This window comes from Notolepis coatsorum (assembly GCF_963971535.1).
Source record: "Notolepis coatsorum genome assembly, contig: SUPER_7_unloc_3, whole genome shotgun sequence".
Lineage (NCBI taxonomy): Eukaryota > Metazoa > Chordata > Actinopteri > Aulopiformes > Paralepididae > Notolepis > Notolepis coatsorum.
Genome location: NW_028174878.1, coordinates 613,334 through 685,422, shown reverse-complemented (window position 1 = coordinate 685,422; position 72,089 = coordinate 613,334). Strand labels below are relative to the sequence as shown.

At 44.3% G+C, this 72,089-nt stretch overlaps 1 protein-coding gene across 1 annotated transcript; it reads left to right on the top strand.

Moving 5' to 3' along the window:
* Positions 1 to 27,998: 27,998 nt before the first annotated feature.
* LOC311232743 (B-cadherin-like) lies at positions 27,999 to 61,328 on the top strand (the record flags this gene model as incomplete). The annotated part of the gene is made up of 13 exons (XM_084338323.1): positions 27,999 to 28,049; positions 32,275 to 32,430; positions 32,890 to 33,031; positions 36,025 to 36,197; positions 36,916 to 37,044; positions 39,933 to 40,121; positions 43,300 to 43,544; positions 43,998 to 44,140; positions 44,841 to 45,065; positions 46,009 to 46,202; positions 47,413 to 47,496; positions 59,744 to 59,964; positions 61,298 to 61,328. 13 exons carry the CDS (start codon positions 27,999 to 28,001, stop codon positions 61,326 to 61,328), a joined length of 1,983 nt encoding a protein of 660 aa, XP_084194449.1.
* Positions 61,329 to 72,089: the final 10,761 nt, after the last annotated feature.

Here is a 72,089-nt window from a genome sequence, read left to right as displayed (position 1 = left end):
CAGTCTATATGCGTAACGGTAAACAATTTTCTTTTTCTTTTTTTCCTTTTTTTTCAAAAAGGGCACTTTTTTGATGAGGCTCAAAAAGGCAGGTGCTCAAGCACACTTGGCCTCTATGTGTGCACGTGCCTGATCAGTGTAGTCTATCATCAGCTGCTCTGGGATCAGTGTAGTCTATCATCAGCTGCTCTGGGATCAGTGTAGTCTATCATCAGCTGCTCTGGGATCAGTGTAGTCTATCATCAGCTGCTCTGGGATCAGTGTAGTCTATCATCAGCTGCTCTGGGATCAGTGTAGCCTATCATCAGCTGCTCTGGGATCAGTGTAGCCTATCATCAGCTGCTCTGGGATCAGTGTAGTCTATCATCAGCTGCTCTGTGATCAGTGTAGTCTATCATCATAGCACGTTTTATTAACCCTTTCACCGTCAGTAGTGTGATAGTAAAGGGTTAACCTTCTGTAGTGTGGCAGTGAAAGGGTTAACCTGCTGTCGTGTGGCAGTGAAAGGTTTAACCTTCTGTGTATTGTGGCAGTGAAAGGGTTAACCGTTTGGTAGTGCTGCAGTGAAAGGGTTAACCTGCTGTTGTGTGTCAGTGAAAGGGTTAACCTGCTGTTGTGTGGCAGTGAAAGGGTTAACCTGGTGTGTATTGTCGCAGTGAAAGGGTTTACCTGCTGTGTATTGTCGCAGTGAAAGGGTTAACCTGCTGTGTATTGTCACAGTGAAAGGGTTAACCTGCTGTGTATTGTCGCAGTGAAAAAGGTCAAGAGTTTTATTGTTTGATATTTTTTTCTTTTATATTCTTTTCACCTTTATATTATATTATATATATATATTATATATTTATATTCACCCGTTGTATTTGTTTATCTTTATATTCACCCGTTGTATTTGTTTATCTTTATATTCACCCGTTGTATTTGTTTATCTTGACACAATATTGAAAATGAGGGCAAACCTCGATTCGTTTTTTTGTGTTGAAAATAAAGGTTTGGTTTCACTGCCACTGTGCACGTGTAATGTGTAGGTGACAAATACACTTTGATTTGAATTTGAACAAAATTATATATATTTTTTGCCTTTATCAATTTTTTTAAAGCAGTGTTGATGTTTTTCTCACTGGTTGACAAATTAATAGAGAGTCAACACAGACCTTTAAATGAACACTAAATTAGCAATATCAACCTGGCGTTCACCTTACAGTTAATTTAGTAACAGTCAAAGTGGATATTTAAACATGACATCATGCTCTGCACCGTCTTCAATCATCGAGTCCCAAATCATTCCTATTATCTGTTACAACCTGTTTATATCTCCTCACTGTTAGATTGGAATATTGGAACCTATTCAACTCGATCGAATGACTGGATGGTTCTTAGGGTTCCTCAGATTTGTTCTGAGCTAGGGAAGTCAGCCTTTTCCTTTGATGCCTCTAACTCATGGAATGTCCTTCAACTCACGCTAAAATTTTAAATGTGAATGTTTAAATGTATGATTTCAGACCATTGTGTGACTACCTGTAACTGTTCTAGTTGATATTTTAAAATGATTTTTAAAAGTTTTTAATTTGTTTTACTCTGGTGTTTAAATGTCTGTGAATATTGTTTTTATTATGTACTGTACAATCGTCGTTTCTGTAAATGAGGGAAACCTCAGATGCTTACGATTTTAAATAAAGGTTGAAATGAAAAATAAATGAAATCTCTGGAAATTAGGATTTTAATATTTCATAGTGCCATTGATCATCCAAAAATACACCTGATGGGTGGGTGGAAGGCCTTCTGGACAGACTCCATTCATATGGCCTTAGTGTAGAGTTTGTAGAATATCCCACCCTCTCAGTTTTCAGAAACACCGCCTCAAGTCAAATCCATAGGAACAAGATTTAGATTCTCCCCTCGACTCTATTGCAGAATTTAAGACCTTGTTCAATAATCATTGCCGATCAAGTTGTACAAGTTTTAATTCCAGCAGTTATAATAATAATAACTTTATTTGTATAACACCTTTCATACAGGGGATTGCAGTTTAAAGTGCTTTACATCAGTAAGAAATAAGACATAAAATCTGTGTAAAACAAGCAGCAAGAGCAAAGCATAAAGTGGGATAAAATAATGCAGATATATTAATCAAATCATATCAGAACCTCGCGTTCCAATAGGCATCTTGAATTTCTGTAATCTGTTACAAAACATGATAAAGGTTATATGGCCTCGCGTCTCGCTCTTCGCCATACCGAGATATATCTTTATCTCCAGTACCTACTGTACTTCATTAACAAAAACAATGCACCCATGCACTTGACCAGGCCCCACTAGGTGACCAGGTCAAAATGGTTCAGTCGCAGGACAGCAGCACTGCTTTTGCGGGACAATGCGGGACACATTCTTTACATTTAAAGAAATGTATTTATTATTTAAATGCCTTTATTTCATATTCGACGCAGACGGTAGGCTATATATAGCACATTTTGTTATTAATCTTATTAAACTGTATAGATGCTTCACCAATCACCTTCTCAGCCGCTACTGTCTATGTCACCAACATCTTTATTTAATCACACTTTCATCATTAAGCAGGTAACCATCAATCTTGGTATCCAAGCTGATAAAATCACTCCATTAATAGAAAGAGCAGGAGCTAAGTCTTTTCAGCCATCTTTTCAGCCATCTTTTCCTGAGCATTATTAGCAGTGAAGTGTAGAAGAGAGGAGACGGAATGCGATGGTTGATCTTCACAATATAATAAGGTTTTTATTGTGAATAGCGGATCACTCAGTTGCTCATAGGGTGAGACCCAAAGTCTCCACAAACCCTATATAACATAAAGAAAAGGTGAGATCTATAAGATAAGCCATGCTGCACGTTATGGTAGACACTGGTCACCTCAGCCGCTGTGACTTTGTCTGTGTTGCTGTCCTGTGGCTTCGAGAAAAAGCTAGTCATGCTACTGTTAGTATTCCTTTGCTGTTAATTTTTTTTTGTGAGCCTCGCCATCACCATGCTTCTTAACGTCCCCCTCTCCTCCATGGGTGATGGTGAAGCTCCTGTGGCAGATCCTGCCTTCTACCGTATACTTCTTGTCCCAGTCTCTGTTATATGAGCAAAGTATTTTTTTTGCCTCCATTTTCTTGTTTTTCTTAGATAGCTAAACAACTTGTATCAGTAATATTGGCGGTCTTTCTTCTGACTACTCGAGTGACTGACGTCTCACACACTACAGCTGCCTCGGCCTCGGACTGTCTGACAGTGATAGGCAGCGCGACTCGCGAGACTCGAGTCGAGCTGCTCCGCTCGGCTGCGCATTGGTTTGACGTCGCCCGATTTCTTTTATTTTACATATAAGAGGGTATTGGAATGAGGCATTAAATTAACAACATTTAAAAAAATAATAATAATAATATTTGAATAATAATAATAATAAAAAAAAAAAATATATATATATATATATATATTATTATTAAAAAAAATCTTTGAATTGCGGGACATTGTTCTGTTGTAGTGGGACGCAGGACAAACGTCCCAATATCGGGACTGTCCCCACCCTAGGCCCCGCCCCAGTGTCCCCCTATAAGACACCAGACATGGTCATACTCGCCCTTCCTCTTTTTTGTTTCCATCATGGACGATGCAGTGCACTCCATGAACTAGTTGTTATGAAATGCAGAAGGAAATTGAACAATGTTGGGTTTTCGCCGGAGATTTGCCAGCCCCTGGAATCTTCTCGGCACATTCTAACAGCGCATCGGGCCTGTCCTGGGGTTTCCTCGTCTTCTGACAGCGGATCGAGGGACGTTGCGCGGCGGCTAGCTGTCGTGGCTAGGTCGCGCCCAGGTAGGGCCTGCGCCACCAGGTGTCAATGCTGGCATTTGTGATACTGCTCGTTGTCCCGTGAGACAACCGAGTTGTGTATTGGCGCAAGGGGCAGGATATCTGGGTAAACGTTGTCGTTTTCCCGGCTATCCTGGAGCGCGCGTCTAATGCTATACTACGATGCTGGGTTACTGTTCCGTTGATCCCCCAGCCGAGGGCTGTCTTTTTAAAAAGGTCTTCCCTCCTCTTAACCATTCATGCTGACGGTCAATCGGTGTCTACTGTTGGGAGTTTTGACGGGGGTTTGTTTACCTTTTCATGGGTGGATGGGCTGAGGCCTAGGGCTGGTGTGCTTTTTGTGAATCTATGAATTGTGTGCGGGACTAGTGTTTCTCTGGTCTGCATCCCCTTAACATTGTGTGTATGGGCTAGCCCATTCTGCAGTGTGTTGGTGGAGTTTTAGTTCATTTACCCCTTCATGGGTGCACACCACAGTGGAGGTTGCTGCATTCCTATTAGTGAGGCAGTGCTTCACTAGTAGTAGTTTTTGTTGCAACCACCACTGGTGCTCCGTGCTTGTGAAGCAGGTGGCATCAGTCCTTTGCCTCTGGCATGTTGGAACAGTGCCCCGCCTGGCCGACGCCATGAGGTGAGTCGGCCCGGCAGGTGGCTGGTGGGCTGTTAAGCCTATACCGCCACGGTATAGAATTAGCAGCGACTAGTAACATTGTTCGAATTGCTGTTTTTTCTGTCAAAAATGGTGTCGGGTGGCGGGGCCTTGAAGGCCAGCCAACGTCGAAACATCGCGCAAGGTTTTGACATTATTAGCTTTGACCTAGCCTTAAGCTATAACCGCAGGGAGGGCTAGGATGCTGTCAACGCTTGTTTACAGACATTTTGGTTGGATCAGTCTCCCTTTGAGGGGGTGAGAAGTTTTTTCCCTCCTCAGGGCTCCCCTCTCCGCAGAGGGACTTTGGTCTTTCCGCAGGAGCGCAGGCGGTATTTGACCTAGGCCCCACACCGCCTCACACCGCGCAGCCAGAGGTGAGAGCACGGCCTCGCCAGCGGCTGTGGCGAGGCCCTCAACCAGCGGCCATGTTTCCCCCGCCTGAGGTACCCTGGGCACAACGTCAACAGGTGACCGCAAGGCAGACAGCCTTGGCGGCCGAGGGATCGGCTACATTAGATGAGCACGCCCTAAAAAAACGTCGCCGTCTAGCTGTGTGCAGCTCGCTCTCCGGTCACTCCCCCCCCCAACACCAGCGGGATAAGGGCTCTGATTTGTTTCCTTTGGTTGCGGGTTGCGTATCTTCAATGAAGTGCAAGCGGCCCCACATTTCGCTTCTCATGGGGACAGGGGCTGACACCCATTTGATGGCTGAAACTGGGTCTGTCCGTGAGAATGTTGTGCTGTCAAGCGGCTCCCACGCCACACGTTCTGTGTCTGTGTTTGGTTGAGCCTGGTGTTACGTCTGTCAACTACAAAGGTTGTCAGCAGGGGGGCTCGAGACCTCTTGAGGCAAACAGTGCGGGTTCCCCCGACCTCGCCTTCGCCAGGCCGGGTATCACGTTAGTGCCTCCCACTCCCGGAAGACCGGCAGTGGTCTGGCAGGCGCACGTGATTTGGGTGGTAGTAATATCACTGCAGGGCTACGGTGTGTAGGAACCCACCCTATCGGGCAGTGTGGGGGCCTCACTCCTTGCATGTCCAGCTGTAGAACAATTCCTCAGCAGTCCATGCTGGAGGGGTGTTCAGTGGGGGAGCTTTTGTCACCTAGTATGATGTCAGCTTCTCCCGTATCAAACCGGCCCTTTCTGTCGGGGTCCCCCCTTGGGTGCGATTGCCTCGTGGGTAGTGTCAGGGTCTGATGTCCCGACTCCACGGAACGCTCTGCTCGCGCGGTTAGCGGGTCCAGGGTTGGCTACACACAGCGGGCGGGACAATGTTCCACAGTGGGGAGCATGCGACCAGGTTGATGGTCGTGTTCGACAGGGGCCGGCCCGTTATCGCTGTTGTGGTAGTGGCCCTGACAATTAATGGGTCACAAGATTTTTTTGTTTACTGGTTTGATGTGTAGTGGTTGCCTCCTGGGCAACCATTTTGGTGGGGGAGATGTTATGTACCATGAGCTTGATCACTCCTGTGTCACTGTGCATGCATGTGAGGGCTGCTAATGCAGGTTAAAGCCACTTCCTCAATGCACACATGCAGGCTGACTGTTGCTAGAAGAGTTTGTGGAAACAGAGTCTTTTCACGTTCCACCATTCTTTGATCGTTAGTTTGTGCTATTATTCATAGTTAGAGTATTCTTTTGGTTTAAACACAGGCATTGGTGTCTGTTTGCACTTATGTTGCGTCCCTTTGAGCCAGGGTCATAACAACCCAGGTGTAATGATAGTTTGTTATCAGCGAGCCAGGTGCAGATTCTGCCGAGTTCTGAGCTGAGGGTTTTTTCAACCTGTAACTTGTTCTTGTCAGAGACCAGCAGGGCTGAGTGATATCCGCGAACAAGAACAAGTTGCAGTCACAAGCTGATGACATGTCATTTGCGTGAATTGTCCAGGTGGGGGCAGAATGATTGTAGATTTCATCGTTAGAATGTGATTCGGGGTCAAAGGGTCAGGTCCGGATGGGTCATTCAGAAACTCAGCGGAGAGCGGCCTGCTATTGATTATGGACATAACCTCGTACAGGTACGTCCGGAGAGAGGTGCTGTCAAGCCTTTGTGAGGACTGGTCCAGTATGGTACTCAATATGCTTCTTATCGTTCTTATTTGCCTCTCCCATACACTGCCCATGTGGCTTGCCGCTGGAGGATTCATGAGAAACTCACATCCCAGAGCCTTCAGTCTTTCTTCACTCATTCCCTTCATGAGTTCTGTAAATTCTCTTCTTGCGCCAACAAAATTGGTTCCTTGATCACATCTGAGTTGGCGAACGTTTCCTCTGATCGCAATGAATGATCTGAGTGCATTGATGAATGAATCTGTAGTCATATCGTCAATCACTTCTATGTGAACGGATCTTGAGCATAGACAGGTGAGTATAAGTCCATATCTTTTTAGATCTTTTCTTCCTTCTTTTACGCAGATTGGGCCGAAGCAATCTATCCCGGTGTAGGTGAAAGGTGGAGTTGCTTCCATCCGATCTTGAGGTAGGTCGCCCATTCTCTGTTCTTCGTGGGGTCGTCTATACATTCGGCACTTGACACATCTGTAGAGGTGTGACGAGACAGCGCTGCTGCATCCCATAATCCACCATCCATTAGCTCTGAGTGCGTTTGTGGTCATTCCACGCCCTTGGTGTTGGATCTTTTCGTGGGAGTGTTTGATGAGTAGGGATGCGATGTGGCTTTTCTGTGGAAGTATCGCCGGATGTTTTATGTGTGGGTGTAGCTCCGCTTGGCCTAAACGCCCTCCCACCCTGAGGATCCCGTTGTCGTCCAGGAAGGGGCTTAGCCTGTGTAGCTTACTTCCCTTTGTCTTGACAAGTTCCTGCTTTTGCTTGAGTCCTTTTATCTCAGCCAGGAAGACCTCTTATTGAGCAAGCTTAATGATGGCAAGCTCAGCTTCTTTTCTTTCTTCGATACTTGTATTTTCGTTGGTGCGTTCTTTCAGACCTTTATGTTCTTTGGCCATTCGTTTTAACCTTGCCACTGCCTTTACAGCTCTTGTCCAGTCAGAGAACTTCTTCAGGTTGTTTGGTAAAGATCTCTCTTCTTTTGTCTCAGTGTTACACACGAAAGCCTTGCGAAGTTCCGGGTCATCTTCGTTGACCTCTCCCTTCTTGCATTCTCTGAGGAGTGGACCCTTTTTCCAAAGAAACTTTGGTCCGGTGAACCAGTTTGAGGACTTAAGTTGATCTGCAGTCAAACCTTGAGAAGCGTGATCCGCGGGGTTGTCCTCAGATGCAACATAGAACCACTGTTCAGGTTTTGTACTTAATTCTTTCGATGCGGTTGGCTACGAAGGTTTGAAATCTTCTAGCATCGTTGTTTATGTAGCCAAGAACAACTTGGGAATCCGTCCAGAAGGACTCTTGTAGATCTTGGATTTCGAGCTCATTCCGGAGCATGTCGCTGGTTCGAACAGCAACAACTGCTGCAGCGAGTTCGAGTCTTGGTATTGTTGTAACTTTCGTTGGAGTAACTCTTGCCTTTCCCATTACTAGACAGCAATGGACTTCATCAGACTCGTTGATTGTTCGAAGGTAGGAACATCCGCCGTACCCTGTGACGCTTGCATCTGCAAAGTGGTGAAGTTCGTAGCCTTTGACATCCCCGAAATCTGGAGGTACGTAGCATCTTTGTACGTGTGTCTCGGACAAGTTGGGGAGGTCTCTGAGCCATGACTCCCACTGAGGTCTTAGGGCTTCTGGTAGTTCATCGTCCCAGTCGACTTTGTCTCTGCACATCTGCTGGAGAACTTGCTTCCCGAGGAGGACGAAGGGTGCCACAAACCCCAGGGGGTCATATATGGAGGCTACGGTAGATAGCACGCCTCGTCTTGTCAGTGGATGGGGCTTTACTTGGACTCTGAACTGGAAGGTGTCGGATGTAACACACCACTCTACTCCAAGAGCTCTTTCCACATGTAGTTATCCTAAGTCCATGTCTTGTTCCTTAACTACAGCACATTCTTCTTCTGGGATGCTTGCCATGACGTGTTTGCTGTTAGAGACAAACTTGTGCAGTCTCAACCTCCCAGTGCTGCAGAGTTCTCTTGACTCTTGGACAAGTCTTATAGCCTTGTCTTCACGTTCCACGCTTGCCATCGTCCACGTAGAAATCCCTTTGGATGAAGCGTCTGGTTTCCTTGTTGAACTGGCCTTTTCCATGCGCTGCCAGATGTTTTAGGCCGAAGTTGGCCCCAAACAGGTGGACCTTCATTCTGTAGACTGATGGTGCTGTATCCATTTTGCCATTCTCCCACCATAAGAAGCGTAGATAATCTTGATCCTCTTTTCTTACTTGAAACTGGTGGAACATTTTCTCGATGTTGCACATGACTGCGACAGAGCCCTTTCGGAAGCGGCACAGGACACCAACCAGTGCATTTGTTAGGTCAGGACCAGTGAGCAGATGGTCGTTGAGGGAAGTCTCTCGGAAGCGGGCAGAACAGTCAAATACGACGCGTATTTTTCCTGGTTTCTGCGGATGATACACCCCGTGATGAGGTATGTACCAGGCCGGGCTGTTGTCTATCTCTTCCTCAGGGACTCTTTCTGCGTCACCACGGGAGATGATATTCTCCATAAAGGTACATGTAACGCGACTATTTTAATGTGACAAGTAAAAAGCCGCTGAGAGGGCTTGGGCAGGGAGATCTGACCGACACGCGAGTCCAATGAATGAGCATGAGTCCGTAGCTGCAGTGCAAGGTTTTTTATTTTCTACCTTTGGTTACATGCTCTTGCAGATGATATATTGAGTAACGTAGTGCGGTCAACAGAAATATAGGCACCCTGCCTCACCCTCTCTCTGTAACAAACAACACTGAGTCGTTCCCAGGCACAGGTGATATTAATTACCCTTCTTCCCACACCTCCAGACAGACACACCCACCACCACCATTGACAAAATGACCTACACCTCCCTGCTCCCACAGTACAGTAGTCTTTGTAATAATTTCCATCTTTGTTCAGTCTTCTTTCGAGACCTTTCAGGCGGTGAATCGCGCTGATTTTGTTGTTAGGTAACTCCGTTTTCCTTCTGTGTGATGTTTTCTTTCAGCTTTGATAAGAACTTCAGGTCATCTTGTGAGATGGGATTATCTTCTTTGAACCTTTCTGAGAAGTCGGACTCTAGGGCCTTTAGTATTTCTGTAGGGGTCACTTCTTTCACTTTGAGCCGATTTACATAGTGTACTTCTGTTTGAAGGTTGATTGAAGACTCAACATCCGGTGTCACTTGTTTTACTTCTATATGATGACTCGTTCCGATGGCATCTCCGAAATCAACACAGGGACTTCCACATGCCACGATGCTCCATCCTAGGTCTGTCCGTTGTACGTAGGGCTGGTTCGATTTGCCGGATACAACTTCCCTTGGTAGAAGCGCTTGGGAGCAGTTGTACCCGATGAGCAGGCCTACTTCGCAGTCCAACAGAGGTGCTATGTCTTTCTGAAGGTGCTCCAGGTGGGACCAGGACTTTGCTTTTTCTCTCATTGGAATGTGAGCTCTGTTGACTGGGATGAACTCTCTTGTATAGGCTGGTGGCAGGGATAACGTCTTGCCTGTATTGTAGCCACGGACTTGTAGATTACTCACTTTTAGAGAGTTTACTGTAGAGGTTGCAGTCATCGTGGTGAGTCGTAGCTTGATCTGGTCTTTGTTGGCTTTCAACGTGTCGGCAACTTCCCTTAGAATGAAGGTCGAGTCGCTCTGGGAGTCCAGCATCGTGTACACAAGGACTTCTTCTGCTGGGCAGGTTGTTGACGAGAGCCAGACTGGGATGATTGCAGAGGTGATCGCGCCAACATTACCAACGATAGCTCTGTGAGTCGTAGCCGCTGTAGTGGGTATTTCAGGAGGTGTCGATTTAGTTTCCTCTTTATCTTGGTACTCCCTTTCTCTGACGTGTGTAGGTTTCCTGTATTCCTTGGCTCTATCCGAGTGCAGTGATGTAGGGTGCCACTTGTGGCACACGTCGCATTCACTCTTTTTGCTACAATTCTTTGAGAGATGGCCAGGCTTAAGGCAACCGAAACACAGCCTGTTCTCTTTAACGAAGGAGGTTTTTTCTTGTTCTCCTTCTTTCATGAACCTTCTGCATTTGAGCAAGGTGTGTCCATCCCTCTTGCAGAAGACACATGTCATGACCGTCTTCTCGTTGGAGCTTGTAGCCAGTACCTTTGCTCCGACAGTCCTATTTCTTCTGTCCTTTGGGTGCTCTGCTTCGCCTTGTTTGATTGAATGCATGGAGGTAATTGGGTGACAGGCGATCCTTACTTCGTAATTCAGGAACGCGATGAACTGGCTGAAAGTTGGGAAATGGCCATTCCGATCTTCCATTTCAACAGACTTTCTACTCCACATGGCCATCAACCAGTCTGGAAGCTTGGAGATAATCTTCCTATTCTCATTACAGTCATTCAGGATTTCCAGGGCTTTTATGTGAATCATAGCCGCCTCACAACTGCGGAGAAAATCAACGAAACTTCTGAGCTCGAGGCTGTCTTTGTGTCCGATCTTGGGCCACTCGTTGAGCTTCTCTCTATAGGACTGTGCGATAGTGAATGGGTTTCCATATCTCTTGTTCAAAAGCTTCCACGCTGCAACATAAGCGTTCTCTGTGTCGAGTAGGAAATAGCCATTGATCGCCTTTCTTGCATCTCCATCTACATACTTGCGGAGATAGTTTCAAGTTCAAGTTTCTTTAATAGTTGTCATACAGAAGTACAGAATACTTTTATACAAAATGCTTCTTACTGTTACGCTCCAGAGACTGTGCTAGACAAGATAAGTATGAAATAACATAGTATAGCATGTAAATTAGAAGTAAAAAATGAGGTCACAGTGTTCAGTATAGACATATGTACAATGTTTGATGCAGAATAGACGTAACTGAGTTACCATATAATATACAATATACTATGCAGTGTACTAATATACAATACTATATAGTGCAAAGCAGAAATGGGATGAGGTACAATTTAGGTACAATTTACAGTAAGGTGTACGAGTTGTAGTGCAAATCCTTTATCAATAAATATAAAGTGTGTTTAGGTGATCTAAAGTGTGGAGAGTGGGTGCTGCAGTGTGTTGTTTGTTTAAAGTGAGTGTGTGCGTGTGGATGTGTGTGCTGTGTGCATTTGATGGTTGTTGTATAGTGTTTATTGTTCGTTGAGCAGCCTGATGGCCTGGGGATAGAAGCTTCTTCTGAGTCTTTCTGTGCTCGCCTTGAGACTCCGGTATCGCTTGCCTGATCGCAGCAGTTCAAAGAGGCAGTTGTTCGGGTGGCTGGAGTCCTTGATGATTCTCTTAGCCTTACCCCTGCACCGCTTGTTGTAAATGTTCTGGAGGGTGGGGAGCCCCCCTCCAGTTGTGCGTTCGGTTGAACGTGTCACTCTTTGTAGTCTGCTTCGGTCTTGTGCAGTGCTATTCCCAAACCAGGAGGTGATGTTGCCAGTCAGGATGCTCTCTATTGTACATGAGTATAAGTTCTTAAGGATCTTCTGACTGACTTGGAACTTCCTTAGGCGCTTAGGAAGTAGAGGCGTTGTCGTGCCTTCTTCACAACACTGTCAATGTGTGTGGTCCATGTCAAGTCCTCGGATATGTGGGCTCCGAGGTACTTAAAGCTGTTCACTCTCTCAACCGGTGCCCCGTCGATGCTGAGGGGGCTGTAGTCCTTGACCCCCGACCTCCTGAAGTCCACAATCATCTCCTTTGTTTTGCTGACGTTCAGGGAGAGGCTGTTCTCCTGGCACCATCCCACCAGGACCTTGACCTCTTCCAGGTAGGCCCTCTCGTCGTTTGCAGAGATCAGGCCCACCACTACTGTGTCGTCAGCAAATTTGATGATTGTGTTGTTACTCCGCTGAGCCACACAGTCGTGTGTGTACAGGGAGTAGAGGAGGGGACTCAGAACACAGCCCTGGGGGGCCCCTATGTTGAGGGTGATGGATGAGGAGGTGCAGTTGCCTGCTCTCACCACCTGGGGTCTGCCCGTCAGGAAGTCCAAGACCCACTGGCAGAGGTCATAGTTCAAGCCCAGGTCCCTGAGCTTGGCTATGAGTTTGGAGGGGACTATGGTATTGAATGCCGAGCTGTAGTCGATGAATAGCATTCTCACATAGTTCCCCTTCCTCTTGTCCAGGTGTGATGCTGCTGTGTGCAGCACATGGGCTATGGCGTCCTCCGTGGACCTGTTGGGGCGGTATGCAAATTGCAGGGGGTCCATATTATTTTTTATAATATATATATATATATATATATATATATATATATATATATATATATATATATATATATATATATTATAAAAAATTAAGTGAAGATTGGTGAAAGTTAGGGTTGCACTTCAATCCCAATAGGGACATTCATCTTGGTTTGATAATTTTTTTGTGTAAAATAAAATATAATATTTGTTTTGCTCAAGAGAACAAAATTGATTAAAATCGTAAATCAGATTTAAAAAAATAAAAATAAAAATCTGGGATTTTATTTTGAGGCCATATCGCCCAGCCCTATCAGTTACTATGAATCAGGGTTTGCCTCAAAACCTTTGGCACATGGGAGGAGGGCCAACGGCCGCAATGTATCACGAGTGGCGGGCAGTCTAAACAAATGTGCCTATTATATGTTTGTGTTATTATTCAGTTGAACGTCACAGCCAGACACGTTACAAGTGCGTTTGTACTGTACCTTGTAATAGTCAAGTTACTTTAAGAATCCCTTCTCGTGTAGTAGTAGTGTAAAGTGTGTCAAAATAGATCAAAACTAAATGTCTAATAATTATCTGGAACCCTCTGGAGGGTATAATAATGTTGTGGAGCCACATCTGTCCCACGGGGGGCCTCACTTTGGGGCCACATCTGTCCCACGGGGGGCCTCACTTTGGGGCCGTCCTGCTGTAAACCACCCAAGACCCCGTGCCGCCACTGTGGTCAGCTGCCGTGTTTTTATTAAAAGTATGCTGTTTCTGTTCGTCCCACAGACCGGAACACAAGCGTCCTTCGCTACTGCCCGTCCTCCGACACCTGGACGGTGTTCCGCTCCTGCCCGGCGCACGTCCGCAAGCAGCAGATGCTCTCGGTGGAGGACACCATCTACCTGGTGGGCGGCTACACGCACCAGCTGGAGCCGGACCGGCGGTGGCGGCTCAGCCAGACGGAGGACACGCTGACGGTGCAGTCGTACAACGTGGCCACGGGGGAGTGGCTCCGGCTGAAGGAGAACACGTCCAAGACGGGCCTGAATCTGACCTGCGCGCTGCACAACGACGGCATCTACATCATGAGCCGCGACGTCAGCCCGCCCGCCAGCCCGGCGCACCGGGTCTTCCTCAAGTACAACGTCTTCTCGGACGCCTGGGAGGCCTTCCGACGGATCCCGGCGCTGGGCCAGAACATGCTCCTCTGCTCCCTCTACCTGCCCGGCGCGCCGCTGTGACCCACCGCAGAGGGGCGGAGGACGTCGAAAAACTGATACTTACTAACGGAGAGACGGCACGGTCCGCTCGGCCGGCCTCGGCGCACACAGGTCAGCGGGTGGCCGGGTGGGCGGGGCGGGCGGTTGCCTACTGAACGAGCATTGTGCCTTGTACTGATATACGCCATATTGTTTAATTGTTTGAAACGGTCGAATTATTTATACCGCCATTACAGACGTGTTGAAATAGCAGCGAAGCCGAGAGTGACTGCGGTGCCACCCTGTGGCCACTGGCGACGTAGCATGGTAAAAACGGCATGCTCGTCAGATTATGTGGGTCGTGATACATTCCTGATATTTACCCTGCAATAGGTGGGATTCGCACAAATGTTTATTCACTACCAACCTTAAAAGCTACTGCGAATATCTCTGAAACTGAACACATGTCTATTATTATGGCCTAACGGATACAGATGAAAACATGGCTTTGGTTTTACACTGGCACTATTGAGAGATTCAAAGTTGTTGTTTTTTTCACTACGGTATAACATGTAAAAAAAAAATTAATTAGTGCACATGTAGGCACATTAGTGATTTATCAACTAAACAGACCAGTCATCGCCACCTATTATTGACTGGTCATTTAGAAACCGTTAGTCTGAAAGTCATACCTCTAATACATTAGCGCGGCAAAACACACAAGTAGTAAACTACGATGAGTTCTGGCTTTGCAGCTTGTCCCAACAGTACCGAGTGGGGCTGGGTGATAATATACATCACGATATTATCTGTTCACGTGGCCAAAACTACAAGATATATGATCAAATTGCTGTTCATCACGCTGAACCGCATGATGATGCAAGATCTCATTTTGAGAGAGATTTTAGTTAAAGGATCAATAGGCAGCTGCCGATTTTTGGCAACATTTTAGATTTCTTATTATATCTCAACAGTATTTGATAGTACTCAAGAAATAAGATGTTCGACACCGAAATAAATAAAAAAAATCTGTCGTTCCAGTAAGGGCAATGGCATCCAATCAAACCAATGACCAAGTCAAATGATTGGAACGAGCGAGCTGTCTATCAAACCCTCTAGTGTCACACGTATACAGTATACAGTTGCGTGTGTACACAAAGCACATAGCTGCTACCCAGTGGGGCGTGGCTTTGGAAGCGTTCTGATGCGTTCTGATTGGGAAGGGGAGTTGTCAAATTTGGTCTAAGGATTTGAAAATATTTCTTATATATTTCTTATAATATATGTTCTGCCCCAAATTCTGTGCAATATAATATAATAATAATAATATATCTCATCACGATATGATACGATAAACTTAATAATAATATTCATAATATTGAATTATCACCCAACTCTACAACCAAGTACCTCTGTCACAACATTAATTAAAACTATCCTGAATGTGGACGGTGAAGGCTGAAACACAAGGCAGGCAGGGTCGTCTTCTGACTCCAAAAAAAATTATAATTAAAATGTTCTATAAGAGTGAAATATCACTTCAAGAACGTATTGTTTGAACAGGTAATTATTAGACAAAGTACCATTAGATGTGAGGTGACTGAGAAGGAGCTTGGCATCGATTACACTTACAAAGTCTTATTTTTCAAGGATACACTATGCAAAGCTACAGCCCAGGTCCCTTAATGGATATGTGCCTTCAGCACCCAGAGTTTTTTATGCTTCATACACTCGACCGATTTCAATGGCCAATACAGATATGATGATTTTCTTTTGCATCTGATAAAGTACAACAGTCTAATAATAACACATGAGACACAAAACATTTCTCTTCTTTTCTTTAGTAAGTAAATGTATCGAACAAAATAAACGGATTGAAAATAGGAATCCAAAAATATATATCAAATTAGACTTTATACGAGATTAACACAAGGGGCGAGCGCTAGACCACTTTTGATAATCAGAGCGTACGCCGTTATCAGCCGATGTCTTTTATTTCCAAATGCCAGATATTGGCCGGACCGGACCGATGACTCTTATCACTAGAAAGAAGCACAAATTGCAAGACTGTGCGCGGCTGAGTGGTGCAGTGGGCAAGGCGCTCGCCACTAACGCAGGAGATGCTGGTATCGAGCCCAGCTCTCGGCGTTGCTACCGGCTGGCCGGCCGTCATACTAACACAATTGGCAGTGATAGAGGGTGGGAAAGCCGGTGGGTGGGGATTGGACGTTGTGGACAGCGACTCCTACAGGTCGGTTGGGTGACACCGGTGCGGCGGAAACAGGAAGTAGCGGGGGGCAGCGTGAGCCTCCCACGCGTTACTCCTCGCCACTGAGAGTTCGAGCTGCTGCGGTGAAAAGATGCGACAGGCTGCCTCCTCGTGTACCGGAGGGGACACGTGATGCAAGGCTTCTATCCTCACTACAGCCAACCAGTGGGAGGCATACAGTAGTCTAGCAACGTTCAAGACAGGGGAGGGAAGAATTGGAAATACGAAATTGGGATGGAAGAAAAATAGAAAATGGGGAGAAAAAGTGGATACAAAAAAAAATTGCAAGACTGTTAAATAACCAGCAACTGACAAACCGCTGTGTTTTCTTTCGTTTCTCACTGCTGAATTAGAATTTTCATTAAGGTACTCTGCAGTTCACCGTCTTCTCTGCAGTTCACTAAGGAGAACGCATGTACAGAAAATTACTTTAGGCATCTGTACGATTTTAGGCATCTGTATGATTTAAATCCTGTGAAAATATAGCACTTACAAATGCAATTCTTTGTACTGAGGAAACGTGTGCCGTTTCATGTTTTACGTTTATGTCGTCTGTCACTCGCTTGTTCTGACACATGCCATGGAAAGTTATTGAGTCGCGACAATAAAGAAAAGATTCAGGGACGTGCTGTTGCCATTCATTCTTCTAACTGGAAAAATAGATAACCGATAAGAAAATATATACATATTATAAATAGTTTGATTAGATCTCTGCTTGGAGAATGGGGTTGTGATCCTTAAAGGGGCACTTCACCAAAAAACTGCAGATTTATTTTGCACATAATCTCGCACACAAAATGTCCACAGCAGCTAAACATTGATTAAAAGAACACGCCAACATTCAGCTATCTGGCTGCATGTTAGCCTAGCTTAGCACAATGAATGGAAGCGGACATGTACGGGTAGCCTTCAGGAGAGGTGTTAGTTGGACAAATACGTAGGCTACCCGTACATGTCCGCTTCCATTCATTGTGCTAAGCTAGGCTAACATGCAGCCAGATAGCTTTCTACTGAACGCACAGAGAGGAAACAAACTGGTATCTATCTTCTTGTCTCTCTCTGGAGAAGACGGTAAGCTAATTTCCCAAAATGTTGGCATGTTCCTTCAAGTTAGATGAAGTATGCTTCGCCTACACAGTCATTTCTGTCTGCCTGTCTGCCGCTCCTTACATCCTGGTACTTGGCCTCTCTCCCTTCCTTGTAATCCCTGAGGTCCATTCTCGTGGAGTCTTCACGCAACGTGAGAGGACGAGTTGTTCACAACCCATGTCACTGTGACGTTACATCCTCCGACTATATCTGTTTCATCTCCCCGCGTGACCCGAGACACGGCTCTAGAATACGCATTGGTCCCTGTGGGTCACCGTGCTCCATTCTTTCCCCCAAAAAAGGTACGATCCTCATAGCCAAGCTCAGGGACCTGGGCTTGGGCTATGACCTCTGCCAGTGGGTCTTGGACTTCCTGACTGGCAGACCCCAGGTGGTGAGAGCAGGCAACTGCACCTCCTCATCCATCACCCTCAACATAGGGGCCCCCCAGGGCTGTGTTCTGAGTCCCCTCCTCTACTCCCTGTACACACACGACTGTGTGGCTCAGCGGAGTAGCAATACAATCGTCAAATTTGCTGACGACACAGTGGTGGTGGGCCTGATCTCTGCCAACGACGAGAGGGCCTACCTGGAAGAGGTCAAGGTCCTGGCGGGATGGTGCCAGGAAAACAGCCTCTCCCTGAACGTCAGCAAAACAAAGGAGATGATTGTGGACTTCAGGAGGTCGGGGGTCAAGGACTACAGCCCCCTCAGCATCGACGGGGCACCGGTTGAGAGAGTCAACAGCTTTAAGTACCTCGGAGCCTACATATCCGAGGACTTGACATGGACCACACACATTAACAGTGTTGTGAAGAAGGCACGACAACGCCTCTACTTCCTCAGGCGCCTAAGGAAGTTCCAAGTCAGCCAGAAGATCCTTAAGAACTTCTACTCATGTACAATAGAGAGCATCTTGACCGGCAACATCACCTCCTGGTTTGGGAATAGCACTGCACAAGACCAAAGCAGACTACAAAGAGTGACACGTTCAGCCGAACGCACAATTGGAGGGGGGCTCCCCACCCTCCAGAACATTTACTACAAGCGTTGCAAGGGCAAGGCTAAGAGAATCATTAAAGACTCCAGTCACCCGAACAACTGCCTCTTTGAACTGCTGCCGTCAGGCAAGCGATACAGGAGTCTCAAGGCGAGCACAGAAAGACTCAGAAGAAGCTTCTATCCCCAGGCCATCAGGCTGCTAAACGAACAATGAATGAACACTACACAACAACAACCACCAAACGCACATAGCACACACATCCACACGCACACACTCACTTTAAACAAACACACTGTAGCACCCACTCCACACACTTATAGCACACACCCACTTTAAACAAACACACTGTAGCACCCACTCCCCACACTTTATATTTATGGATGAAGGATTGCACTACAACTCGTACACCTTACTGTAAATTGTACCTAAAATTGTACCTCATCCCATTTCTGCTTTGCACTAGATAGTACTGTACATTAGTACACTGCATAGTATTGTGTATTGTATATTATATGGTAACTCAGAACATTGTACATATGTCTATACCGAACACTGTGACCTCATTTTCTTCTTCTAAATCCATGCTATATTATGTTATTATGTTATTTGATACTATCTTGTCTAGCACAGTCTCTGGAGCGTAACAGTAAGAAGCATTTTGTATGAAAGTATTCTGTACTTCTGTATGACAACTATTAAAGAACTTGAACTTGAGACCAACCAGTCTGAAACAGTGCTCTCCACTCCTGGGAGCTGGGAACCAGGATATAGGTGGAGAGTTGCCTCCCCCGGCCCAAGGAAGTTCATATTTTCATTTCAAAACTTTATTTCAACTCGTAAGACACTGGACGATTAATTAAAACTGTTTTCCTCATATTGAAAAAAGTTATACAAATGTCATGTAAAAGGCGAAAGTGCAGCAACTACAATTTTAATGACTTTTTTTAATACGAGGTAAACGGTTTTGATTAATCTTCCATTTGTATTTAATTGTTTTATTTATAGATGTCTTATGTTATATTATAATATATTAGATAAATATAATAATAATTAAAAAAATATTTGCATTATAAGATTTAGAGAAGATAGATAGATAGAAAGAAGGTCACCTGCCATAACAGACTGAGAAACCCATGTGTGAGTGTGCTTGAATAATTGGTTTGTTTGTGGTATTATATACAGTAGGTACCATGTCTGAAAGCAAACACGCACACACACACATTTGAATGATTTATTTATATCCACATAAATACAAGTATATCAAGGACATAAACACTAATAATGCTGATATTGAGATATTGAGAATGATCAGATATTGAGAGACGGTTACAAAAGTGCCTGATTGGCCACATTGTTGCACACAAACAGGATAATAACACTTACAGTAGCAGGTGAAAAGTAACAGACAAAAAAGCAGCGTCTCCTCCATACTGAGCAACACCTTGCTAACTGAGCAGCTACCAATAACAGCAGATACTGGACAACACACACACACACACACTCTCTCCTAAAACTCAGAGGACCTGACATGGACAACACACATAGACTCAGTCGTAAAAAAGGCGAAGCAGCGCCTCTACCACCTGAGACAGTTTAGGAAGTTCAGAGTATCTGGGAAGATACTCCAGTCCTTCTACTCCGGAGCTGTAGAGAGCATCTTGACTGGAAACATCACTGCCTGGTATGGAAACAGCACGGCACAGGACCAGAAGGCCCTACAGGCAACACTGGGTAACCATATTAGAGTATTTAAAGGGACGATTCTGTATTTTTCTTAGTTCTAAGCCTATATCCTATTAACTAAGTCCCTTCCTGAGACATTCAAACGGTTTTGACACATTAGATTAGAGCTTTCACCTCTGAGAAATGGACAAATCTGCATTTATTAGCAGTGCTAGTGTAGGGGGTAAACAAAATGTTTTAAAAAACTAAAGAAAAACCTATCCTCTCTTTCACATGATTATCAAAGAAGATCTTGTGGGATAAGTACAAGTAGCCTACAGTATATAAGTACAGTACAAGTAGCCTACAGTATATAAGTACAGTACAAGTAGCCTACAGTATATAAGTACAGTACAAGTAGCCTACAGTATATAAGTACAGTACAAGTAGCCTACAGTATATAAGTACAGTACAAGTAGCCTACAGTATAAGTACAGTATAATTAGCCTACAGTATATAAGTACAGTACAAGTAGCCTACAGTATATAAGTACAGTATAAGTAGCCTACAGTATATAAGTACAGTATAATTAGCCTACAGTATATAAGTACAGTGGAATTAGGAATTTAACTGGAAACGCAGTCTCTACTGTGGAGAAATAAATCACCAGAAGGGGGCAGTATACTCTAGTGTATTCTCTAGTATAGAGTACATTTTCCCACTTCACCTTGACAAGTGCTCCCTCCTTTAAACTGCACATTTTGAGAAGAAACAGAAATGTTTAACATGCCTCTGTCCGTCTCCGTCTATATGACAGCCTACGAGGTTCCACTTCAAAGACCCAAAACACCCATTCTTGTCAACAAGCGTTGCAGGGCCAAGGCTAAGAGAATAATCAAAGACTCTAGTCACCCAAACAACTGCCTCTTTGAACTGCTGCGGTCAGACAAGCGCTACTGGAGTCTCATGGCCGGTACAGAGAGACTCAGAAGGAGCTTCTATCCCCAGGCCATCAGGATGCTCAATGACATTAGGCTTGTTCGAGATGGATTTCGGTTCGCCTCGAAAGTAGACGAGAGTAGCCGAGTGAAGCCGGGGGAGGAGTTAAAAAGGCGGACACTTCCGATTTCACGAGAGCCTCTCGCCTAGTCTCGCAAGGCAGATACGCTTTCACATCACCACACACACATTACACACCTGTCCAGCTCATTATAATGCAAAATTAGATCAGATTCAAATGTACAGCACACCATATACTGCTATAGTGGAATATACTATTCATATACCATAATGTATACCATCTTGTTGCACGTTCCTGGCCGCACGCACACACAACACACTGCTGAATAATTCTGTTTTGCATCAATATATATATGTATACTGTGTATATTGAGGCAAAACAGAATTATATATACAGTATTGAGGCAAAACAGACGACGCATGTGTGTGTGTGTGTCTGACAGCTTGAAGTTTATCATGATGATATGATGATAACGCATAACATAATAAAGTTATCAATCAATCAAACGTCTCATAACTCCCTGGCTGTCACGTGGCTGGTGACTGACAACTTTTCTGAGCCAATAGGCGCTTTGCGCGACCGTAGCAAGTCGCTTCCCAGCCGGGAGCAGCCGGCTGAGAGGTACTGTGGCGCCTCGCTCTGAAGGCTGTGCGTGGCTCGCTCCCGCGAGAGTTCATAGTGAGGGGCTTGAGTGGGGCCACTCGCCTTCGCCATGACCAAGGCAACATGAAGCTTGTTGTCATCACTCTTCTGTAGCAGATAGCTGTAGTTGAGAGCTCGCTGTTCAGCTACTCTTCTGCTGTTCGGCATCTTGAAGACTGCGTTCCTCACTGGTAGGCCGCTGCTGTAGTGTCCCTCTGTAAGTTTCACGGACTGCGAGACCAGTTCCAGAAACTGGATGTCGTCCCTCCACTTCTCAAACCGGTCGTCTTGACACTCTGGAAAGTCGTTCTTGAACTGTTGACTCCAAAGTTCATCTAGCGTGGCCACGGATGTGCGGTTGTACGTGGCTTGTATGAGTCCACTGGTAGCTTCATGGCCATCTTCTCCTCTGAGGGGGCCATTGACGAACCAGCCCAATCGCGTTTTCACCGTGTACGGCCCTTCTTCCACGCTGGGTACCACCTGCCATCGTTCCATTGCCTTGGGTACGTCAGTCCCGATGAGAAGGCCTATCTTCGGTATTTGCACTTCACTGAGATGTGGCCACTTATCGACTTCCTCTTGCAGTGGGATGGTCTGTTTACGAGCAGGTATTGACTTCTGAGAGAAGGTGTTGGGTAGCTCTAGGAAGTTGTCACTATCCAAGCTATAGACTTCTAACCCAGACACCCTCTGGCCGCTCATGACCTGCTCGCCTCCCATGGTCCTTAGCAGGATACTTGTCTTCCTGCCGGTGACGTTAAGCGCTGCCATTAACCTCTCTGTGCAGAAAGTGACGTTGCTGCCTGGGCCGAGAAACGCGTAGGCCGCCACCATCTTGTTGCCTTTCTTGGCTTTGATGTGGACCGGAACGATAGCCTAGATGCTTTCGATGTTGCCGGCTCCAGTAGCTCTGCAGGTCCTCGTTTCTGCATTGATGCATCCACTGACCATAGAACTGGCTTCGCCCTCTTCTTCCCCGCCCCTGTGCTTGTACAGAAGCTTGGCTGTGATGGCACGCATATTTGATATGCTGTCAAGCTCCTGCATGTACTCCACGTCAGCCATAGTGTTGAGGCATCCAGTGAGATAGAGGCCAAAGGAGTGGAGCGCCTCTCCGTCATCGGACTTGATAGTAGGCCAGTTCAGTGCCCTGTCTATATACGCCATTGAGCTCTTGTATCCATTTCCAAAATGCTTTTTCCAAGAGCCTTCTTGCCTCGTGATAGCCTCGCTCTGGTTCCATGTGAAGACAACTTCTTATCAGCTCTCTTGGCTGTCCATCCGTGTACTGCTCCATGAAGTACAGCCGGTCTCTGTTACTATCTGTCTTGTCCTCCACTCCGTGTTCAAAGGCCCTGATGAATAGCCTGTACTCCATAGGGTCTCCCTTGAATATAGGAATCTGTTGAGGGGGCAGAGTAGCATGGTTTTGTTGCTTCACTAGGAAATCCACCATGGCTCGTTTGGACTCTTGTTACGGAGACTCTTGTTCTTTCGGTGTAGCACCACCAGGTACTCTGGAGCTGCTACTGTAAGCAGGTTCTCCTTTTATCGCTACGGCCTGGGGAGTAGGCGTAGCCTGCTCGTGAGCTTGTGATACGAAGGAACTCTTTTTCTCTATGTAAGAGTTCATTCCATCCCTACGGGACACTCTGGATGAGGCTCGCTGGCTCTTGTACTCTGCCAGTACTTTGCACTTAGCCTCCAAGGCAGCTAAAGCAGCCTGGACCTGCAACTCCTCTATCTCTGCTCTTAGGTTAGCCTCCTGTTCTTCCCTCTCTGCTCTTAGCTTAGCTGAGGTAGCTAAGAGCCGAGCCTCCTGTTCCTCCCTCTCTGCTCTTAGCAGAGCCTCCTGTTCCTCGAGTTGTCGTTTTTGTTTTAGAGCGTGTTCCTCGAGTTGTCATTTTTGTTTTAGAGTGGAAGCCTGGGTTAGCAACTCGGCCCTAAGTCAGCCTTCAGACGCTGGCTTGCAGATGATGTTCTGGAAATTGTAGTGGATGGTGCTCTAGACCCTTTCCCTTTTACAACGCCGGATGCATCATCACAAATGCTCTAGAATGCTTGACCATGTTTCAATGACTTTACCTAAATCCAATCAATATTAAACATTCATATAATACAATAACCTAAATATATAGCTTTGGCTCCTACATACACTTTTAAAAACATGGCTCCTGACGCACTTAATTTAGCCGACTATCCTGATGAGCCTGTCCTGCCCACTAGTGTTGTGTAAATGTAACGGAGGTACCGCAGTATATCCACAGTCACGATGGTACAAATAGTTCAGTGGCTGTGGATGGTAAGCGGTACTGCAAGTAAACTCACTCCCCAGAGGCATCCACACCCGGAAGCAAGAAGTGAATTCACCTCTTGGTATAGTGGTCTGTGATGCCACCCGTGACGCAGGAGACCGGGGTTCAACTCCCACTCAGGGCGATCCCTTAACAGGGGTCGAATCGAAAAACACAATGCAGAGTAAGATCACACCGGCTACACGTGGTGCCGCTAGACCCGGATGCCCTGGGTGGAGTGAGTTTAGGGGGGTGAGTGTAACGGAGGTACCGCAGTATATCCAGTCACGATGGTACAAGTAGTTCAGTGGCTGTGGATGGTAAGCGGTACTGCAAGTAAACTCACTCCCCAGAGGCATCCACACCCGGAAGCAAGAAGTGAATTCACCTCTTGGTATAGTGGTCTGTGATGCCGCCCGCGACGCGGGAGATCGGGGTTCAACTCCCACTCAGGGCGATCCCTTAACAGGGGTTGAATCGAAAAACACAATGCAGAGTAAGATCACACCGGCTACACGTGGTGCCGCTAGACCCGGATGCCCTGGGTGGAGTGAGTTTAGGGGGGTGAGTGTAACGGAGGTACCGCAGTATATCCAGTCACAATGGTACAAGTAGTTCAGTGGCTGTGGATGGTAAGCGGTACTGCAAGTAAACTCACTCCCCAGAGGCATCCAGACCCGGAAGCAAGAAGTGAATTCACCTCTTGGTATAGTGGTCTGTGATGCCGCCCGCGACGCGGGAGATCGGGGTTCAACTCCCACTCAGGGCGATCCCTTAACAGGGGTCGAATCGACAAACACAACGCAGTTAAGATCACACCGGCTACATAAACACCCGCACAGCGTCTTCTGTGAGAAAACCTCAGCAGTCTTGCAGACAAAGCTTAACCTGAGGCACTAGCAGAATGTAAGTATGTAAAATGACATAGGCTATGTTGTGGAGGATTACTTGGAAGTCTCTTTCTCGTTTTGAGTGGTTCTAATTCACTTCTAGGTCTGTCCTGGGAACACCTTTCACGGGAATCAGGTGAGTAGTGCGGTGGCTTAGCACCAGATTTGAGAAGGATGTGGACACGCCGGACAAAAGCACCAAATTTTCCCCACGTGTTCCTCATCATCATAGCTTTCATTTTGGGGTAGGGGCCACGTCATCATGATGGATTTCAAGATGGCCGCCATGTAAAATCAAGGTTCTGCCCATTAATAAATATCTTGGTCCATATAGCGTGCTCAATATTTGAGCGAACACAAAGGTATTGGTATCCCTGTAAACTAGAGAAGCTAAGCTTTCCATTGGTATCATTTTCATTAAGCCCAAGGGGGTTTTAATAGGCAATGATTCAAAATTATGTTAAATTTTCGCCCAGAAATAACTGCCATGCTCATCTTCCAAAAGGTCCCTTGGCTGTTCACATGAATATATCAGAGTGCACATTGGTTTTATAGGTACCCACACGCCTCTTCTTTCCAGACATACCCACTTTGTCCAACTTGCATGCAATTTGGGGCAATAATCAAGCAGGTTTGTGCATGTGGTACAAATGTGTCGAACATTCTAACAACTGCCAAAAATTTGAATGTTGGGTTAGGGTTTGTTGTTAGAATGTTGAACATACAAGATCAATTTGGGTGTCAAACTATACATTTTCTGGGTCAATAAATGTGTTAATGCTATGAAGAATGTCACCAGATGAATATTTGTACCATTCTAACAACATATTTACATCATTTTTTACTTGTTTAACAGTCAGACATGCATGAATCGAATAGACATTTTATTAGGATCACTCGTTACATGTATTATTATTATTATTATCATAACTCTTTAGCCCGTATAGGCGTATTTAACTGTTAGGAGATATTTTCGCGGGTCTTGTGCAGTGGTCTCGTGCCCGCGAAAATATCAGAATGTTTCATAAAAAGTCCCGCGGTATACTGGCCAGCTCTCAGTGCGCGTCTCGTGACAGCTGTCGTGGCTTAAGCGCAGCCAGAGGACAGCGTGATAAGGGACATGTTTAAAAAGGCAAAACATAATATAACAGGTAAGTCAAGTGTCATTACTTTAGTTATCAATGGTGGAATCTCTGGACATAAGCAATAGGGATGGGTACCGTTCACATTTGAACCGATACGGTACTGGTACCTGTGAATCTATACCGGTACCCTTTTTCGGTACTTTAGTCTCTAAAAATTGTATCTACCTACCTCAGTCGTAAAAAAAAATCCAAACTTCAAATAACTACACTTTCGACCGTTTTCGGCTTGCCATTGCCCCGACTGCTTTGTTGTTGAATCAAGTCAAATCCTAGGTAAGTGTATTGTAGAGGAGCCAAAGCTATATATTTAGGTTATTGTATTATATGAATGTTTATATGTTTATTTTTATAACCTTTACATTGAAACGGCATTAGGAATATTGATTGGATTTAGATTGAACTGTATTATTTGTCATAATAGAACCTTCTAGAAAATTCGTGATGTCACAGTATGATGTCATAGTCAAACATTCTAGAGCATTCGTGATGTCACAGTATGATGTCATAATCAAACATTCTAGAACATTTGTTTGTATTGTGATTGTATGACAAGAGGAGCAGAGAAGAAGGAGACAGGGACGATAGAAATGTGTTTTGAAGATGAGAAGAAGAGGAGTGTAAACTTTCTCAAGTGTGGGCGAAGCAAGAATTGTGGAGGGCAGTAATACGCCACGATGCGTCTACACTGCCGGAAATTCAAATAAGAAGAAGAAGAGGAAGAAGAAGAGCTCATTGTTGAACAGATAGACTAAACAACATAGATTGAAGCCTGCATCTCTCAACCAAGGTGCCTTGCTGACCGTTTCGCTGTGGAAAGAGCCGGCAAGTTGATTTACGGCTTTCAGGTGAGGAGGAATTTTCATGTGTCGAGTCGGCTGTGATTTTGGAGACTGGGAAAATACAGTTTTCTTACCTTGTAGTGACGTGAATATTTAGGAAAATAGCTTTAGGATCACTTCTGTAAAGAAAGACTTCGCTGTGGAAGAGAAATAAACCATTAGGATAGCTTTGTTTTACACCAGAGCGGCTGTGGACCTTATTTTTCTTTATCAATGAACATACTACTCACGAGTAAGCAACTTTAACCAGTGGAGTGGAACGTCGGCCCTGATACGTATATTGTGCGTGTGAACTCGACATGAAAAGAAAAAAGGTTAAAAAAAAGTGCAAACTATTTATTTTTTCTTTCTTTTACGTGAATCGATACTCGGTAGTACTGATGTGTTTCAGTAAGTACCTTTAAAAGTACCGAATTCGGTACCCATCCCTAACTGTGACATCACAAATTTTCTAGAAGGTTCTATTATGACAAATAATACAGTTCAATGACTATCTAAATCCAATCAATATTCCTAATGCCGTTTCAATGTAAGGTTATAAAAATAAACATATAAACATTCATATAATACAATAACCTAAATATATAGCTTTGGCTCCTCTACAATACACTTACCTAGGTCCTAGGATTTGACTTGATTCAACAACAAAGCAGTCGGGGCAATGGCAAGCCGAAAACGATCGAAAGTGTAGTTATTTGAAGTTTGGATTTTTTTTTTTACGACTGAGGTAGGTAGATTAAATTTTAAGGGTACCGGTATAGATTCACAGGTGCCAGTACCGTATCGGTTCAAATGTGAACGGTACCCATCCCTAGTCACAGTTCATAGTCAAACATTCTAGAGCATTCGTGATGTCACAGTATGATGTCATAATCAAACATTCTAGAACATTTGTGTATCGTCCCCTCCCTACTCTGTCAGGATCTAGGATATTTGAATACCGTTTATGTCACAAATGTATCAGTACTAAATACCTATATGATCCTATGCCATGATGTCATGTATGTTGTCTATGTCATAAATGTCTATATGAATTGAAAATGGGGGACCCTGATGGAAAAAGACAAACGTCTTTCTCAGGTCTGCATCCCCTTAACAATTGTGTGTATTGAGCCACCGTACTGTATTGTACCCATTCTGCAATCTGTTAAATAAAGTTTTCATTCATTCATTCATTCAGATCTGGAGATAAGCCCGGAGAGAGGAGCGGCAAGCGGAGCAGTCCAAACCCCGAGGTGCGGACAGAGCTGTGGACATCATGGAGGCCCGCAGGACCACGGGGCTCATCTCTCTGCTGGTCCTGCTCCAGGTAAACCTGTTTGACATCTCGCAGACCCGCATTAGCAATGCTTGTGAATTATTAGAGAAATGGGTAAAACACCAAGTTTACAAGTGTAATATCAATACAGCTAATAAATTATCCTTTGGATGAAAAAAAGTGACAGTCGGCATGTATTCATGAATCACACATAGTGTAAACCGCAATTATTTTCTTATGCCGAATATTAGGAAAAAGGCTTGGCAAATGAGAAAGATAATGATTATCTTTCAGTCTGCATAATGTGTATATTTTGTATTATGTGTATGGGGCTCCAGGGGTTGCGATGCCCGAGTCAGAATAACAGTAATATGGGCCTCTATTTATTCACCTGTTGCCTCACTAAAGATCTTCGTACCGTGGGGTTGTGTCTGTATGAGGCTGTGGGCTGAGGACAGTGGGAGCACCGGTCCGCCCACTTGTAGCCTTTTCTTTTTTAAATTTTTTTTATCTACTTTTTCTCCCAATTTTTTCTATTTTTCTCCCGTCCCCAATTTCGTATCGTCCAATTCTCCCCTCCCCTGTCTCGAACGCTGTTAGGCCATGCCTCCCACAAGCCGGCTGCAATGTGGACGAAGCCTTGCATCACGTGTCCCCTCCGGTACTCGAGGAGGCAGCCGTCGCATCTTTTTACCTGCACAGCGCGGCCTCTCAGCGGCGAGGAGTAACGCGTGGGAGGGACACGCTGCCCTCGTCGCTTCCTGATTCTACTGCGCAGGCGCACCAACCGACCTGTATGAGTCGCTGTCCACAACGTCCGATCCCCACCCACTAGCTTCCCACCCCCTAATACTGCCAATTGTATTAGTAGGAACGACCAGCCAAGCTGGTAGCAACGCAGAGAGCTGGGCTCGAACCCAGCATCTCCTGCGTTGGTGGCGAGCGCCTTGCCCACTGCGCCACCTAGCCGCCCCGACTTGTAGCTTTTTTCTAATCCCATGTGAGATGGGCCTCTTAATGCAGCACATTTATTCATGGTTACAGCCTTACTTTAGCTTTTGTTAAGTTTTCACTCATAGAACAGACCCTTTAATATTCGTGGCAAAGTAATGTAGTGAGTTCTACATATTATGATTACGACTTTTGTATCCTATAGTGTTGTTGGGCTGCTTTGGCTGAAGCAGAGCGCCTCATCAGCTATCAAGTCCCAAAAACTAAAAATGATATCCAATTACAGGTAACACATTGTCTTTACACTTATTTCATGTGTGTGTTTGAGCTTGCCTTACTTAAATGTGTTTTTCATTCAGAGCCACGCCCCTTTAACCATATTAGGGATAGCGTGCCAATAAGGAAGTCAATGGGAGGACGGGGAAATTTGCGAACTGTTAAACTATATCTTAAATTATGGCTATGGGTCTAAAACACCCCTCGCTTATCAATGACTTGCTTTCCGCGATAATCGGCCTTTACTGGAATACACAAAACACGTAATTTTTCGGCTGATTTATGAATAGTTTTCAAATAAACGCTAGATTATCGATAGTATATGTGTACTTATGCACGCTAGAGAAGCGGGCTGAAAAATCGATTATCCATGCCGTGGATGCGGCTAACGTTACGCACACACACACACACACACTGCGATGGCCGAGAAAAAAACATCTGATTAACCCAAGACTGGTAAAATAGAGTCCTTACTTCACATCAGATGTTCTGCAAAAAGATTAATACAATTCCTGATCGCCATTCCAAATATTGATCGCGTTTATTGATCCAACGTTATAGCACCAAAACACATAATCGACGCTGCTCCCAGTGGGGGGACTCAATGCAATAGTATCCAGCTGCATGCCCGAGAAGTAAAACCTGGACCGGACTTATTTTTTTGATGCACAGTCCCACCCAATGATGTGCAATACCATCCGGGAGACGATAGGTGGCGGTATTTGCCCTTTTCGAGCTCAGACCCATTCCCAATGATAACGTCAGGCTGGATGGATGAAAAATGTATGGATATTGCTAATAAAATAAATAACAATTACCACTTTGAGTGCCAGCCACGAGAAATCTCGTTAGTTCATGCCATGCGTTGAGTGCCAAGAACGAGAAATCTCGTTATTTAATCGTTAATTTTTTTTATTATCGATTTCCATTCATTTTTCATCAATCTAGCCTCACGTTACCATTGGGGATCTATCTGAGCTCGAACAGGGAAAGTACCGCCCCCTATCGTCTCTCCGGATGGTATGCACCCATTGGATTGGACTGAATGAAATGGATGGGAAAAAAAGAGTCCGGAATCCACATTTTACTTGTCAGGCATGTAACCGGAGACGATTCCATTCATTGCCGAGCCGCAGAACAGCGTGGAATATGTGTTTCCAGTACCCAGCGTTGGATCAATAAACGCGATCGATATTTGGAATGGCGATCAGGAATTGGAATAATCTTTTTGGAGAACATCTGATCTGAGGTAAGGAATCTATTTTACCAGTCTTGGGGATAATCAGAGTGTCCCATATGTGTGTATGTGTGTGTGTGTGCTGATCAGGAAATAAGATAATAGATTTTTCAGCCCGCTTCTCTAGCGTGCATAAGTACACATATACTATCGATAATCTAGTGTTTATTCGAAAACTATTCATAAATAGGCCGAAAAATGACAACGTGTTTTGTGTATTCCACTAAAGCGTGATTCCTGCAAAATCACCTTTTTTTCTGGACGTTTAAAAAAACGAGCGTTTTTCAAAATGGTATAAAATGGAAATGTACCGATTAAAAAAACAATCCGTTTTGACAATGTTGACTGCAAACAAGTCATTTATAAGCGACGGGCGTATTAGACACAGCCATAATTTAAGATATAGTTTATGCGTTCGCAAATGTGCTCGCCCTCCCATTGACTACAGCGCCGGCACTCAAGCGCTAAATCGTGCGCCCCCTGCTGGCACTCAAAGTGGTAAAACCCGAGTTTTCTCGGGTCTTGGCACTCAACGCATGGCGAGTTTACCCAAATAATCTCGTGGTTGGCACTGAATGGGTTAGAGAGCAGGACAGCACTCCCAATTTGACCTTGCATTGTCATAAGGACGTTTCAGGCAAGACACTTCTTCAGCGTGTATCTGGCAAACATTCTAATCTATAGTTTAGAATTATATTCATTGCACACACATCCACATGTACACACTCACTTTAAACATTGACATTTAACATTCACTTTAGACACTTTGAACACTTTTTAACACTACACCATGTTTTATATATGTATTACTAAAGGATTTGCTATATACACTACATCTCTACCTCATTTTTGCATTTTGGTTGCATGTTGTACTTTAGTTTGTATATTGTATATTAAAATGTACAAACTAATTTACAAAAATGTATACAACATTTTTTGTCTTTATTCTTTTTACTTGTTACTGTATGAAGCACAACTTCAGGCGCCTCATACAGAACCAAGCATTTAACTGTAATGTACCTTATATGTGACAAATAAAACAAAACTTGAAAATAGTCACAGTCGACCCCAGCCAGCCCTCCTGGTGGGATGTACTGTACCTGTCTGGATGGCTGGGGCCGCCTATAATTAACCCCACCCGTGACTATAGAATGTTCGTTAGATACACGCGGAATAAGGGCAATAAAACCTCACCTCGGAGTGTCGTCCTGATCTTGACATACACTGACCATTCAGCACCCAGTCTTTAGTAATCCAATTGTGAGTAGTTTTCTCGGGTTATATTTTTCTATTTTATTTGAAACAATGTTTTTATACAGTGTATAATATAGGAGGGCATTATGCCACATAATACCACATAATATCACCAAGATTATTGGTGGGAATGATTAATTATTATTTCAAGAAACCCTGGCAAGACTGTACAATAGACAATGTTGAATGTAAGAATCAAATTCAGTGACACAAAGTAGTATAATAATTATGCTTATGGTATGTAATTACTCAAACAGAACAGTTCCAAACTGGGCACCCATCAACTTCTAGTCCTGGAATTTCCACATGTTTTCAACGGTGGTTTGAATCGGAGGAAGAGGGCTTGGGTTCTTCCAGATATAAACCTCCCAGAAAACGACAACGGCCCGTATCCAAAAGTCATGGCGCAGGTAACTACTATTCACAATGAAATCTATGACCTTTGCAATAGTAAAACATATATTTTTGAATCAATACTTAAATTGTTTGTAGCACATGACTAAAACATTTTTTGAATAAACTTTCGGACTTTCTTGTCGTTCTTATTTTCTAATTTAGATCAGGTCAAACTTGGACAGACAGTTTGCTATCAACTACAAGATCTCTGGGCCAGGGGCTGACGAACCTCCGGAGGGCCTGTTCACCATCAACCAGGGATCTGGATGGATGTACGTGACCGAGCGACTGGACAGAGAGAAGAAGGCTGAATACAGGGTGAGTTGAGGCAAAATTCAGAGAACCGCGTAATAACAACACACAGTATAATTATTTTATATTGTTCATCCATCACCAATCCATTACTTAAAGTAATACGGCAACATTATGGGAAATGTGATTACCGTCTTTTCCAGAGTCCGACAAGAAGATGGACACCAATTTCCTGCAAGCTAGTTTACTGTAGCTTAGCACAAATGAATGGAAGCGGATACGGACCACTAACCTAGCTTAAAACTCTGGGAGAGGTGCTTTTGGCCAACAGCTGGGCTAGCTGGTCCGTATCCGCTCATTTGTGCTAATCTAGGCTAGTTTGCAGCCAGATAGCTTGCTTCCTGAACGCACACAGAGAGGAAATCTTCTTGTCTGACTCTGGAGAAGACGCTAAGCACATATCCCATAATGTTGGCGTGTTCCTTTAATGTAGCATGTTTGTTTGTGCTCTGTGGTGTTTCCTAGTTGTTGGCCCATGCCCTGGTCCAGGGAGCACAGGTTGAAGAACCCATGGATGTCATTATCAAAGTCATTGACCAGAACGACAATAGACCTGTATTCAGCCAAGACCCCTCCCACGGCAACGTCAGCGAGGGCACAGCCATCGGTGAGATCGTTATTTAACCCTTTCACTACCACACTACAAAGGGTTAACCCTTTCACTACCACACTACAGATGGTTAACCCTTTCACTACCACACTACAGATGGTTAACCCTTTCACTACCGCACTACAAAGGGTTAACCCTTTCACTACCACACTACAGATGGTTAACCCTTTCACTACCACACTACAGATGGTTAACCCTTTCACTACCGCACTACAGATGGTTAACCCTTTCACTACCACACTACAGATGTTTAACCCTTTCACTATCACACTACAGATGGTTAACCCTTTCACTACCACACTACAGCTGGTTAACCCTTTCACTACCACACTACAAAGGGTTAACCCTTTCACTACCACACTACAGAAGGTTAACCTTTCACTACCACACTACAGATGGTTAACCCTTTCACTACCACACTACAGATGGTTAACCCCTTCACTACACCACCACTATCGCACTACAAATGGAACCATTTCACTACCACACTACAAAGGGTTAACCCCTTCACTACCACACTACAGTTAGTTAACCCTTTCACTACCACACTACATATGGTTAATCCCTTCACTACCACACTACAAATGGTTAACCCTTTCACTACCACACTACCGAAGGCGGAAACCCCATGACAACATACCAGGGATGGTCCTAAACAAATTCTCAGTCCACCAATAGTTATAGGATTTGTCAACTAATTGATACATTTATTTCATCAACACATCTGTCAAATTTCTATTTCCCTGCGTCATACAGAAGGACCTGTTTAAATCTAGTGCTTACCAGAGATGTGCTTATCATTTATCAGGAAATAACTTGTTCAGCTTGAAAAGAAAAGCATAAAAATCAACTAATCGGCTAGCAACATCTTGACTGAGACCAAACCTAGCGATTACCTATGAGGGAGACAGCCTTAAGTTACACCATACATCATGTCAATATGTAATACACAACACATCCATATTACAAAAAGTGCTACAGATTTGAGACTTGAGTAACAGATGGTTATTGGATATTGTTAGATCCTGATCAAACTGGCCAGTATCACGTCTTCATCTGTTTTGGCTCTCCATCCAATTCCTCTGCGTTGTGTCATTTTAATGGTCCTGACGTCTCTCCGACACTGGCTGATAAGATCCTTATCTCCCCTGTTAGTGCAATCCATAAACCATACTAATTCTCCACCTCCGTAAGAATTCGACACTTCGACAACGTGAAATACCTTACAAGGAAAAGCGTGGTTTTATTTGATAAACAGAAACCTCAGCTCAGATGTTAACAGATTGTATTGTCCTTGAAGAGTCTATTCTAATGATCTTTCGGTGTGTTCAGATTATCGTCCTTTTGCTGTTATGTCCAATAGTGGTCAGGCCTGGTCGTTAGCCTGAACCCTCCTCGTGTTAGCCGAAGCTAATGATGATGTGGCATTCTTCCCCCCCCCCCCACCCCCCCCCCCCCCCCCCCCCTCTCTGTGATGGGAGGAGAGAGCGTCTTCTGTGTGATCTCAGTCCTACTCGCTCTTGGTCAGATTCTAGTCTGCCCTACACCCGGAAACACCGTTCGACTTATAGATCTTCGCCGTAGCAACGACGGCCCGCCTTCTGGTTGTCATGCGACGTGTTGTCATGACAACTGCGTTAATAACCTTTACACACATTTCACGTTTCATTAAGATGAACCTCTCTCCCTCCTGCTCTGGGAGACACTCGCTCTTATCTCAGATGTTCTTACAAGGAATGTCAACAAACATTCGGCTGGCTGCTAAACATTCTGCTGGCTACTGCCTCTGAAACGCTTCTTCTATCACCGTCTTCCATGCACATTTCGATCTCACCGTTTTAGCTGTGATCATCTCCCCCCAATCTATACATCACATACATTGAAAAAGCACCCCAAATCCTTCAATATGGTCCGATTTTGGATACCTAGCCTTATTACCCACTCATTGGTGATATTGCTGAATGGTAGGCTCCTCTCTCGGCACGATCCATGCTGTGATATTGTTGAATGGCACTTAACATGTTTACACATTTAAACATACTCAAAAGGTGCGCTTGCTTATTTCAGGGGTTGTACAGACTGAAGTGTGGCCCCATTACTTTATATTGGTTTTGTGGCTAACTAGCTGAAGTGTGGCCCCATTACTTTATATTGGTTTTGTGGCTAACTAGCTGAAGTGTGGCCCCATTACTTTATATTGGTTTTGTGGCTAACTAGCTGAAGTGTGGCCCCATTACTTTATATTGGTTTTGTGGCTAACTAGCTGAAGTGTGGCCCCATTACTTTATATTGGTTTTGTGGCTAACTAGTGAAGTGTGGCCCCATTACTTTATATTGGTTTTGTGGCTAACTAGCTGAAGTGTGGCCCCATTACTTTATATTGGTTTTGTGGCTAACTAGCTGAAGTGTGGCCCCATTACTTTATATTGGTTTTGTGGCTAACTAGCTGAAGTGTGGCCCCATTACTTTATATTGGTTTTGTGGCGAACCAGCCAGAGCTGCAGGTATCCAGTGTGAAGAACAGCATGGACTGTGCTGAGGAAGGACTGTGTGTGTGTGTGTGTGTGTGTGTGTGTGTGTGTGTGTGTGTGTGTGTGTGTGTGTGTGTGTGTGTGTGTGTGTGTGTGTGTGTGTGTGTGTGTGTGTGTGTGTGTGTGTGTGTGTGTGTGTGTGTGTGTGTGTGTGTGTGTGTGAAAGCACTTGAGACCTACACACGTCCTGAAAAGGCCACAAGAGACGACATAAAATGTACGTGTACATGCCATCATATGTCCTTCATTCATTGGGGGGGAACTATACATGACCCACTATCATGAGGACATAATGTGCTCCAATGATTCCTCATTAGTTCCTCCTGCTTGATCGCTATTATTGTGCCTCTTGACGTGTTTCTGATAAAAGTTTAAACTTGAGTCCTCCCAACTTGATTTCATTTCAAATATAATTTGCCAGTTCAAAATAATCTATTCCCTTTGCTTCAAACCACCCAGATCATCCCTTCATGAGGGTAACGGCTGTGGATCTAGACGACCCAGAGACGTATAACGGCATCGTTAGCTATCGGATACTGACTCAGGTGCCGGCGCTCCCCCGGCCAGCGATGTTTGATATAAACCCAGTGAGCGGAGTGATCAGTGTGGCAGCATCCGGACTGGACAGAGAGGTAAAGTAGTTCCTACAGCAATGTCCTCTTCCACGCCTCTATTGTTCACTTTGTCATCCATCCATACTAGGGGCGGGACAAAAGGTCCATACTGCCATATATCGCCGTACATCCTCCACATGTTATCGATACTTTTCTCTCTATATGTTTTTTTTTAAAGAAGATGTTTTCTTTTTCTTTTTTCTTGACAATCCCATTTTACTGCAACAAAAATGATTGGAATGAGGTGAACAGACTGAAAACGTTATCTTATTAGATGAAACAGATGATGTATATATATTTTGTTTTTATTGCAGATGGTAACAAAGTTCTCCGTTGGGCACATCATTCATAATTAATAATCAAGTTGCGGTCAGTGTGTATTAAAGAGCCACTATGCAATTTGTTGTACATTGTTTAAATTGGGTAGTTTGTGATGCACACTAAATAATCTGATACGCTTTCATGTCAATTCTGTGAAAAATACATAATTCCTGCTTTGTGCCTTTTCATGGGTATCTTTTCTTCTTCAGTTACATATATTGTGTATATTAGGATTACATTTCTTGCAATATATTGATTATCGCAGATATTGTGTATCTGAGTGATATTATCATTATGGAGGGCTAGATATCAGTATCGTATTGTGAGTTACTCTTATCATCCCATCCCTAATCCATACTGTACATAGATCTGCTCTTCATTCTAACCCCCCCCCCCTTCTTACATTTACATTTAGACTCATCCAAAGTACACGCTGGTCATCGAGGCTGCTGATGTGGAAGGGAGAGGGTTAACAACCTCCTGCACCGCTATCATCACCATCACAGACAGCAACGATCACGCCCCGCAGTTCACCGTGACTGATGTGAGTAGCAGGGGCGGAGCTAGGGGGTGGCTACTGGGGCTCAAGCCCCGAATGTTTTCTGAAAAGCCCCAAATCTATTTAAAAAAAATAAAAATAAAATAAAGAAAAATGATTTTTTTTTTTTTTTTTTTTTTTTTTTTTTTTACAATTCATCATTGTTACATGAAAATATGTTTGCACCAGATTTAGCAGAAGCTAATTTCCATCTGTGGTCTATCCAGCTGCTAACTGTATTTGAGTGAGTTAAGTCTTGGTGTCATGGTAGACTCAGACCTAAGCTTTAAATCACAATCAACAAGTTGACAAAAACTTAATTCTTCCACCTTAGAAACATAGCTAAAGTACGGCCATTTATAAATCAAAAGGACGCTGAAAACCAGATCCATGCCTTTATCTCAAGCCAACTCGACTACTGTAATGCACTCCTTACCGGCCTCCCGAAAAAATATGATGATAACTATTTTATTGCAATGCACTATTGCATTATTTTATTCTATTTTACTAACTATTTTATTGCACTGCACTATTTTACTTTGTATCAGTGAATCATAGACGCCTGGCCATAAGAGCATTCGGAGCATCTCTGCTCTCCCACTATTGAACTTGGGGGAGCAAAGGTATGCTCTTGCTCCACCACTTTTTGATCATATGAAAAATATGATATATCCCCCCCCAATATATAAATCTAACCATAACTACGTTATGGTTAACAGAGTTTTATAGTGAAAAGAGCAGCTTTATTGGTCAAGATTGAAGGCTCTATATTGCAGGAAATTGCACGTACAGGTTAATTAAATTAAAAAAAAACTGCCGTGGACCCCCTCCAAACCACCCCTTGCCTGCAAAAATAAATAAATAAAAAAAATAAAAAAAAATTGAAAAAAAAATTGAAAAAAAATAAAAAATAAAAAAGGGGGGGGCACTTATCTGGGCTAAGCCCCGCATCTCCTATAATCCTAAATCCGCCCCTGGTGAGTAGATGAGTGTAGAGCGTCTACACACACAGTAGAGATGGGGCTCCTTGTCACCGTGACTGATGTGAGTACATGAGTGTAGAGCGTCTACACACACAGTAGAGATGGGGCTCCAGGTCACCGTGACTGATGTGAGTACATGAGTGTAGAGCGTCTACACACACAGTAGAGATGGGGCTCCAGTTCACCTTGACTGATGTATACAGTATATAACTTATATGATGGTATACAGTAGATAACTTATAAAATGAAAACGAACGAAAAAAAAGAACACAAAAAAAAGAACGAACTAAAACAAAAATGCAAAAAAACTAACGAACTAAAACGAAAACGCAAAAAAAAATGCAAAAAAATGAACGAACTAAAACAAAAACGCAAAAAAACAAACGCAAAAAAAAGAACGAACTAAAACGAAAACGCAAAAAAACGAACAAACTAAAACACAAAAAAAACGCAAAAAAAAGAACGAACTAAAACGAAAAAGAACAAAAAAAAAGTATGCAAAAAGATTAACGAACTAACGAAAACAAACGAAAACGAACGCAAAAAAGAACACAAAAAAACGAACGGAAAAAAGTATGCAAAAAAATTTACGAACTAAAACGAAAACGAACGCAAAAAAAAGAACACAAAAAAACGAATGAAAAAAAAGTACGCAAAAAAACGAACGAACTAAAACAAAAATGCAAAAAAACGAACGAACTAAAACGAATACAGTAGAGATGGGGCTCCAGGTCACCGTGACTGATGTGAGTAGATGAGTGTAGAGCGTCTACACACAGTAGAGATGGGGCTCCAGTTCACCGTGACTGACGTGAGTAGATGAGTGTAGAGCGTCTACACACACAGTAGAGATGGGGCTCCAGTTCACCGTGACTGATGTGAGTACATGAGTGTAGAGCGTCTACACACACAGTAGAGATGGGGCTCCTCGAGTGAAGTGATCATTAGCCGAAACAAAAAGGGGCATTTCACCATTTTCTTCCATCCATGTTTCACACAGTCACACAACGTCTGTCCTCATGGGCCTAAACAACTCCCTCCATCTCCTCCACCTCTCATCAAACCTTGCCTTCCGTTGTCTCAGTGCGTACCTCAACCTTTCCATCACATAGATCTCATGAATCACTTCCATCCATTCTCCCTCCGTCGGCACCACCTGACTCCTCCACTTCCTTGTGAGCCTGTTTGGTTGCCACCCTTAATAAGTAAAAAAAATGTACTCCTCATCATTGTCCCTTATGTTGAAATCTATTTTCCCTAAATAAATCACTTTTTTAATGGTATTTCGACTTCAAATTATTTTCATAGAGGGAGAATGGAGGAGCAATCCCAGATGATATGATGGTGGTCGGCGTCTTTATTCCAGTATTCCCTCCGACAGCTCCTTCTTTGAGAGGGTGTGATCAAGAATCTGACGGTGTTTTTCATCTCAAATTCTCTCCAAGTGTTTCCACTGTTGTTTACATATTTCCCCCCATTCATCTATCATTATAGTAAAATGCACTCCCTGTTCCCAGTTCTCCTTGATACATGTTGTGTTTATCAATTTCAGGTTCTGTAGTCCATTTCATACTTTCGCTATGATCCTTCTACACGGCTCCGAATTGTATGCTGCTATGAATACCTTCAATACGCCTTCTTCTATGATTCTTCTATGATCTTTTGTAATGGTTTGATTTAAATAGTGACATGCCTTGGAGATATCTACAGAAGCCATGGTTTCCAAATCCATGTCTCAGTTCCAGCTCCTCAAAACATTCTATTACCCCCTTGGTGGACAGCGAGACCTTCCTGCTTCCATCTCTCAAACCCCCCCCATCTGTTTGGGATGAACGTATCCTGTGTATTCAGGGTAAATGACTGTGATAACAGACACAGAGGGATGTGTTTCTGTCCTGCTCTTCTCCTCAGATGTCTGCGTCAGTGCCTGAGAACGGGGAGCCAGGCGTGGAGGTGGCCAGGCTGAAAGTGACCGACCAGGACGAGCTCGGCTCCCCTAACGCCAACACCAAGTACTCCATCATCAGAGGCAACAAGGGAGGACACTTCGCCATCAGCACAGGCCCCGGCAACATGGAGGGGATCCTGACTACGGCCAAGGTGGGGGTGGGGGGAATGTCAGACTCTCTTATCTGTTCTCATTAACTGTTCAGCTGATCTTCCTGCCGGATGTCTGCTGGGAAGTGAAAGAACTCCATCACAAAAGAGCATTTTTTTTACGGGCTATAACGTACTGTATATTATGCCAGTTAGGGTACAGCCCCTCACCTGCACCTTGTGTCTACTGTTTACTCTTACTCATAGTATATATTCAGATTAAAATGTATTGCCATTATCATGTCATTATTATTATTTTTGTATCTATTGTCAATAATTATTTTATTGTAACACATATTATAACCTTTGTTTACACTGTTTATTTCTCTCACAATTTTATACTCAGATATTGCATTGCCTATATTTATGTCTTTCTTACCCTGCCCATACCCCTCCCCCATGCTGCTGTGATGCCCACATTTCCCCAATGGGATCAATAAAGGAACATGTCTTCCTTGTAGAAGCCACATGGCTTTGGGAAGAGAGGGTGACCTGAATCTGAATGATCGCACTGTAAAACTCCTAAAGGGAATGGACTCTCAACCCCCCTCAAAATACTGACCGCTATGAAAGCCAGAGACAAAAAATGCTCTGAGTTTCGTAAAAGTCAGTCAAAGCTTACCAAAAGCACGAGCAGTGAACTCCAAGACCACGTGACTGAACTCAAACTAGAAAGAAACAGACTAAGAAATGACGTAAACTCCATGATCAAAACGGCTAAAAAAAAATGTCAGCAATGGCAAAACTGAGGAAAACAAAAATAAACCACGTGAACTTTGGAAATTACTCAACAATCAACTAGGCTGCAGTAAAAAAAACTTAAAACCAGGTTCTCAAACATAAACATAAAGACGGACAACACGCTCATCACAGACAAACTGGATGTAGCCAATTACTTAAACACTTTCTTCACAAACATAGCCACAACACTGGTAAACAAACTACCCTCCCACTCAGAGCAGTATGGGGTAGAACACATAGTAGCATACTACAAGAACCTAGGCGTCCACAAAGACGATTTCAAACTGGAAATGGTAACTACAGATGAGGTACTCAATAAACTGAGCGCCCTCCAACCGAACAAGGCCACTGGCCATGACAACATCCCCTCCAAATTCCTCAGAGACTCAGCAGCCGCCATCACCCCAGTCATCACACACATAATAAACCTCTCCATAAAATAGGGACACGTCCCCAAGGACTTCAAAATAGCGAGAGTAACACCCCTGCACAAAAAGGGCAGCAAATTAGACCCAGGCAACTACCGCCCTGTTTCTATCCTTACATCCATCTCGAAAGTCATGGAAAAAATAGTATACGAACAGGTCGAAAAGTACCTAGCGGAAAAAAATCGAATCTACGAATTCCAATCTGGCTTCAGAACATCCCACTCCACTGACACATGCCTTCTCTATTTGAACGACCACATCAAGCAAGAGGTGGACGCGGGCAAATACTGCGGCATGGTCATGCTAGACCTACAAAAGGCCTTCGACACTGTCAATCACACCATTCTGATTGACAAGCTAAAAGCAATTGGTTTTGATAGTTTATCAGTGAGCTGGATGCAATCCTACCTGGAGGGGAGAGAACAGATGATGGAGGTAAACGGTACCCTATCCCCCCTCCTCACAGTGAACTGTGGTGTTCCACAAGGAAGCATACTAGGACCACTACTGTTCCTAATTCATGCAAATGACATGTCGTCAGCTTGTGACTGCAACTTGTTCCTGTTTGCGGACGACTCAGCCCTGCTGGTCTCTGACAAGAACAAGTTACAGGTTGAAAAAGCCCTCAGCTCAGAATTAGGCAAAATCTGCATATGGCTCGCCGACAACAAACTATCATTACACATGGGCAAAACAGAGTCCATTCTCTTCGGTTCAAATAACAAACTCAGCAAGACCGACGGCTTCTCAGTTACAGTGGGTGACAATATTGTCACAAGGAAAGATGAAATTACCTACCTGGGTTCCATCCTAGAGGCTAATCTTTCCTGTGACAAAATGGCATCCAATGTAATAAAAAAAGTCAACCAACGAACTCGATTCTTGTACCGGATCTCCTCTCTGGTAAACAAGAATACCCTGAAGACTCTGGCAGGAGCACTCATTCAAGGGTACTATGACTATGCTTGCACCTCATGGTACCAAAGCACCTCAAAGGCACTAAAAACCAAATTACAAACATCTCAAAACAAACTAGTCAGACTACTGCTTGACCTGACTCCTAGAACCCACCTCACCCCTGCACACTTTGCCAACCTAGGATGGCTTAGAGTAGACGACAGAGTACAGCAACTTGCAATGGGCCTGGTCTACAAGATACACTACATGACCAAGGTACCCATGTACATGTCAAAATACTTCCCAAAGGTCAGTGATCACAACACCAGAGGGAGCTCCACAAATCATGTAAAACCCAGATTCGGCTCAAACAAGGGACTAAACACGTTTCGCAATTATGCCACATCAATGTGGAACGCCCTACCCAAAGCTGTAAAGGAATGTGAATCACTACCCACCTTCAAAAACACTCTCAAAGAACACCTACGGGAGACTGCAATTCGAAACTGGCCCCTACAAATGTCCTAACCCAGTTGTACAATAAAGACCAAGCATGGCTTTGTCAGTATTCCAATGTACAGTGCCCCCCCCCCCCTACCCAACCCCCCCCCACCTCCAATGTACAGCCCCACCCAACCCCACCCCACCTACCCAACCTCCTCCAATGTACAGTTTCTATGTCAAATGTATGTCAGTATTCCAATGTACAGTGTCGTCCCCCCCCCTACCCACCCCCCCCCCCCCCCCCCCCCCCACCTTCAATGTACAGCCCCACCCCACCTACCCAACCTCCTCCAATGCACAGTTTCTATGTCAAATGTATATACACTCTTTTTCTGGATTTTTTAGTATCACAAACAGTACTGTATTTGCAAATCTGGTATGTCAAATGTATAGATGTAGCAGTACTGTCTATCTGTATGTCGTGTGTGTCATATGATGAATTGAAAATGGGGGACCCTGATGTAAACAAGACGAAAGTCTTTCTCAGGTCTGCATCCTCTTAACAATTGTATGTATTGAGCTGTACTGTACTGTACCCTTTCTGCAATCTGTTAATAAACTTTTCAATCAATCAATCCCTCCCACCCTCTTTTCTCTCCGCCCCTCTGAAGGAGCTGGACTTTGAGAGCGTCCCCGTCTTCACTCTGCTGGTGGTGGTGGAGAACGAGGTGGGGTTCTCCAGGCCTGTGACCACCTCCACGGCCACGGTCACAGTGAGGGTGGAGGACAAGAACGAGCCTCCGGTTTTCAGCCCCGCGGAGCTCCATGTGAGCAGGTCAGAGGATCTGACTGTAGGGGGCACTGTGGCCCAGTGCAAAGCCCAGGACCCAGACACGGCCAGGAGACAGGCGGTTAGGTAAAAGGATCATCATCATCATGACCTTTATTTTATACTCTGAAATACAATCGAGAGACGAGCCCCCATTTTCAATGCAGCCGAGATTACAAAAAACAATAAGAAGTCATACATTATATAATCCAACACCACAAAAACCCACAATTAGATAATAATAATCACATCACAATAAAACATCACAATAATCACAATAAAATAATAAGGCACAATAAAACAAGACAAAGTAGACAAATAAAGAGTTCAATTAAATGTAAATCAATTAAAAGAGTTACAATCAGAAACAGGAATGTTCAGAATATGTGATCTGAACTGCCCATACTATAAAGTACACACACACACACACACACACACACACACACACACACACACACACACACACACACACACACCTCTTGCAATTGAATACAATACTATCCTGTTAAGTAACGGTCTCTCTCTCTCCCTCTCTCTCAGATTTGAACTGAGTAATGACACTGCACACTGGCTGAACATCAATATTGATACTGGACTGATCAAAGTCAAAAGCCGGATGGATCGAGAGTCAACTGTTGTCAAAGATGGCAAATACACTGTCCTAATTTTGGCTTATGATAATGGTAAATATTGTATTGGATTCTTGTAATAAGATGGTTATTATCCAACTAGAATGACTGTAGTAAGCTGCACATGTTTAGCAAGCCTTCTCCCCACACACCTCAAATCAAATCAATCAGTCCCCATGGGCCGGACACGTCTTCTTTAAACAAGTCAAGAAGAAACATCACAATGAATCAAGAACAAAACAAAAACACCATGAAATCCAAAATAAAATGTAAAATTAATTAATTAATGCAACACTCCCAGACATACCCCACGCGAAGGTAAGGAAAAACTCACTAAAAACCTAGCAATAGGAAAAAACCACCACAGGCAATGTGGAGGGGAGAAACCTTAGAAGGGCTGTTCAAGGGGGGATCTCCCTTCTTAGATGTCGGTGATAGTAGTGTTGCTATAAAACAGGCGAAACAGTTGGTAAGCATGTATGTGTAATGAAACACAAATAAGTACATGCAATAGCAACTGGGGTACATAAGCACATTTTGAAAGATTGAAAATAGAGCTGATGATGACGGATCCATATGGGGGCGGCGTAGAGAGGATCGCATCCTCCCGGCCATCACCACGGGACGTCCACCACTCCGGTCATCACCACGAGACATCCACTCACAGGGAGACGGGACAGGCGTTAAGACAGTTTGCGTGTTAGTGATGGGCGGACATAGCACTAGAAAAACAACACCTCTCCCCTCTGTCCAGACCCAGTCCCAGCCACGAGCACAGGGACCCTGCTGCTCAACCTGCTGGACGTCAACGACAACGCTCCTCTGATCAGGCAGAGACACGTCGTGCTTTGCAACGAGGACTCGCCTCCCGCTCTGTTGGACATCGTGGACCCAGACGGGCCTGGGTACGCCGGGCCGTTCACTGTGGAGCTTCAGGCGGAGCATCGGACCAACTGGACCATCAGCACCGACTCCGCAAGTAAGAACCCCTACTGGACAACACCACCGAACACCAGCTAGTTGACGTGTGATGAGCGACACTATAATTGACCGTTAACAAGGAACTACTGTATACAAGCAATGATAATATTACAAGGACACAAAGGACATGGATTAAGCCTAGTCCTAGACTAAACTTTCGCTATCAATTGAGAATCATTAGTCCTTAGTCCTTACTCACTGTATGTGAAACTGGCCCAACTTGTCATGAATGCAAAGTGCATGGATTGAACTGGTCTTGTTAAAGTCCCATGTATGTCAGCCACCACTAGAGACAGAGTGGCTAATTGTGAGTGAGTGAGTGAATTAATGAGTGAGTTAGTTAGTGACATTACCGGAGGTGCTTAGAATCGAATAAACACATCAACAGATAACCTTGACACGTGGCGAAAATGCTCAGTTCTCTACCAGTTACTTCATACATGACATCATGCATGATGAACAAGACCATACAAAAATCATCCTGTATGCTGACGTGAAAGGGTTCTTTTAATTGCATCATGGAGTGAATAACACAGGAGGTCGAGAGGCAGACTAGTGACCTCGGTACCAACAGGATGGTGGCAGGACGGCCTAGAGGTCCAGAGGCAGACTAGTGACCTCAGTACCAACAGGAGGGTGGCAGGACGGCCTAGAGGTCCAGAGGCAGACTAGTGACCTCAGTACCAACAGGAGGGTGGCAGGACGGCCTAGAGGTCCAGAGGCAGACTAGTGACCTCAGTACCAACAGGATGGTGGCAGGACGGCCTAGAGGTCCAGAGGCAGACTAGTGACCTCAGTACCAACAGGATGGTGGGGTTGGTCTTACATCTTCAGTGCCCGTCAGCAAGGGGCTCCAGGGGCGCTGCACCCCACAATTGCCTTGTGTAAACTGACAATGAAGTCAATCTTACCCCTCTTAACCCTCTCTACCGTGTCTGCAGGTGACGTGGCAGCCTTGGTGCCGAAGAGGCCGCTGTCCCCAGGCGACTACTCCGTGCTGATGCGTGTCTACGACGCCGGGATGCTCCACCAGGACAGCACGCTGGACGTGGAGGTGCGCCAGTGCCGCGGTGTCGTCCCGCTCCGGGCGGCCTCGCCGGCACGCGTCTCCTTCCTCGCACTTGGAGCTCTGGGAGTCATCTTTGGATCGCTGTGTATGTGGCGGCGCGTCCCCCTCTCTATTTGCTTTAACACTGGCTTGCTTTTGACTCTTGCTGTTTTCAAACACCCAGTTTCTCTTTTGATCATAAGTGCTGCTGCTGCTGCTCTTCATCCTGGGGAGGGGGAGGAGGAGGAGGGGGAGGAGGAGGAGCCCCGTGGAGAAGGAGCTCCCTCTGCTGGAGGAGGAGGGCAGAGACAACCTGGTCCACTACAACGAGGAAGGAGGAGGAGAGGAGGACCAGGTGAGAGAGAGAGTGCGCACAGGAGAGGAGGAGGAGGAGGAGGGGGAGGAGGAGGAGGAGTAGGAGGAGGAGGAGGAGGAGGAGGAGGAGAGGAGGAGGAGGACCAGGTGAGAGAAAGAGTGCGCACAGGAGAGGAGGAGGAAGGGGAGGAGGAGGAGGAGGAGGAGGAGGAGGAGGAGAGGAGGAGGAGGAGGAGGACCAGGTGAGAGAAAGAGTGAGCACAGGAGATGGAGGAGGAGGAGGAGGAGGAGGAGGAGGAGGAGGAGGAGGAGGAGGAGGAGGAGGAGAGGAGGACGTGGTGAGAGAACAAGTGAGCACAGGAGAGGAAGAGGAGGAGGAGGAGAGGACGCGGTGAGAGAAAGAGTGGGCACAGGAGAGGAGGAGGAGGAAAGAGAGGAGCAGGTAAAAGAAGGAGTGGGTGCATGGGAAGAGGAGAAGGGCTGACGTACTGGGGAGAGAGACCTGGTGGTTCCACAGTGTAGGAGAACAGTGAAGGGGGAAGATGACCTGAGCTTGTTACCCGAGTGTCTTTTACACACTTTACGCACTTCTGCACACTCACTTTCACTTAATTGTTGTTTTTGGATTGGCTTTAATGGTGGTACTTTTACCTTTTGTTTTATTTATACTGACTTATTTAATTTCCTGTTTTCCTTTCTTAACCATTCTACTTGTTGGTATTTTGTGAAGCACTTTGTACTGTGTTTTGAAAAGTATTCTATAAAGGTTGTTATTATTATTATTGTTGATATTATTACTACTATTACTATTGTTATTATTATTATTATTATTATTATTATTATTATTATTATTATTATTATTATTATTATTATTATTATTATTATTATTATTATTATTATTATTAATATTACAAATGATTATGATCTACTCAGAGATGTTGGACTAGTGAGCAGGTGTTTTGAATGTTCCCCTCTGTTGTAGAACTATGACCTCAGCCAGCTCTCCTTCCCCGTCTACCGCTCACCACCACGGGAGTCTGAGGAGATTGGCAACCGTATTGAAGATGTGAGTGTTCCTGTATTGTTCTATAGTATGCATGTAGTATGAAGTATACAATTGTAGTATCAGTGGTGGAAGAAGTACACAGTGCAGTGCCTTTACTTAAGTAAAAGTAAAAATACTAGGGATGTCCGATATTATCGGCCGACCGATATTATCGGCCGATATCGGCAGTAAAATGTGATATCGGAAAATATCGGTATCGGTAAAAAAAAAAAAAAAAAACAATAACAATTTTTTTTTTTTTTTTTTTTTTAACATTTATTTAACCTTTATTTACCCAGGCAAGCAAGTAAGAACCAATTCTTATTTTATTTATTGTCAAAAGTATGCATGTTGGTTTAAAATGTTCATTTTTACTTTTTTAATGATCATATTTTGCACAGATAATGCTTACATTTAGAAAGCCTTTTGAATGCATCCAGTGAAATTATTAGTTACCTGAAATTATTCCGTTTTTTGGGGGGGAAACCCTGCATATATCGGTATCGGTTGATATCGGTATCGGTATCGGTATCGGAAATTGGAGTTGGACAATATCGGAATATCGGTATCGGTAAAAAAGCCAATATCGAGCATCCCTAAAAAATACCCAGATAAACGAGTACTCTGGTAAAAGTCCTCCATTCAATGTCTACTTAAGTAAAAGTGGAGTATTTGAATGTACTTAAGTATCTAAAGTAAAAGTATGCATTCTACATGATGTCTGTGTATCCCAGTGCTTGGGCTTGGGAATCCTCAAACCATTGACCTCTAAAGGGGCGACAGAGGCCCCCGCTCCTCGCTCCCCGCTCGCTCCTCGCATGGTCGCCTCTGCCATCGGTGTGTGAGTGAATGGGTGAATGTGAGGAACAAAAATTGTAAAGCTATGTAAATGCACCATTTACCATTTAAAGGTGATGTTGAAGTGGTATGTGGTCCAGTTATGCTGCTCTGATTATGTCCTCTTGAAGTTGAAAGGTTTCTTCAAAGTAACTAGTAACTGATGGGTTCAGATACATGTGGTGGAATAAAAAGTACAATATTTCCTTTGAAATGTAGTATACATTTCAGTTTATAAAATGAAAATACGCAAAGTACAAGTAGCTCAAAATTGTACTTAAGTACAGTACTTGTGTAAAAATACTTAGTTACTTTCCACCACTGTGTAGTATACAATTTCATTCCAAAACGAGATTTCCAGCATTTGGACATTTTGACACATGGATTTTGTGACTCCTCATGGGACACTGTAGTGAAGCTCTTGGTGGTTAGGAAATGTAGTCAACAACACGGGGTGTCTAGTCAGGACACGGGAGGCAGGAACGTTCTTTGATGAGTTTTATTATCAATGGTCAGACAGATGCACAGGCAATTTCTACTTCTATTTCCCATTAACACGGTGGGAGTATGTGAGAGTGTGTGTGTGGTTCTAAATGGGGAGGAAACAAAGACATCAGCGTTACTAATACTTATTAATCAGTCTGTTATATACTATACAATATACTGTTGCTACAAGTAACATAAACCTCACGAGTGGAACTACCAATGGGGATAAGCAGTGCTTTACCTGTACTAGTTACAGGGATAAACTGTGCTAAACAGATACTAAATACTATAATCAACAACATAGATTATACCCAATAGGCTAGATTATCACTATAAACATACTGGTAAATTGCTTCCTAAACAGCTGGTAGAATTATAACATTAGTATAAGCCTTAACCATATAAATCACCAACAACAACTAAGCGTCCTCATTATGCACATATTTAACACTTACTTGTGATCAGGGACCACACATGAACTGAAGGAATCACTAAAGCCCACTAGTATATATAGATGCTGGCTATCGACAGACATGTCTAGACATGTCTGAGAGGCATCCAGCTGCAGAACAGCAGAGCAGCCCCCCACAGCCTTTATGTCTGAGAGGCGTCCAGCTGCAGAACAGCAGAACAGCAGAACAGCGCCCCACAGTTCTTATGTCTGCCCAGTCCTTGGGCCTTTTGTACAGACACTATTGAAGTTATTATTGGCTATTGAAATCTACCAACACACTTTCTCTCTCTCTATCTTTCTATCCCACACACATGCACACAAATGCATACACATAACCTTCAACTTGTACACACACATGCACACACATAGCCTTCTCATAGTCTGCATATCAAATCTATAACTCATAGTCTGCATATCATATCTATAACTCATAGTCTGTACGTCATGGTGCCACTTTGTTTGGCCTACTTTCCTGTATAAATCCATAGCTTGCCATCTTTAGAGATCTAGGCTGTAGGACCATTGCTGTAACCTTTAGGTCTGTCGTGTCAATCTGTCAGTAGACTCTATCCTTAATCAAAGACTGCTGTCCGCCTCCACAAATAATCTGGTCAAATGATTCCACATCAGTTATCAAATTATGAAAATAAGGTAGCAGTTTTCTTTAAAAACAGAGCCAAAAGACGGCTGCTGGGAAACAAGATGGCTGCCTGAACTAAGAGCTCTACACTGTCTCAGTGATTAAATTTGCAATTCTTACCTCCACTCAAGGACAATTTCAATAATTTTGTTTCAACTTAAATTAAGTAAAGGCTTTTGATAAAACGTGGTGATTTGCAAGATGTCAACAACAAGGAAAGGCCAGCGAAACAAACCAGGTGTCGACGACCAAACAATTGAAACAGACAATGACCCCACTCTGGTCGAAATTATGTCAGAGTTAAAATCTCAACGCATTGCAATATTGGGCCGATTAGACGGTATCGATACTCGTCTGGAAAAGGTGACAAACCAAGTATCGGCGATTAAAGAAGGACTGACTAAAACAAACAAAGCAGTCGACAAACACAAGCAGCGCCTGGATGAGGCGGAAGAGAGGATTTCTGCACTAGAGGACAACCTGCAAACAACCCAGCGAGAGTTACACAGAGCCGAAAAGACATTGAGAACAATGGAGATGAAAACGGATGAGTTGGAAAACAGAGGGAGGAGGAAAAATCTGGTTTTGCTGGGGCTTCCAGAGAAATCGGAGGGTGACCAAACTCTACCTGAGTACATTCAGCACAAACTACCCAACTGGCTCAAGCTTTCATTGGAAAAAACACTCGACCTGGAACAAGTGTTTCGCCCAGCGCGACCACAATCACAACCACACGCTGGGAAATATCCCAGACCAGTCCTAATCCGCTTTTTACGAATCGGGGACAAAGAGCTGATCCTACAAGCAGCAAAGAAATCTACAATCACAGAGGGGGAAGCCAAACTCACCATTCGCCAGGACCTGCCCACAGAGGTACGTCGAAGACGCAGAGAATTCGACCGGATGACCAAGATATTCATCGAAAAGGGCATGTTTCGAGGATTTGCATACCCTCACCGGCTTCGAATCCTCCATAAAAACAAAATTGTCCTGTTTGACGATCCAAAAGAGGCAGAATCATTCGCCGACGAGCTGGACTGAGGTTTGCCTCGTAAACCGTTACCCATGGTGGAGGTAAGAAGATGACATTTACGTTTTTTTTTGTTTGTTTGCACCCCCTCATTATGACTGTTATAATACGGACAAATCACTTGACTTTGAAACCCCAGAGGAAGGGGTATTGATTTGCCAATACAGTCGCGATCGGCTGTTCTTTCTTTTCTCCTCAACGTGTATTTACTGTCTGGTAGCGGTACTTCCTGCAACAACGTGTGACGTCATACGGACGATACCATGACTAAAGGAAGGGAGGGGGGTACAAGGAATGGCACGAATTTAACATGCATCTGTTTTGCACTGATATTTTTCTCTCAAACATTAGAAGGTCACAATGACTGAATGGTAAAAAGTATGTGGAGAGGAGAACTCTCGGCAGTATAATAAAAAAAAAAAAAAAAAAAAAAGGTTTGCCTAATAAGAAACACCCCTCACCATTCAGTAATATCAGGTGACCAACTCATATTTAACAACATGGGGGGAAGTGAAGAGGGGAGGGGGTGTAAAGAGAAATACAAATAAATAAAAGGAAGTTATTACACTGAAGACAAGAGCTCCAGGGGCCAATATAAGAAAGATTTAATTCTTTTTCAGTTATTTTGTTTTTTCCATTATTGTTTCTCTATGGCCTACTAGGAGTAAGGGGGTAAATGTCGTGGTTCAGAAAACCATGGCTGGGGTGGGTTGATGTATTTCATGTATGTTTTTTATTCTATGTATGTTTTGTGTTCTATGTTTTTGTTTTTTGGTCATGTTTATTAATAAAAGCAATGGCAATATTTTCGAGGCAAATGTATACAGTCATAGATACTCCTTAAAGATTGCACCAACTACCATGTCAGATATAATTATAAATTCGTGGAACATTAAAGGCTTGGGAAATCCTATTAAAAGGAAAAAAAATGTATCCCTTCTAAAAGAAAACAAAGTAGATGTGGCTTTTTTACAAGAAACATATTTGTCAGACACTGAACACGCAAAGTTAAAAAGAGAATGGGTAGGTCAGGTCTATTTCTCATCATATAAAAGTCATAGCAGGGGAACGGCTATTTTGATTAACAAAACAATACCATTTACAGTAGAAAAAACAATTACAGACCCAAACGGACGGTTTGTCTTGGTGTCAGGCTGCATTTGGGGAACATCCATTACTTTTTTGAACATTTATGCCCCCAATGCCGATTAACCCACATTTATGTCTGACATGGTGTTGCTGTTCAATGAAAACTGTAAAGGTTTTGGAGTGATGGCGGGAGATTTTAATCTGACAATGACAGCATTGGATAAGTCTAGTCAAACTAACCATAGCTCCAAATCCTCAAAAGTTCTTCAAGGGTTATGTGCAGAAAGTGGCCTAATTGATGTCTGGCGTGAATTACATCCAGGCATTAAAGACTACAGCTTCTTCTCAAATGTACATAACTCATATAGTAGAATAGACTATGCCTTTATTTACTCAAAATATATATACATGATAAAGGAATGTGAAATTAGCCCAATCATTTTATCAGATCATGCCAGAATATGCATGACTATTCAGTTTAATAGGAACAACTCGTTCACCAAACAATGGAAATTTGATAATTCATTACTCCAAGATGAAGAATTTAAAGTAAAAACGCGAACATGGATTACAAACTACATAAAGGAAAATAATGACCCCCTCATTGACCCTAACATTATCTGGGAGGCTGCAAAAGCCACTTTAAGAGGACTAATAATTTCATATGGTTCATTTAAAAAGCGAGTAAAAAGAGCACAAGCACAAGAACTTGAGAGAGAAGTAATAAGATGTGAAGCACTTCATAAGACAGCGTCTACAGAGGACAATTGGAGACAACTAATTGTGGCCAGGGCCAAACTAAACCTTAATATTTCAAACGAAATTACAACAAAAATGAATTACGTTAGACAAAAGCATTATGAATTTGGCAATAAACCAAGTAAATTACTGGCCCATCAATTAAAGAAAGAACAAACTGAAAGAACTATTAAAGCAATTAATCTCAATGATAATATAACATATCAACCTAAAGAGATTAATCAAGCTTTCTTTGAATTCTACAATACACTTTACAAATCTCAAAGTTCTCATTCACAAGAACAACTGGACCAGTACTTACAAAATAAGAAATTGTCAAAATTGTCTGAATTAGACCAGCAATACCTTAACTCATCATTTACAAAAGAAGAGGTTCTGGCCACAATTAAGTTAATGCCCATAAATAAAAGCCCAGGACCAGATGGTTTTTCTGCTGAATTTTATAAAGAATTTTGGACTGAACTTCATCCCATTTTTATGGCAATGATGTATAATTTCTGTCACAATAGAATACTCCCTCAATCAATGAACTTAGCACATATCACAGTATTGCACAAAAGTGGCAAAGATCCTTTAAATTGTTCATCATATAGACCTATTAGTCTTTTAGATCACGATTACAAGATTATAACCAAATTATTAGCAAAAAGACTAGAAGATATTTTGCCTAAATTGATTAATCCAGACCAATCAGGTTTCATAAAAGGGAGATATTCTGCTGACAATATAAGGAGACTTTTAAATGTAATAAACCATTTGGACACCAGTCGGAGCCCTTCTCTGCTCCTATCACTGGACGCAGAGAAGGCCTTCGATAGGGTTGAATGGAACTTTCTTTTTTCTATACTTGACAAGCTTAATATGGGACCAAACTTTATCGCTTGGATTAAAGCAATCTATAAAAATCCTAAAGCAGCTGTCATTACCAATGGAGCTTCCTCTGATTTTTTTACACTAACGAGAGGGACAAGACAAGGATGCCCACTGTCGAGTTCACTCTTCGCGATGGTGATTGAATTGCTGGCGTCATGTGTACGAGACAATATTCACATTAAAGGACTGAAATTGAATAAGGAGGAACATAAAATATCCTTATACGCAGATGACATTATTTTATACATAAAAGACCCAGAACAGTCCTTATCACACTTATATAACGAAATAGAACAATTTGGAAAATACTCTGGATATAAGTTAAACTTTAATAAATCAAATGCTTGTCTCCTGCATATGACCCCAACTGAAACGATGTATAAAACATATCCTTTTAATTGGTCTCCAGAAGGGTTTAAATATTTGGGAATAAACATTACACCGCAACTAGAGAACTTGTACAGGGAAAACTATTGTCCTCTTATAGAAAAGATAAAAACTGATTTGTGTAAATGGTCCACGCTCCCATTATCTCTGCTGGGAAGAATAAATGTAATAAGAATGAACGTCCTTCCAAGACTAAATTTCCTTTTTCAAATGTTACCATGTTACTTATCTACAGAATTTTTCAAATCTATGAATAGACCCATCTCAAAATTTATTTGGTGCAACAAAATGCCTAGGATAAAGTTATTGACACTTATGAAACCAGAATCCATGGGAGGTCTCGGTCTCCCCAACCTCCAACATTATTTTTGGTCAGCCCAATTAAGAAATGTACTGTCATGGTCGTTGGGAAGACGGGACTCACAGTGGTTTCAGTTAGAAGCTAAATTTGTTGACCCGTTACCATTGGACTCTCTCATATTTATAAAACAATTAAAAAAGATAAGAAACATAGGTAATTGCTTCACTGTCTTTAACACACTATGTGCTTGGAAGGACTGCTCAAAAAAACTGGGTATCACCAATTGTACCCCCATATACTTTCCTATCTATCACAATCCTGATCTAGATAAACATCTAAGATCAATTAATATACTTAAATGGGCTCAGTTGGGGATAAGTCAATTCAAAGACCTGTTTCATACAAATATGCAGTTAAAATCATTTATGGATTTAAGAACAGAATATGCCATCCCAAATACTGATTTCTTTAAATATTTACAAATGAGAAACATTATACACATACTGAGAAGAGAAAATAAAATAAGACTAGAATTACATGAAATAGAAGAAATACTAATGTCATCGACCACAATTAAAGGTAAAATTAGTGAATTTTATGACATCTTCTCCAAAGAATGTCACTCATCTTTTTTGCCTTTGTTGAGGATCTGGGAGACAGACCTAACCATGAAATTTGCAGAAAATACATGGCTAAATATTTGTGATAGAATACACTTTCCATTTACAAGTAACAAAATCAAAGAAGCAAATTAAAAATATATCCATAAATTGTATTTAACTCCAATAAAAATGCATAAAATGTCTAGAGATAATTCAATAAACTGTCCTAGATGTAAAACTAACGAAGGAACATTTCTACACATGTTTTGGCACTGTGATAAACTAAAACGATTCTGGAATTGTATTCATTTATTTACAAAATCTGTATTAGAAACGGAATTTGACTTGTCCCCATGTGCCTATTTACTTAATGAATTACCAGAGATCCAGATGGATCCAAAAAAATATAGACTGCTGATTGTTATAACATACTTTGCCAAGAAATGTATTCTCCTGTTTTGGAAAAATGACTCTTCGCCCACTTTTGAGATGTTTCAAGATCAGATATCCCAGCTTCTTCCATTGGAGAGATTGACCTTGGAGGAGCGCGGCCGGGGGTGGATGTTCCGGGACCTTTGGTCTCCGCTGTTTTCTCGATTGAGCAGAGGGACTGTTGATTGATACGGCTAGTGGCGGTATGTGAATATATCCGCATGCTGTCGCTGGCCGTGTCGATTGGTGGTTTTGCTGTTTGGTTGGGGGAGGGGTGGGGGCCGGGGGTCTTGGGATGTCTATCCCCGGTTGTGTATTTTTTGGAGGTGGGTTTCCCTAGTGGAAGAAGTTGTACAACAGACGCGTAAGAGGCCTGTCTGTTGTATAACAATGATGTTGTTGTTGTCATTGTTGTTATTATTTATTATTGTTTATTTAAAAATACGTATGAGAAAAAATGAACAGTGTAAACAATATCATTAACTCTGAATATAAAAATATGAGAAAAGCAAACAAGACGCGGTCTCGGACTGGTGGGGGCCCCTGATTCGAGGTCTTGGTGAGTCGGAGTGTTAAAGAGGCATGATGCTCTGGCTCGCTGGGGCGCCGGATTTGGGGTCCTCACAGGGTAGGGACCTTGGTTGTCGATACTGGAGATGACGGGTGCTCAAGTAATCTCGCCTTATGGTACATACATGTGGGTATATGCATGTATATATGTATATATATGTGTGTGTGTATGTATATGTATGTATATATATCAGTGGCGAAGCGTACCGGAGTTAACCGGGCCTTCATAATATTATATATTATTAATATTATATTCCAAATAAAATAAGTCCCTCGATACTCCGTGCTGCTGCTGCTGACTTGAAATAAAATAGACAGTTCTGTGGGCAGTCGGCCCGACACTAAACAGCAGTCTGTTATAATCACATTTGTATGAGCTAACGAATTCCGTTATATTGGACATTTGTATTAATTATATCAAGTGAAGAATTGAGAAAGCAGAGAGAGACAGCAACATTATCGTGTGGTTCAACGTTGCGTGATCGCTAAAACCAATGCCGATCTCCGCCTCCCAGCGAGTTGTCATTATTAGACATGCATGGTGACTCAACAACGAAACAAATGTAACTATTTTAATACAATTCAAATTGTGCTTAGAGGGAAGTTACGGTATGCAAAGAAAGATCAAGTCAAGAATTACCAAATGAAACGCACAGCAGCCCAGCCAATATTTCAAGACAGACATATATGTGTGGAAATAAAATGCGCAGCGGCAGATCAATATAATCAATATAAATTAATTTGTTTCACTCACCATTTTGACGTGGTTCACCTGAAGACGAAATCCATCCTCCTGTCCGTTTGGGTGAACTTTTCAATGACCCGGTCATACAGCTGATCAGTCCTTTTCAGATCCAGGAGCATTTCTTTTTCAATTGACATGGAGGATAATGCAGAGAGTCGGGCTTGTCCGGTTGTATTCCTCGCATATGTTTTAATGCGCTTGAGGGCAGAAAATGTCCTTTCCACGGTTGAGGTGGTGACAGGGATAGTTACAACTAAACACGTCAGTTTATATAGCTGCTTCATGCTTTCACTGAGTTTTTTTTGTTGAAGAAATAGAAGAAGGTCAGATGGGTCCTTTCCCTGAAAATCTGCCATAGAATACATGACACCAAGTTCGGTTTTCAGCCGTGGCAAGTCAAAACGCGGCCCGTAGCTGTCAGTCAGGCTTGTGAAAGCAGTTTCAGGGAACGTTTTCTTATAGATGGTGAACTGCGTGGGATCCAGAAGGGAAAGGAATGAAAGCTTTACGTGATCTTTAAAACGAGTTGTCATTTGATTTAGAATATTGTCAATAATGCCATCATGCACCTTCTTGTAGTATGTACGTGGATCTCCGCACGCTCTGCGCCCAGGTGGCACACCGGTGGTGTTCACTGTCTCGTCATAGAGTTGCTCAAAACGTGGCCTCTGCTCCTCAATGCGAATGCAAAACTCGTCCACCCGAGCCAAACAAAACTGCATGTCAAATGACGTGCTCTGCAAAATGTCAAAAAGAACATCTGCATGGGAAAACATTTCGTAAAATGTTGAAATTAAAAAGCTAAATTCAAAGGTGCTCAAGTATGATATATGAGCATCAGCACCGCCTGTAGCAGTATCGTCAAATTCCTCGTGGTGGTCAACTATGTACTGGAACACGTCCTTAAGAGCATCTTTCTGTTCAAATACAGTGCAAACCAATCTTGATGTGAAATTCCACCTAGTTGGTGCAACTCGTGGCAGTCGCCTTTGACACATCTGGTCAAGCACTTGCGTACGTTTGGGCGATTTAGTAAAGAACGCGGCCATGGAAGACAGGTGTGAGAGGAAGATTTTGCATTCTTGAATTTTTTTTACACCTTGAGATAAAACTAAATTAAGGACATGTGCATAACAGTGTATGAAAAGCGCATCGGGGACCCTTTCCTTCACTTTGGCTTGGACACCGTTTAGTCCCGAGGCCATAACAGGTGCACCATCGTAACACTGCGCTACAAGTTTATCTGTGCATGCATATTCCTCCAAGAAATTAAGAGCCAGGGTTGCAACCTCTTCTGCTGTTTTGCCCCCCGACACATCCACATATTTAATGAACCTCTCTTTTACGCCACCGTCTGTTACATAACGAAGAACAATTGACAGCTGTGCAGCATTGCTCACATCGGACGTTTCATCCAGCATTAGAGCTACACATGACGCGTTCCTTATTTCTTCTTTAATTTCGTCATTCATCACATCAGCAACAGCACTTATCAAATCGTTCTGTATTTGACTTGAGGTTCCAATAAATACCTTGGAAGTGGTCAGATGGTAGTGCAAAGCTGGATCATATTCTGCTAAAAATGACAAAAGCTCCAGGTAATTCCCCCGGTTCAAAGATGTTCCACTCTCATCATGGCCCCTGAAAGCCATCTCCTGTTTCCCTAGGAAAACCACGCAGTGTATGAGCCGTTTTAAAATATCCCGATTTTTTTTGACCTTTTCGTTGTGCATCGTTGTTTCTCTCCGTCTCTGTTCATCCAGCTGTAAATCAATCCTTGCGTCTCCAAATGTTTTCAGACTAATTGTTGCCTTAAGGTGACTTGCCGAGCCTTCATGCTTTTGTGCAGACTTTGTTAAACAGGTAAGGTTATCGAAGCCTCTAAAGTTCCACGCACCCTTGTCGGTCCCAAACAACAAACATTCCCAGCAGAAAAGCTTCTTCCGTGAAACCGAGCCAGTCATCCAGGGGTACCGTTCCCAATTACTAGCCTGGAAATGTCGCTCGTAACCAGCCTTTGATGCCTGGCTGATTTCCAGTCCTTCTGGGGTTGGGCGGCCTTTTTTGATAATGTCCATCTTTTCATTGAATGTTCTTCTTGTAAAGGGAACTGTTAATAAATCCGCAACAACATCGACGGTATCATTTGCTGCTGCCATGTTTCAGTTTGTCTCGTGTTGTCTTGCTTGATAGTTAACTAAGGTAGCAAGTTCCGCGTTTGCCGTTTTGCGCTCTGATTGGCCGACGCAGCCAGACTCTAGAATACTTTGGCATCTAAAAGACTACGCCCATTGACTACAGCTCCAAATGTGATTGGCTGATCAAACTGTCACTCCACACCTGGGCTCCTGTTAAGGTTTATTGGGCAGGTCGAGCTAGAATACCCGATGGAGGAAAGTCTGCCCAGAGACTTGTGAAAAGAAATCTCCGATTGGCTGTTATTTTCTCCTGTACAAAAACGCTCTAATGCGCAGTGAATGGGTCGAAAACAACTATGGCGAGTGAAACAGTGCGGTTTTAACAGATTAGCGACACAAACTATTTTAATACATTTGATTAAAAAAAATTGAAAAATAAAAATAAAAAAAGTAATTTTTAAAATTCATATTTTCTTTCTTCTGAGGCTCACAGGGCCTTCTCTGAATACCTTGAAGGCCCTGAGAATTCGCCACTTATATATATTCTTATTAATTTATATATTTAATTTATACATGATTTTTTTTTTTTTTTTTTTCCATTATTCTGATTTAACTGATGGTCTTGTCATTGTCGTTATTATTATTATTATTATTATTATTATTATTATTATTATTATTACTGTTATTGTCCTGTGATGTCTTGTTTATCAGTATTGTTATTGTATTGTATTGTCTTGTTTCATGTTGAAAAGGGAAAATAAAGAAAAACTGTTAAAAAAAAAAAAAAAAAAACAGGTGTATATCATATTCATATGTGTTAAAAGAAGATATGATGAGATAGATGGAAGTCTAATTCTACCCGGGATGGGGACGTTTCATTGTGTGACGTGATGATTGTGTAGCTAATACGACGCTTCTCTCCCAGAACGACCGTCTCCTGGTGTTTGACTACGAAGGCGAGGGCTCCGACGCCGGCTCCCTCAGCACCATCTGCTCCTCCAGCTCAGAGGAGGAGCCGGATTACGGGCGCCTGAACGGCTGGGGGCCACGCTTCAGCAGGCTGGCCGACCTGTACACCACTCAGGCTGAGGAGGAGGACGATGACGACACAGAAACACTGCCAGGGAAAACAGGACTGGACACACAGTATCGCTATTTAAAGAAAAAGGTTATTATAGTGGCATAGGTTATTAGCTCCGCCAAAGACGTTATTGTTTTCGTCCCCCGTTTGGATGTCTGTGAACAATATATATCTGGAAAAGTAATACTTTCGAATGGAAGACACCTGTTGATTTTGGTGACCCTATGACCTTTTCCTCTAATGACACCATCAGGCCAAACTTTCAGTTTTCAAATTAGCGTATCTTGTTAGTCACACAACTACAAGAATGCACACGGTGCAAACCTCCACCCACTTTGCCATAACTCACATGCAACACTTTACTGGGTAGACGACACAAGAGTTGATGTTGCAACATTTATTTCTGGCTATAGATCATTATGGTGGCGCCAGAGGAAAGGTCACAGGGTCACCCAGATTAACTCTCCCCCTAGGGGTCATGAATATTCCCAGCAAATCAACAGGTCTCTCAACCTAGGGGTCATGAATATTCCCAGCAAATCTTCTGACAGTACAACTAAGCGTGCCGAAGTGTCCTTGAGCAAGACACTTAACCCCTAACTCAGTGGTCACCAACCCGTCGATCTTGATTTTAATGATATCCTTCTCGCCACTGACTCTGGTGACTCCCTTATTCTCGTACTTTTAGATCTCACTGCTGCCTTCGACACAGTGGATCACAATATTCTGCTCTCCCGTTTGGAGCACTGGGTTGGCATTAAAGGCCAAGCCCTGGAGTTTTTTAGATCATATTTGTCTGAGAGACGTTTTTGTGTTAGCCTGGGCGACGCTGTATCCTCCACAGCACCTCTCCCCTGCGGGGTTCCCCAAGGCTCAATTCTCGGGCCAATTTTATTTGTGTTGTACCTGCTCCCCTTAGGGCCTATACTCCGAAAGCATGGCATCTCCTTTCACTGCTACGCAGATGACAGCCAGATTTACATGCCATTAAAAAGAAACACTACCAACCCGGTAAAACCACTATTAGCATGCCTTGATGATGTTAAGGCATGGCTGGCATCAAACTGTCTTTGTCTCAATGACAGTAAAACAGAGGTCATGGTGTTTGGTCCCAGCAATGGTCATGTGCCTCCTCCTGGTGATTTGGGCCCTCTTGGGCTTTTTGTGAAGCCAACAGTCACCAACCTAGGGGTGAAATTCGATTGTGACCTAAAGCTGGACAAGCAGATCAATACTGTGGTGGGAAGGAGCTTTTTCCAGCTTAGGCTGTCTAAGGTCAAACCTTTTTTATCCCGTTCTGTTTTTGAAACGGTTATCCATGCTTTTATGACCTCTCGCCTTGATTACTGTAATGCCCTGTACGTGGGCGTCAGTCAGGCCTCCCTCTCTCGTTTGCAGTTGGTGCAAGACGCTGCTGCCCGTCTGCTGACGGGAACGCGAAAGAGGGAGCACATTTCCCCTGTGCTGGCTGCCCTCCACTGGCTTCCTGTGCGTTTTAGGATTGATTTTAAGGTTTTACTGTTTGTTTTTAAATGTTTGAACGGCTTGGCACCGGGTTACCTCTCAGACCTGCTGGAACCCTATGTTCCTCTAAGGTCCCTCAGGTCCTCTGACCAGCTCCTCTTGGCCGTTCCAAACTCCAGGCTGAAGCTTAGGGGGGACCGTGCTTTTGCAGTGGCAGCCCCAAAGCTCTGGAATGAGCTGCCACTGCATGTTAGGCAGGCCCCCACTCTGCAGGTGTTTAAATCACGCCTCAAAACACACTTATTTGCTCTGGCTTTTGTTTTTTAAACCGTTTTCGAGAGGTTGGCCTTTTTATGTGACACATTGTACTGTTTTATTATGTGTTTTTATTACATTTTTATGTTTTATGTTTTATCCTATGTTTGTGGACTTGTACAGCACTTTGGTCAACTTTGTTGTTTTAAATGTGCTATATAAATAAAGTGGATTGGATTGGATTGGATTGGTTGATCTTTGAGACTTTCCCTGTAGATCTTTCCCTGTTTTTTTTTTTTCAAAAAAATAAATAAAATAAAAAAAATGTATCTTTCCCTGAGAGTCCACATTACAGTTCTACTTTTGTTTTGATGTGAAAAGTGATGCTGCATAAGATGACTGCACTTAGTACTGACTGAGAAAGTACACATTACAGTTCTACTTTATAAAATGCTAATTGTAAATATGTTTGTCAATGTTAATAATATGAGAAAGTCCACATTACAGTTCTACTTTTGTTTTGATGTGAAAAGTGATGTTGCATAAGATGACTGCACTTACCACTGACTGAGAAAGTACATATCGCTGCTGTCGGGACAAAACCTCATAACTCCATTTTTTTTTATATATTTTTTTTCTATAAATCAACTCCGTAGATCATCCTCCATATGTGTGTGTGGGTTTTACAAAGTTTAAACAATGGGAAAGCATTAAACCGATCATCTGTCTAAACCTCCTAACACTATTCACCCTCAAATCTGTGTTCGTTTTTTTCATCTGCTGAAAAGTTGGGTTTTTGGAGTTATGAGGTTTTGGCCCGACAGCAGCGATATTACAGTTCTACTTTGACGTTTTAATGTTGGACCAAAGCATTGCATGTAATTTGAATACAGGCAAATAAAAGTCATTTAGTTTAAATTGTACAATCTTGGCTGTCTTTTTCTCTCAACGCTTCAATAGGTAGATCTTGCCTTCACCAAAAAAAAAAAAAACGTGATCTTGGGCTTAAAAAGGTTGGTGACCACTGCCCTAACTGCTCCCAGTGAGCAGGTTGGCACCTTGCATGGTTGCCTCCACCGTCATTGTGTGTGAATGTGTGAGTGAATGGATAAAAGCGCTATATAAATGCACCATTTACCATTTAGCAGGGGTGTAAAGTACTTGAGTAATTGTACTTCGTTACAATACTTAAGTACTTTTTTTGTGGATTTGTACTTTACTCAAGTATTATTAGGTTTGTATACTTGTACTTTTTTACTCAATTACATTTCAGAGAAAAAATACATACTTTTTACTCCTTACATTTAATATGCAGACCTACAAAGTACAAATCTCGCAGGTCCAACCATTTTAATTTGTATATTTGTTTCTCTGGCCGAACTAACGTTAACGTTATTAATCCTGCGGCCGCAATTTATTTAAAAACAGCCAATCAAATCCCCATCAATGGGAAATTAACCCGCCCATACCCATGCTGATTGGTCCTTGTGCGTGACTAGAAAGCGAGGGTCTTTGATTAAACAACTGCTATCAGAAGAATAGATGGTCAGAAAAAAAATGTTTACTTACTTTTTAGTACTTTACTTTTTAGTACCTAAGTACATTTAAAAGTAGAAACATTTAGACTTTTACTCAAGTGTGTTTTTAGCCAGATACTCTTTTACTTGAGTAAGGTTTTGAGACGGTACCCATACTTTAACTTGAGCATAATTTCTGGGTACTTTTCACACCCCTGCCATTTAGACGTACGGCGTACGTGTCGGGAGATGAGCTTGTTTGAACATTTCTTTTTGGTGTTCGCACTTTTTCCAGGAAGAGAAGACAGTATATTTCTTTAGATGTGTGATTATTTTTGGCATATAGTGATAAATAGATTGAGAACTAGGTGCATACAAAAAACGTTTAAAATGGAGGGGGGAGGAAAACACTTTTAATTTCATGGGATGTTTTAAAGCTAGAGCGAAGATAGTGGAATCATGTTGAACTAGAACTAACCCAGGTTTAGCAACGTTTTTGAGGTGAATAATTGGTTGTTTTCCAAGGGATCCCTTGAACTTTTACCTCAAAGGATCTGAACGACAACAGCATCAACAGAACCATAAGAGTGTCATCTTTACAAACTACCAGTTTATTCTAGTCCCATGTAGTTGAGGGTCAAAACCACACAGTTAATGGCATGCAGTACAAAGATGTTACTACATACTGATGTGGAAAATATACCCTCATGTCCAGATAATCATCCTGTCACAGTCACCTTTTATTTAATACATTTTTAAATGTTCCTGTAGTTTCTTTTCCTATTTATTCTCTGTACATAGTGTAGGTGTGACAGGCAGAATATTAGTATAGTGCAAAATAATAATATATTTCAAAGTTGAAAGGGTTTTAGGGCTGATCAAGCTGTGCCATTTTACTTTCTGATTTCAATATGCTTCATAATTATTTTGTTGCCATTTTATATTTATTTAGGTAGAGTTTATCTACAGACTGAAAAGGGTGATGTATTTATAATAAAGTTTCTTTTTAAATGTGGTTGAAGGCAATTTTGATATGAAGTCATTCTATTAGCCTACAATAATCTCAATATGTGTGTATGGTGATTATTTGTATTTCATATTTGTGTTTCATACAATATGTACAGACTAGCCTACCTTTGGAAAATAATATGATAGGAAATAAATCTTCGTAGCAAGACAATAGAAAGTCCCAAGATTTCCCATTGTACTAATGAAAAGTAGTAACTACACTGTATATGGAATTGAGAGTTGAGACGCTCTGCTATAGCGTATTAACGTAAGGTTATGTATATAACCAAGTTCTGTGAATGCTAGTGACGCTCAGCATCATATTGCATATATCTCGCTTCAGTGGATATGCACTGAATAAATTTCAAAATGTACCTTTACATACCAACATCCGTCTGACCACACCCCCATCTGCTGCCTACATAAGCAGGGGTGGGGCCACACACTCATCTCCTTCCCAACAAATTTCACCACAATGAAAGATCAAGGGCCGCAGTGGCGTCTAGATGCTGAGCGTCACTAGCATTCACAGAACTTGGTTATATATGTAGCAGTCTGGAAAATATGGTATATTATTCAGAACTGCTGACTGTGTTTATATCCCTTTTTGTACACAAAGACATTCTAACTAGTGTCATTGATTCACACGAACAATGACCCAAACGTCCCTGTCCAAAGAGCATGTGAATACGGATCATAAATGACAGTATTGATTCATATTTTACAGTGCGTCTCCTCTTGTGACTGGCCGGCGGGACCAGCAGGGGGCAGTAGCAGGCAGAGAGTGGCGGAGAGAGCTGAGAGATGATAAAGGGAGGAGGCGAGCGGAAGTCGTTCTCTTCGGCAGTGAACTTGACAACGAGAAGTCACGTCTAACGGGGGGGCTCTGGATAGCCCCGTTGCTGACTTTATGCCGGAGTGCCCCGTGGAACAGTGACGGGTGATAGGAAGTACTGGCTAGTGGATACGATATCCTAGCAGTACCAGTGTTATGATATTATGAACATTAAGTGCAGAGTCAGGCACTAAGAGTCGAGTTATACCTAGTTACAGTGAGCGGTATAGGTAGCGTGCGGCTAAGGATCACAGTAGCATTGCTCGTGTTATACCTAGTTACAGTGACGGTATAGTCTGCGTGCCAGAGACGTACGGGACATCCAAGCAGTCTGCCCGGGCGTCAACAGCTGTCTGCACCGGAGAGCAGCAGCACACCTGCTCCAGGCTGCCTGCAGGACACGGGGAGTTCTTTACCACCAGCAGAGTTCGCCCAGCACCAGCTCCGCCAGCACTGCCTCTCTGCTATAGCTCCGCCTGCTAGCACCTGCGGCGCGAGTGTTCGACGCCATCTTGCCACCAGGACGGTGGTGGAGCGGCGCGGCCGCCATTTTGGTAGAGTAAACATTAGGGCTTCGGCGCCCAGGATCCTATCGTACATTACACAGTGTGTCGCAGCCTACGGGCGAAGCTGGTGTTTGCTAACCACAGTGCATAGGGGTACCCCATAAACAGTACATGCCGGCATTAGCATAGGGCTTTTGTTTTGGTAATTGTGGGCCCACACTTTGGTTTTATTTCCTTTTCTTTGAGCGTGATACAATGTGTGTGTATTAATATTTTCCCATTCAATTAACCCTTCCCTGGGGGGGGAAGTTACAGACCTGGTGCATTATAATTAAAGCCTTTTGAGGTATTATTCTGGCCGTATAATTAAAGCCTGTTGAGGTATTATACAGGGTGAAGACCCAGACGTGGGTGATGAGTCAAACACAGTGAAGTATATTATCCCGGATAGTAACCCAGAGGTGGGTGCATAATATACGTGTTTATGAGGTATTGAGTTGAACAGCAGGGGCTATAGTAGGACTTCAGCCCAATTGGCCAGTAGTATTAAATAATTGTAACTGAACAGTACAATTAACATAAAGACTTGAATGGGGTTCTGTGTGCGTGTCCATTCCTGTGCCCTGCATTAACTCTTTTGGTGTGGGTAACGTATATATATGGTTAACCCCTTCCTACCCAACTCTCCCCTTTTCAGTGGAAGGTTTCTAGGGTCATTGAGGGAGGGTACTGCTTGCGGGGGGAACTCAGAGTATTTGATTACAATTCAGTCACGAGGTGTGGGAGGGTCTAAGGAGCGACTGGGAGGAGTGGGAGCGTGTTGGGGAGTACTGCTGACCGCCCTGCGACAGGGAAGGAAGACCAGAGTACCAGACCAGGTTGGTAAATCCCGGGCCCCATCCACTCACACTACCAGCCTCCAGTCGACGCCCCAGGCCCAAAGACGAGGGTGCAGCCAGACAGAGTTCTGCTGTGTCCAGCTACCTCCTGACTGCCAGCAACCGTTCCCACGAAGCAGGGATAATCCACCCTGCTACATTTGGCGTCACGAACAGGATCAACATCCTAACTTACTCCCTTGACCGAGACCCGTAGAGAGACCCACGATGTCAAAGAAGGAGACCACCGCCGCGCAAGAGATGGCGGCGAAGTTTGAGCAACTGCAGGAGCAGTGTCAGACTCAGGCGGTACTGCTAAAGCAGCAAGCCGCAGCGATGAAGGAGTTGACTGACCAGGCCCTCCACACTCAGGTGGCCCTACAGGAGCTACGAGAGGGCCAGGCCGCCGCCACCTTGATACAGAAAGGCGAGACCCACGCCGCGCAGGAGAGGGAGGCGGAGTTAGAGCAGCTGCAGGAGCAGTGTGAGACTCAGGCGACACTACTGACGCGGCAAGCCGAAGCGATCAAGGAGTTGATCAACCAGGCACTCCTAGAGAAGCGCTACACTGAGGCGGCCCTAAAGGTGCAACGAGACGGCGAGGACGCCGCCGCCGAGGTAAAGAAAGAGGAGGCCGAACGCATGGAGGGACTGACCGCACAGGTGGAGCTGTTGGCGAACAGAACCCACACACACGCGGGCCTCCTGGACCGACAGGCGCTGGTGCTGGAACAGACCCAGCACGAACAGCGGGAGCAGGCCGGACGCCGAGCTCCGCTAGCCTTGGCACCGGCCGGGATCCAACAGCTCCCTCCAGCGCCCCTCCCGGTGGTGTACGTCCAACGAGAGCGGAAGTGCAGCGAATTTGGAGGTGAACAAGAGATGGGGGAACTGCCTGTGGAGGACTGGATCCAGGCGATGAGGACCCACCTCCGGGCCAGTCGAGTGCCCGCGGAGGAACAAGCGGAGGTCGTACAGCTACACCTCAAAGGCGAGGCGAAGCAGACGGTACGCTTCCTGACGGGGGAAACCGCCCCCGACACGGAAGCCTTGTTCAAGATACTCCAAGAAACCTATGGGGACAAGGTCCTGGTCAGCATTCGGCTGGGGGAGTTCTTCGATCGAAGACAGGCCGCCAGCGAGACCACACGCCAGTTCGCCTATGACCTGCAGGAGAGGGTCCGTCGCCTACGACGTCGGGCGCCTACGCTGGTCGGCGATGCCACCGCCCTGCTGCAGGAGCGGTTTGTGGTGGGCCTCAGAGACGAGGCCCTGAGGAGAGAAATGCGGAAGTACATGAGGGAGGACGGTACGCGGCCGTTTCCTCAGGTACTGCAGGCGGCGATAGACTGGTCCGAAGAGGAGATGGTCCTGCCCCCCACAAGGGGTGCCGACAGGGGCATGATACGCGGCGTCGTCGTGAAAAGACACGAGCCACCTCTGGACATAGCCGTGCTACAGGAGTCCATCCGACAGCTCTTCGCCGGCCAAGAGCGGTTGGGCGCGCGCATGGAACAGCTCTTCCAGGCGTTTCAACAGGAGCGAGACACACCCCAGAGAGGCTTCGCCGGAAGCCGACGGAGGAGAGACATGCCCTCTACCCCGCGCAGACTACCCCGCCGGAGTGAGGATGGGAGACTGATCTGCTACAACTGTCAACAGCCCGGTCATATCGGCCGCGAGTGCCCCCGCGCGATGGAAGAATCACGCCGGGCGGAAGTACCGGGCGGTGAGGTCCCTCTCCCACCAGTACAGGACGCCACCCACACAGCAGCAGGCGGGTCGCCCGACCGGGCGACCGCCAGACCATGGTCTGGAGGGGGAGGTGTGGGGGTGTGCCGTAGAATTCGATACCACTGCGGCCGGCCAGACGAAAGCGCTGGCGCCCGGCTGCGCATCCCGATGCGGTCAGAACCGGAGTCTGTACCCAAGAGACAGAACAGGTCGGAAGGAGGTCAAGGGGGCGAGGACGGCCCGGACCAGGGGCCTCGTCGGCGCCGCTACCGCCGCAACTTCAACTACCGCTGCAGACGCTCGCCGGCCGGCGACCAGCCGGGCCCCGAGAGCGGCGATGGAAACGTCAAGAGGACGTCAGTGTTCACGGTTCGTCCCGAAAGAGGGGGCCCCGAAAGGACCGTGCAGAGAGATCGGAGCAAGATCTGCCCCTTCCCGGCCTCCGACCCGGAAGAGCGGACGAGAGCTTCCCGAAGGAGCCCGATGAGAGCGCGGAGCTCATCCGAAGCAGACGTGGGGGGTGCCTTCGTTTACCCTCGTGAACCGCACCCTAGGGCGTGTAGCAGCAGCGCCGCTACAACAGCAGCTGAAGCAGCGCCGAACGAGGGAGGAGAGGTAGAGTTGGTCCCCTCAGGCGAGGGCGGCGAAGACGACGGAGACGGGGGCGAGGAGGGCGCTGTGAGCGGCCCCTCAGAGGCCTCGGAGGCCGAAGCCGTGGCCGAGGACCCGCCAACAGAGACGGAGGAATCTGACACGGAGTTAGACTGGTGGGGGGTTAAGCAAACCCGGGCCCAGCTGAATGACAGAGGTGAGCCACTCGCTCGGTGTTTCCAAGACCATGTGCGAAGGTGTGTGGGAACGAGACGAGTGGTGCACCTGTATGTCTAAGGGAATATGGCACAGAATCAGACGCAGGGGGGGTTGAACGAACCCGGCCCCAGAGGAGCACCAGAGGTCGGCTACCCGCTCGGTATCGCCAGGACTACGTGCTCAAGAGCGTGTTCGCGGAACAGTGTGTCCAACTCCTGAGGGAGTGTGTAAAACTGTTGGCATAATGTGTAATTGTCAACCGATGTGTGAAACTGTTGGTCTCAGGACCGTTTTCATGCATGCGTTTGTTTTTGTTGTTTTGTTGTTAACTTGCAGAGGACTTAGCAAGTTCAAAGTGGGGGGAAATGTAGCAGTCTGGAAAATATGGTATATTATTCAGAACTGCTGACTGTGTTTATATCCCTTTTTGTACACAAAGACATTCTAACTAGTGTCATTGATTCACACGAACAATGACCCAAACGTCCCTGTCCAAAGAGCATGTGAATACGGATCATAAATGACAGTATTGATTCATATTTTACAGTGCGTCTCCTCTTGTGACTGGCCGGCGGGACCAGCAGGGGGCAGTAGCAGGCAGAGAGTGGCGGAGAGAGCTGAGAGATGATAAAGGGAGGAGGCGAGCGGAAGTCGTTCTCTTCGGCAGTGAACTTGACAACGAGAAGTCACGTCTAACGGGGGGGGCTCTGGATAGCCCCGTTGCTGACTTTATGCCGGAGTGCCCCGTGGAACAGTGACGGGTGATAGGAAGTACTGGCTAGTGGATACGATATCCTAGCAGTACCAGTGTTATGATATTATGAACATTAAGTGCAGAGTCAGGCACTAAGAGTCGAGTTATACCTAGTTACAGTGAGCGGTATAGGTAGCGTGCGGCTAAGGATCACAGTAGCATTGCTCGTGTTATACCTAGTTACAGTGACGGTATAGTCTGCGTGCCAGAGACGTACGGGACATCCAAGCAGTCTGCCCGGGCGTCAACAGCTGTCTGCACCGGAGAGCAGCAGCACACCTGCTCCAGGCTGCCTGCAGGACACGGGGAGTTCTTTACCACCAGCAGAGTTCGCCCAGCACCAGCTCCGCCAGCACTGCCTCTCTGCTATAGCTCCGCCTGCTAGCACCTGCGGCGCGAGTGTTCGACGCCATCTTGCCACCAGGACGGTGGTGGAGCGGCGCGGCCGCCATTTTGGTAGAGTAAACATTAGGGCTTCGGCGCCCAGGATCCTATCGTACATTACACAGTGTGTCGCAGCCTACGGGCGAAGCTGGTGTTTGCTAACCACAGTGCATAGGGGTACCCCATAAACAGTACATGCCGGCATTAGCATAGGGCTTTTGTTTTGGTAATTGTGGGCCCACACTTTGGTTTTATTTCCTTTTCTTTGAGCGTGATACAATGTGTGTGTATTAATATTTTCCCATTCAATTAACCCTTCCCTGGGGGGGGAAGTTACAGACCTGGTGCATTATAATTAAAGCCTTTTGAGGTATTATTCTGGCCGTATAATTAAAGCCTGTTGAGGTATTATACAGGGTGAAGACCCAGACGTGGGTGATGAGTCAAACACAGTGAAGTATATTATCCCGGATAGTAACCCAGAGGTGGGTGCATAATATACGTGTTTATGAGGTATTGAGTTGAACAGCAGGGGCTATAGTAGGACTTCAGCCCAATTGGCCAGTAGTATTAAATAATTGTAACTGAACAGTACAATTAACATAAAGACTTGAATGGGGTTCTGTGTGCGTGTCCATTCCTGTGCCCTGCATTAACTCTTTTGGTGTGGGTAACGTATATATATGGTTAACCCCTTCCTACCCAACTCTCCCCTTTTCAGTGGAAGGTTTCTAGGGTCATTGAGGGAGGGTACTGCTTGCGGGGGGAACTCAGAGTATTTGATTACAATTCAGTCACGAGGTGTGGGAGGGTCTAAGGAGCGACTGGGAGGAGTGGGAGCGTGTTGGGGAGTACTGCTGACCGCCCTGCGACAGGGAAGGAAGACCAGAGTACCAGACCAGGTTGGTAAATCCCGGGCCCCATCCACTCACACTACCAGCCTCCAGTCGACGCCCCAGGCCCAAAGACGAGGGTGCAGCCAGACAGAGTTCTGCTGTGTCCAGCTACCTCCTGACTGCCAGCAACCGTTCCCACGAAGCAGGGATAATCCACCCTGCTACATATACATAACCTTACGTTCTGTTTCATGCTAGCTTCCGCTCAGCATCATATTGCATAGCAGGAAGCTAGTTTGTTTTGAGATGTTTGTAATTTGGTTTTTAGTGCATTTGAGGTGCTTTGGTACCATGAGGTGCAAGCATAGTCGTAGTACCCTTGAATGAGTGCTCCTGCCAGAGTCTTCAGGGTATTCAGGCCGTCTGGAATGTTAACGGTCACCACACCTATCCATTGACACCTCTGTCGGCCGACCCCAGCCCCCCCCCCCCCCCCCCCACACACACACACACACACACAATATCGTAGCCTATGCTGCCTCGAAAAAGAGATCTTTGATCTCAAGTGACTACCTGGTAAAATAAAGGTAAATATATATATTTTTTTAATAAAAATAATGTGTAGACTGGTCTGGGAAGGCATAGCCTGCCCGTGCCTTACATACCCGCCGCCTATGCCCCCCCCCCCCCACCCACCCAACCCCACCCCACCTACCCAACCTCCTGTGTATATACATTCTTTTCTGGACACTTTTTGTATCACAAACAGTACTGTATTTGCAAATCTGGTATGTCATAAATGTATAGATGTAGCAGTACTGTCTATCTGTATGTCGTGTGTGTCGTATATGTTATGATGAATTGAAAATGGGGGACCCTGATGTAAACGAGACGAAAGTCTTTCTCTGGTCTGCATCCCCTTAACAATTGTATGTATTGAGCTGTACTGTACTGGGTGGCGCTGCTGAGCGGGCCTGTGACGGTCTCGTGACCCAAATTCCTGAGGGGCCTGACAGCGCGGGGCCTGACAGCGTGGGGCCTGATGCGTGAACACTTAAGGTAACAAACTTGCGTTCAGCGTTTCGTTCAGTGTTTCTCTGATTGGCCACGACGCCCACGTGACCGCGCGCTAGCACGCCCCCTTATACACGCCCTGCCGCGGCGCGGCAGAGGCGCGGTTGCCGCTGCATTATGCATTCGTAATCCCCC